Below are 72,089 nucleotides of genomic sequence, written 5' to 3'. Positions count from 1 at the left end.
ATCGCGACTTGCGAGAGCAATATTGGTGGCCTGGGCTTAAGCGAGAAGTGACCGAATTTGTAAGAAGATGTTTGACATGTCAACAAGTGAAGGCCGAGCATCAACTACCTTCGGGATTGTTACAACCGGTAAAGATACCACTTTGGAAGTGGGAAAGGGTAACTATAAACTTTGTGAGTGGGTTGCCGTTGACACCTTCTAAGAAGGATTCGGTTTGGGTGATTGTGGATAGACTCACGAAATCGCTCATTTCATACTGTCCGAACCGATTACTCACTTGAAGTTGGCGGATTGTATGTGGCGGAAATAGTACGGTTGCATGGTGTGCCAAGATCGATAATTTCGATCCGAGACCCAAGGTTTACATCTCGATTTTGGCGAAGTTGCATGAGGCATTGGGAACGTGATTGGATTTCAATCGACTTTTCACCCTCGATCGGATGGGCGATCGAGAGGGTTATTGATTTTAGAGGATATGTTGAGGGTTGTGCTATTGAGTTTAAAGGCGGTGGGAGGACCATTTGCCCTTAGCGGAGTTCGCGTATAACAACAGTTATCAAGCAAGTATTGAGATGGCTCCATATGAGGCACTATATGGGCGAAGGTGTCGCTCGCCTACTTGTTGGGCGAATTGGGGGAAAGGCAAATACTTGGACCGAGTTGGTAGCGAATCTGAAGACAAGATTAAGGTAATCAGGAAGAGGTTAAAAGAGGCGGCGGATCGACAAAAGTTTTATGCCGATCTGAAGCGTAAGGATATTGAATATGCGATGGGAGACATGGTCTTTTGAAAGTTTCGCCTTGGAAGAAGATCTTGAGATTTGGTAAGAAGGGTAAGTTGAGCCCACGGTTTATTGGGCCTTACCGAATCATTAGCGGATAGGACCGGTGGCTTATCACTAGAGTTACCTCCGAATCTGGATCGCATTCACGATGTCTTCCATGTGTCCATGCTAAGGCGATATCGTTCGACCCAACTCATATCGTGCGATTCGAAATTGAGGTACAGTCGGATTTGACCTTTGAAGAGGAACTGTGCAAATACTTGATCATGATGTCAATGTGTTGAGAAGGAGGTCGATCCGTTAGTGAAGGTACTTTGGAGGAACCATGGCAAGGAAGAAGCTACAGGGAGACCGAAGAGGCAATGCGTCGTGATACCCTCAACTGTTTGGATCGAGTAAATTTCGAGGCGAAATTTCTTTAAGGAGGTAGAGTTGTAACATCCCGATTTTCGGGTTTTCGCGATTCTTGATATTTTAAGTAAATTTCTAAAATTTGGTATGTGATGATGGAATTCATAATTTGGGTATGTAAATGGGCTTATGGAAGGCCCATGAGTTGGCCAAAACCGGTAGAATTTTTAAATTTTGGACTTAGGAGTTAGGGGTTACGGCTAGGTGCCCTTATATTAAGTTGTGGGTAAAATGTATCACAAAAGAGCTTTGGTGAAGTGGCAAGGGTGACGCCACTAAGCTCCTAAAAAAGGTGGCGTGTGGAGCATAGAGGAGGACACAGGTTCGATTCCTGTGTTGGCAAATAAGAGTATTTATTTTTATGTGCAGGAAGGGTAAGTGTTGGAACCTAAGTGGATTCTGTAAGAGGAGAGTTGGATCAAGTCAAATGCATAAATTAAGGAGGGATAAGGGGAGAGATTTTAGGGATTTGAGAGAAGGATAAAGCTTAGCCGTTTGGAAGGGGTTAGAGAGGGGAATTCAGCAGAAGGGTTTTAGGTTAGTAATTTCGGCAGAAGGGTATTAGCTGTGCCGTTTTCTCCTTTGTTTTAGTTTTATTTTTCTTCTTTTCTTCTCTTCTTTTTCTTCCCTAGCCGAATCTACCATCTTTCCTCTCATCTTTTCTCCGTTTCTTTTCAAAAACCAGCCCATTACTTTCCTCCACTCATTTATTATTTCTTTCCCTTATCTCTATTTACTGCGAAGTGCCGCAAAAGCGAAATCGGTGAAGATAGGGGTGTCGATTCTTTGTGACCAACAACCTTTTCTTTTCTTTTCAATAGTTGGCGTTCGATTCCTTTACCTTTTAGGCATCCAGATTCAAGAGGAGAAAGACTGTGGTAAGTGTTCAAACTCTAAACAATTCCTAGTGTAACTTTGGCCAAAAGTCGAAACCCCAAATTTAGGAGATGGCGAATATGGGTATAGACTTATGGGGTCTTCTTTTAATATTTTGTGGTTTATTTAGTGGAGGAGCAGCAAGGTGTAGTGTCGACTTACTTTTCTTTTTTAACAATATTGTGCTCTTTATTATAATAGTTTTTTACAATTCTTTAATAATGTTTATAATTCTTATCATTTTTACAATGTTTAATTTTTTTTAAATAACGAGTTTTCACAAATTTTTAAATTTTAATATTTTTCTACATTTTAAAAATTTACAATTTTTATAGTTTTTAACAATTTATTTAAATTTTTAAGATTTTTACAACTTTTTTAATAATTTAAATAATTTTTATTATTTTATATTTTTAAATAAATTTTAATTTTTTTGTTAATTTTAATAATTTTTCCAATTTGTACAATATTTTAATGTTTTTGACACATCATTTGCATGTCATCGATGTTGATAGCTTTTAAGTATTAAAAGTAAAGTTGAGATATTAAAATGGAAAAAAAAATTAGTAAAATTAAATACCAAAGTGAAAAACTATATTTTAGGCTTATGAATGAATCCTTAAAAAGGAAAATCAGTAGTGGAGTGAAGCTCTTTCCACCAGTAGCACTGACCCTGAGCCAAGGTGCCATGGAAGGAATGGAAATAAATGGCCGGGACGCTGTCGCCGACCAAAAGCATGGCTGGCGTCGATGTCGTCCCCCATATGTTCTGCAACTACAAAGGAGTGCCAGTTCCAGAAGTTGCAATCTGGTGTTGCCCATCTACGCCCTTGTATATAGGTAAAACTATACTTTATGCATTTCAGAATGTTTTTTGTTTAATTAATATTTAAGATAAATTGTATAAATGTTCACTCAATTATGCTTATATTCTTATTTTGATCATTCAATTTTAAAAATTTTATTTCAGACATTAATGTTTATATTATTTCATCTTTAAATTGATAATAAAAATAATGATGGGGCAGCTGAAATTAATACAATTTGTAAATCTAAATTTTCTTAGATAATTTTTATATTTAAATTAAATTCTATCAACATTTATCTTTAAAATGGGGTTTTCAAGAATAATATGAAAACTTTTTAATTACCCAAATCAGCAACCGACAATAATACATTTATTCTATCAAACCAAAAGGATTGAATAAAAAATTTCCCTTCTCTTTTCCCTTCTCTTTTCCCTTTCTTTTTTTTTTTTAAATATATTTTTAAGTCTTTGATTCTCCATTTTCTTCTCATTTTCTTCCCCTCTATTCCTTCACCTTCCACAAAATAAACCCTAGCCATCATTCCCTTTTAACCATCCATTGACACTGTTCCACCAATAAAACAAAGGCATGTTTAAAATTTTGTTCAATAAAGAATTTCTAAAATCAAACATTTTATTTAAAAAAAAAATAAGAAATACGTAAATCTTAAAATATAAATATACTTCAGACCTACATTGCTTTTTTACCCCCTATGTAAGATTGAGATTATCGGCCAAACAGCAGTATTTTAAACGGGGAAACTACAAGGTGGGGTAAAAATTTGGATGCTAATCTCAGCTTTCAAATTTCAATATGGCAATTAAAAGAAAAACAAAGAAACATTAGCTTAATACGACAAAAAAGAAAACAACACTAAGATCTGTATATATATATATATAGGAGAGTAGAGGAGCTCAGATTCTATGGGTGTAATAAGAGGTCTGTCATGCCCATTTCGAGCTATCAGAACGAGGAATTATTTTTTATAATCATCGCTTCCTCCATTTTTCCCTCTCTTAAAAAAAGAAACCAAATAAATCTTAGAAAAAAAAAAGATAATTAAGCTCATTAAGGCACAAACAAGCGCTGTAGTCAGAAAGCTCTTTGATCGTTGAATCAAAAGAATTTAAGAAAATAAAATAAAAATGTTAAAATCATAACCGAGAAACGTGGATACATCATGATGTCCCTAATTTCACAACACGCTATGAACTAAAATTATACTCGAAATAAAAAGAAAATACTGACAGACAAGTCGCGGAACGGAGAAGACGACTTGAAAGGTAGGCAAGGGAGAAGAGTTGCAATGGCATTTTATAAATGCGAAACCTTAGCTTTCAGGATTTTTAGGGTTTTGTGGTAAATGACGATATAATCCTTCATTTTTCAGGTTTGAAATTATAGGCCAAAAGCCCAATTTATGTTTATATAACCAAATCTTAAGCTTCACCCATGCCTATTTTTTCGATTTGACCCATGCCTTATTAACAACGATATCCAAGCATTTTAACATGATTATGTTTTTTTAGCCATACTCATAGGTCAAATTATTTTTCCAAGTTTAAAAGTTTATTTAAAATTTGTAATAGTTTGAATAAAAATATTAAGCTTAAAAATGAGTTTATATTAACCATTCACAAATATGAGTGAAAAAAACTTGAATATTCAGGGCTCGAACTCAGCTCGACCCTTTGTTCATAATTTTTTTTTTTAACAATTTCATTATAGCTTTTTGACAAAATACCTAAAACTACTCATAGTTTCTCCTCAACCCATAAATAAGAGGATAATGAGCTTCAGCGCACTCAAACACACGTCCTCCTACATTGGCAACAATGCTCATGCCAATTGAGTTAAGACTCAATCGACTTGTTTATAATATGTTATATGTATATATTATATAATTTATAACATATAATTTTTTTAAATAATCTCATTATAGGTTTTGATCATATCTGCTCTTTTTGAGACAATGCCTAAAACTACTTATAGTTCCTCCCCAACTCATAAATAGGAAGATAATACAGTTCAACATACTCGAACCCACGTCCTCCTGCATTAGCAACAATACCCAAGCCAATCGAGTTAAGACTCAATTGACCATAATACATAAAAATTAAATCTATAGTTATATATAATATTAAATGTAAACATTAAAAAATAATTTTTTAATTGAAACATTAAAAATGTTAAGATACTTATATATATATAATTTTAATAAAATAAAAATTTATTAAATTATTAAATGTCAAATTAAAAATAATATAAATACTTTTAAGAAAAATTTTAAAAATTATATGGGTAGTCTAAAATAGGGTTGGGTGAGCAATTCACAAATATAAGCATATATGAGTGAAATTTTAGGCCTATATTTAGAGTTAGGCAAGACTTGAACAAGTATGAAGTAATGTCATGCATAAGCCGACCCATTAACACTTCTAATTAAAAAGAAAGATAAAAATAAAAATAATACAAATATATTTAAATTTTACGTAATACAAATTATTAACATGTCTAATATTATAAAATAATAATATTTTAATATAATTATGATAAAAAATTATTAAAATATGATATGCACTTTATGAGTTTAGATATGCACTTATTATTAAAGGTATAGTGATAAAAATATGATATAAATTAATTAATTATTAAAATCAAATATATATATATATATAACAACTCAAATTACTTTATGAGTTTAGATATGCACTTTTTATTAAAGGTAAAGTTTTACAAAAACTGCAGTCACCCTCTATAATTTGAAAAATATTCTCTTATCTTTTAAAGTTCGATGAAAATCAAATAAAATCCATTCAATAAGTCAATACCGACCCATCAGTTTATGTACTGTTTTGTTATAAAATAATTACAAAAACAATCGTGATCCATTTTCGAAGAATTATGCAAGATTTGGTTCGATAGAATTAATCGAGTTTCATTGCCTCACGGGACATTTCAGATAATATCATTATTGCTCAAGAAGCAATTCATATGATTAAACAAACCAAGAGTATGAAGGGTTGGATGGAGGTCGATCTTGAAAAAAGCTTATGGCAAGGTTCGACGGGATTTTCTTCAGGATACTTTATCTAACGTAGGCTTATCGAAGACGCTGATACGGGCAATTATGCTATGTGTTTCATCTGTTTCAATACAACTTTTTTGGAATGGATCTATTTCTAATTCGTTAACTCCAACAAGAGGTGTCCGACTAGGTGATCCACTTTCACCATACCTTTTTGTGCTGTGTATGGAACGGTTAGACCACCTAATTGAAGTGGCAGTTGATCAGAAGCAATGGGAACCGATTATGATCTCTCGAAGCGGGCCAGGTGTGTCACACCTATCTTTTTATAGATGATTTACTACTATTTTGTAGAGCCAATGATTCAGGAGTCGATTGTCTCAAGCGTGTCTTAGACACCTTTTGTCATTTTGTTGGTCATCGTGTAAACAAGCAAAAGACGTAAGTTTTCTTCTCATCAAATGTTAAAGACGAGGAAGCTAGAAAAGTATGCACTAAACTTGGCTTCACATGAGCCACTGATTTGGGAAGATACCTTAAAATGCCTTTTTTCCATGAAAAAGTGGGGGTTCAGTTCATACTTGACAAAGTGACAGCCCGACTTTCTAGGTAGGATGCACGCGAGTTATCATTGGCAGGTCGACTTACATTGGTAAAATCTATGTTGTTGCCCGTCCCTAATTATTTCACGCCAACCGCAAGAATTCCTATTACTATTTGTAATAAAATTGAAAAATTGGCTCGTGTTTTTTTGTGGGGATCTTCTAATTCTAATAAAAAACCATCTCTGGTCAACTGGAATGTTCGTTGTAAAGTTAAGGACAATAGTGGTCTGGAAATACAAAGCTTGCAAGTCCAAAATAAGTTGTTCCTTACGAAGCTTGGTTTAATCTGATTGCTAGTACAGATGCGTTTTGGGTCAGAATTTTAAGAAGCGTCCATAGTTTGATGCCTGATGATATTCGACGTAGTAATTTGTCTTACTTATGGAGATCATTAATGCAAATTTGGGATAAGGTCAAGGAAGGCATAATCTGGATTATCTGGGATGGACATCTTGTTAACATTTGGAATGATGATCGGGTGCAAGAACTTGATCCTCTTTGACAGTTCTATATTGGATCCGGAGACTCGAATGAAACTATTTTAGTACGTGATGTGGCCCTCTCGGATGGAATTTGGAACATGCAGTGGCTATTTTCAATTCTACCCAGAGAAATTGTAACACAATTCTTGCCCATAATGTGCCTTCTATTCAATTTTTTATTATTTATTAAGAAATAGAGTTACAATGAAGTACTATAAAATTCAATTCTAATTAAATTTTATTTTACTTTAACTAAAATTTTTAGATGAATTCTTTAAATTATTTTCATTTAAAATAAATTAGTTATTATTTAAAATGAAAAATTAATATATGTAACTTCAATAAAGTTTGTTGAAAATAAAATTACTTCAATTTATAAACTAATATTTTTAAAATTTATTTTTATTGTTAAAATATTATTTTTGTTATGAAAGTAAAATAATATGGTAAAAGAATAAGAGAAAGGAGAAAAAGAGAAGTATGCATTAATTATTTATCAATAAGATATTTATTATGTTTTTTTTAAGTTTATATATAAACATAAAAAGTATGTGTTCATAAAATAAAAGAAACTTGTAAGAAATTTGCTATCTGATAAGATGCAGGTGAAAAATTAACATCATATCTTGCCACCACTTTTTCTTTGGTGTGGAATGCATATCGACCTCAAGTTGCCTTATTCTAACCTTAATGATTCCATCTGAAGTTAGAGCTATTGTACTAATATTATCGCACTAGAAAGCTAGTTTAAATGTTGAAAGCATTCTCTATTAAGTAAAAAAAAACCTTTATCCTCAGCACTTCTTAAATAGTATATGTTAATCTTCTGTATTCAACTTTTGTAGTTGCTCTTGAGACAACTTCTTGTTTCTTAGATCTCTAGGAAATTAAATTTCCCTCAAGATATACAGAAAAGCAAGTGGTGGATTGTTTATCTTCTATCATATTACCTTAATCCATGTTAAAAAAATCGGTTTAAAAAATATAATGTTTTTAAGCACAATAGAAGTTTCATTTTTTTTTTAGAAATCAAGGCGTTATGATATTTATAGTAATAAACTTAATCAAAACTATACATGTGCTTTATACGAGATGGTTTAAAGATGACTCCAACTTTCTATCGAACGACATTCTTCGTTATTCTTGAACCACGAATTGCTTTAAATATGGACTTAAAAGTTTATTGAACCAATAGCACAGAACGAAAAACTTTATTAATTTTCAGTAGGAAAGTTAATTCTTCCTATAACCAAATTTATGCGTTTTTCCCAAAAAATAAGTTTTATTCTATAAAATATATTTACCCTATTTTTTGACAGAATAATGACGTAAAATAATGTGTGTGAATAGCTCACAGCATAATTCCTATTTATAAATAATCAATACAAGAGTTATTTTTGAATAACATTTGGTTAAATATTAATAGTTTAATAGAAAATAAAATAAAAATGTACTTGTTGAGTTCGAAATTAAACTTGACCACACCATTGAAAAACAAGTTCTTTGTTTTCGGAGGGTTCTCCCATGGGTAAATATGGAAAAAAAGTCCTGGCAGCTTGTCGCTACCAGCCTCCTTCAAATAGTACATGTACTTGAAAACATGCACGAAGGGTAAGATGCTCCTCCTTCGACACAAAATGAAATACCCTACTATCACCCACTATGAAGCACCCAATAGTTACCTTGGTGCCACACCGTACCCATTGAGTAACTCTCATATAAAGTTAAATAAAGACAATGTAACGCCCTAAAATTTTAAGTGTTGCTTGTTAAATTCTAATATAATTAAATCTCTATATCCATGGCTAAGTGCTTTATTTGTGTGCTGGAGGTTAGGGGTTCAAACCTTACTTTTGGAAATTTTGTTATTTTGTTTGACTTGACCCTTATCTTTGAAAATTTAACTTAAGTTTATTTATGTGTTAATTTGTGTTAAGAATAAGCTTGTTGGTTCAATGGTTAAGTTTCTATATATTTCTTGATCGTGTGTTTGAGTCTTTGCATAAGCGAAAAGGGGATATGTTTTTGCTATTTTGCAGAATTAGTTTGTTTTAAAAAATTAAATGGTTTGTTGAACTTTATTTTTTTCTTTTACATTATTTCTTTCTTTTTCTTCGTTTCCTTCTTTCATTTCATTTCATTCCATTTCTTTTCTTTTCTTTTCTTTTTTGTTTTCTTAATCGTTGAAGTTTGCTGTTAAATTTTTACTGCTGCGTCCTCAGGGAAGTGCACATTTCATTGTTGTTGCCTAAAAGGTTAATTGCGTGAGTTTTATTGTAGAATTTCTATTAAAAGTTCACTTTTGTCTATTTCTATCGAAGTTAGTTTCTATTTGATTTGCTTGAATTCTCTGTTAATCGTTTGCTTGATTTTATTTTTTAGGCATAGATATCAAAAGTAACAATCTCAAAAGCGTTAATTCGAGCAATTGTTGTTGACTCATCGATAAACATTAGTTTCATTTAGAGGTTTTAGGTCGAAGCTTTCAACATAGTTAGTTAAGTGCTAAATTGTGCGAATTTTGTCGATTAGATTATTTCATTGGTTTTTTAATGGTTGTTTTAGGTTCTAGGATACGTCTACATTGTTCCTACATCGAAACTATACCAGGTGTGTAACAAAAACTGATTTTCTACAATTTGCAAACATTGGAAAACATATATGTCAATGTCATACGATTGTGTGCCAGGTCATGTAACTCACTATTTTGGATTCAGGGACACATGGGCAGATACATAATTCGAGCTTTGAGTCACACGAACGTACGTTTGGTCATGTGTTAGACCATGTAACTCACTGGTTGGAGCCACACGGTAGTATGACAGGCCATGTGTGACATTAAGAAAGCCACACGGGCGTGTGCTAGGCCATGTGGGTCACACGGGCCAGCCACTCAGGCCATGTGAATCCACACGAACGTGTGGGCCAAAAATCAAGATTTTTTCCTAAGACCGTAATCGTCGTTCAAATCCAATGTAGGCCTACCGTAGGGTCCGTATGATATGGTTTAGACATTGAAACTGTTATCTGACAATCTATTGCTGAATAATCTATTATACTGATATAAATATATACATTTGTTCTGTCATTTGATAAGAAAGTGAAATAGCATTGCATGAGCATGATCTGAAATTGTATTAGTATGTACTTATAAATGGTATCTGTTAAATCTACATCTGCATCAGGATTGGGACTGAATAAAGAAGGAAGTGTGAGTAGTTTAATAATCTACCAACTCTAGTGGCTAAGCCACAAACATTTTTTATTTTGGCAATTTATTGCATTCTGATCTGATAGCTAGGCTGCAATTATTCTGATACGTGACATACAATCACTATTAGAGGTGTTCATAGGCCGAGTTCAACTAAAAATTTAGGCCCATTTGCTAGGATCGGGCTCGACCTGAAAAATGGGCTAAAAATTTTTACCCAAACCCAACCCGAATAAAAATGCTAAAGCCCGAGCCGGACCTAGCCCGCCTGTGTTAATTTTATATTTTTTTAATATAATTTTAAATATATATAATACATCAAAAATATTAAAAACATCAAAATAAATATTTCCTAACAAATTGAAAATAAAATTTAAAAATATGTATACTTAAATAACACCAAAATAGGTGCAACTTAATAAGCAAATGCCTCTAAAATAATAACAAAATTAACAAATGCCTTTAAAATAATAACAAAATTAACAATAAAATAAGTTTTATACAATATCCAAACAATAACAAAAAAATAGTAGCAATTTAATAGTAAAATGGTAGCAAAATAGGATAAAACAACAAGAAAATAACATTAAAATAAAAAAATAGATTTTTTTGTCCTTTAGTGAATTCGAGCCGGACCCGAGCCAAAAATGCCTTACCCAAAGCTCGGCCCATTTTTTAAACGGGCTTTATTTTTTTGTCCACTCTCACTTTTCGGGCCTATATTTTTGCCTAAACCCTCCCACATTTTGGGCGGGCCTTTGGGCCAAGCTGGGTGGCTCGACCCATGAACAGGTCTAATCACTACGCAGTGTGTAGAGATGGATGGGTACTTGATGCCCTATATGGTGTGGCATGGACGGAGATGGTGTGTAGCAAATGGGGATAGGAATATGCATCTGTATCTTATTTGTTCTGTATCTGTACCTTATATTCTCTATTTCTGTTTCTGTATTTGTTTTTGAGAAATGGTTGATCTATGGACAGTGAAACTACGTCAGTATATTACTAATTACTATTGAATATAAGTTACACACACACTAAGTTATAAACTCATTTAGATTGTTTGTCTAAATTTCAAGTAACCCACAAACTTAGGCCGGTCAGTGTGACAGGAGCTCAGTCATCTCATTTCTTTTTACTTAATGTTTTATTTAGACTTACACTTTTATGTGTTTAGATTGAATTCCAATTTGTAATTGGAGTTTTACGCTGGTTTGTTTATATAAATGATTTCGACATTTAACTTTAGACAATTAAGGTTAGATTTTTCTAATGGTTTGATGTAGCCTGCAGATGTGGTCTTAATGTCTAGGCCCAATACAGGTGTTACTAAATCAGAGTCAAGTTCACAAAACTTGGGCTGTGTTTCTAGGCTCCTATTTTTGTTAAAATGTGTTTCAAAGGAAAATTTTATTTAAGTAACTCTAGAAACTGATTTTATAAAAGATCTAGCCTTCGGCGCTGAACCTATAAGCACTTTTACAATAACTATATTATTTAGCTAGAAAGTATTGTAATGACCGAACTTGTGGTTCTAATTAGAGACTGTGATATGAACTGTAAAATAAGATATCTAATGAGAATTCTGGACTGATCTGTGAACCTCTGGCATTATAGATAAGTTGATATTATGAGTTTGCATGGTAGTCATGGATGTGATTCAGTGGGCGTCGTAGACGCCAAGGAAGAGCTCGAGCAGAGTCATCCTCTATGGGTAGTATGCCCAATTTAGAGACCAGCGAGATCATTGGTACTCTTACTATTAAGATTAGGTCTCAGATCTGACAGCCGAGGATGACGTACTATCCTAGGCTATGCTGCGTGTTTTAGAGAAGTTGCTAGAACCCATTCTGAATCTAGGGGTCAAGGGTCCGATACTAAACGACTCAAGTCAAATGGTGCTAAATTGTTCAAGAATGTCACTAGAGTCACCCCTACAGTGGTCGAGTATTGGTTAGAGGTCACCGAGCATATTATAAACGACATTAACTGCACTTTCACATAGAAACTGAGGCGTGTCGTATCTTTGCTCCAAGATAAGGCTTACCAGTGGCGATTGACAGTTGAGCAGGGCATCCGCCCGAACAGATTATGTGAGATTTCTTCAAGAGAGCCTTCTAGAGGAAGTACGTGGGGGCGAGTTTTGTAAAGGCTCGTAGACACAAGTTTATGAGCTTAGTTCAGGGTGAAAGGTTTATGGCTGAGTATGAGGCTAAGTTTCTGAGATTGAGCAGGTATGCTCGTGGTCTGGTTCCGAAAAATTATGAAAGGAGTATCTTGTTCGAGGAGGGATTAAGGTTTGATGTGAGAGTTCTGATAGCTCCTTAGAGGGAGCAGGTTTTTGCAGCCTTAGTTGACAAGGTAAAGATGGTCAAGGAAGTGAAGTGCACTAAGCGCGAGAGGAGAGACTGAGAGAGAGGTCAGAGTAAGCTTAAGAGGGATCCGGGTCCCTCTAGTTCTATTCAGTACCCTAAGAAATGGGCTAGTTTTGATATGCTTCCGAGGAATAAGTGTCTAGCTGCACCGACTAACATTCAGAACTATAGCGACTGTGAGAGATGTCATCTGAGCGAGTGTTGAAGAAAGTTAGGGGCTTGTCTTCGATATAGGTCAATCGAGCACCGTGTTCGGAACTATCCTCAATAATTTGATCAAGTACAAGCTTTTACACAGACTCCGGCTCCAAGTCTCATTCAGCTGCCAAGAGTAACTCAACAGCCACCTAGGGGTCGTGGTATTGTCAGAGGTGGTAATAGTTTTGGTCAAGGTCAGAAAGCACCAAGCAAAGGTGTGGGTTAGACTGAGGCACGACAGCCTGCCCTTGTGTATGCAACGAGGCACGATGTGTACAAGGACATTGTTGATATTATAGTTGGTACATTTTTTATCCATTCTATTCTATATTTTGCTCTGATAGATATTGGTTCTACTCACTCGTATATAGCTAGCAATATTTCTATGAATTTAGGTATATCTGCTGAGAGTACTACTAGGGAGATTTTTGTGATTAGTATCTTAGGTCAGTCAGTTTGAGTTGATAAAGTGTATAAACAAGTTTCGTTAGAAATTCAGGGTGTGGTATTCCCGACTAATCTAATGGAATTTCTGTTTAGAGAGTTTGATTTAATTCTAGGAATGGACTGGCTCTTGAAACATCGAGCCAGTCTAAATTGTGCCTCTAAGAGGGTTGCTCTAATATCATATGAGAACACTGAGATCATTATGATCAATGAGCGTTGAGATTATTTCTCTAATGTAATCTCCTCTTTTATAGTTGAAAAGCTAGTTCAGAAAGGTTACAAAGCGTACCTAGCCTTTATGTTTGATTCTGATTCTGTAAAGCTCTCTATTAAAGACATTCGTACTGTAAGGAACTTTCTAGATGTGTTCCTAGAAGACTTGTTAGGGATACCTTCGGACATGAAGGTCAAGTTCGATATTGAACTGTTACAGGGTGCCACTATTGTGTCCATTGCTCCGTATCGTATGACACCGAATAAGCTTTTGAAGCTAGATGCTCAGCTTTAGAAACTTCTCGATTGAAGGTTCATAAAACTGAATGTGTCCCCGTGGGAAGCACTAGTTTTGTTTGTTAAGAAAAAAGATGGCACAATGAGAATGTGTGTGGATTATCGTCAGTTGAATAAGTTGACGGTAAAGAACAAGTATCCACTTTCTAGGATTGACTATCTGCTCAACCAGTTCCTTGGGGCATCTGTATTCTCCAAAATTGATTTCCCTTCTAGATACCATCAGTTCAAGGTTAAGGAGACTAATGTGTATAAGACTGTTTTTAGGACTCGTTATGGGCATTACGAGTTCTTATCATACCCTTTGGTTTGACGAATGTTCTGGCTACATTTATGGATCTGATGAACTGGGTATTTCAGCCATATTTAGACCAGTTTGTTATAGTATCCATCGATGATATTTTGATTTATTCCAATACTAAGAATGAATACGATGAACATCTTCACATAGTGCTACAGATAGTCCGCGAGAAACAGTTGTACACTTAGTTTAGCAAGTGTGAGTTTTGGTTGCAAGAGGTTATTTTTCTAGGCCATGTTGTGTCTGTTAAGGGATTTGAGTTGATCCTAAGAAGTTTGAGGCTATGTTTGAGTGGAAACAATCGAAGAATGTGTTTGAGATCTGAAGATTCCTTCATTTGGCAGGTTATTACCAGAGGTTTGTCGAAAGGTTCTCATTTATTGCAACTCTTTTAACCAAGCTGTTGTGTAAAAACACACTTTTTGTATGGTCTGGTATGCAACAAGCGAGCTTTGAAAAGCTCAAGTCCATTCTGACTCAGGCACTTATTCCGGTACAACCTGAATTTGATAGAGAGTTTTTCGTGTATAGGGATACTTCACACATTGGATTAGGTTACGTTTTAATGCAGGATAGTAAGGTTGTGGCTTATACGTCTCGACAGCTTAAGTCATACGAGGGCAACTATCCCACGCTCGACCTTGAGTTGGCTGCAGTTTTTTTTGCTCTAAAAATTTAGAGGCACTATCTATATGGTGACAAGTGTATCATCTACATCGACCATATAAGCCTCAAGTATTTTCTAACATAGAAGGAGTTGAACCTTAAGCAACATAGATGGGTCGAGTTGCGTAAGGACTATGACTATACGATAAAGTATCATCCTGGTAAGGTCAATATTGTGCCCAATGCTTTTAGCCGTAGAGCGATTACTGATCTGAGAGTAATTTTTTCCCGTTTAAGTTTGTTTGATGATGATAGTCTTCTGACTGAGTTACAGGCTAAGCCAACCTAGGTTGATCAGATTCGAGCTAAACAGTTGAATGATGAGTTTCTGGTTTCTCATTTTCGTCAAGTCGAGGATGGTGGGACTTTCAATTTTAGATTAAAAAATGATGGAGTTTTGTGTTTCAAGGGTCGAATTTGTGTGCCTAAAGATATGGAGTTGAGGTAGTCGATTTTACGGGAAGCGCATAGTAGCCCTTATACTATACACCCCGGTGGGAATAAGATATACAGAGATCTCCATGAGTTTTATTGGTGGCCCAATTAAAACAGGAGGTAACTACTTTTGTTTCTTATTGTTTGACATGTCAGAAGGTTAAGGCTGAGCACCCTACCTTCAGGTCTGCTACAACCAGTTAAAATTCCCCTTTGGAAGTGGGAGTGTGTGACTATGGATTTTGACACCTACCAAGAAAGATTCAATTTGGGTCATCGTAGATTGATTGACTAAGTATACTCACTTTCTCTTAGTCTAGACTAATTATTTGCTTCAGAAATTGGCTAAGTTGTATGTCTCCAAAATCGTAAGATTGCACGAAGTTTCGATTTTGATCATTTCTAACAGAGATCCACGTTTTACTTCTCAATTCTGGAAAAAGCTTCACAAGGCTTTAGGTGCCTAATTTAATTTCAGTATTGCATACCATCTTCAGACCGATGGACTGTTTGAGCAAGTTATTTAGATTCTGGAAGCTATGTTGTAAAGTTGTGTAATCAATTTCCAGGGCAGTTAGGAAGAATATCTGTAGCTGGCTGAGTTTGTGTATAATAACAACTTTCAGACTAGCATTCAGATGGCATATTATGAGGCTTTATATGGTCGTAAGTGCCATACCCCTCTATGTTGGACTAAGTTAGGTAAACATCGGGTTTTGGGTCCCGAGCTAGTATCTAAAATTAAAAATACGGTTAGATTGATTCGAAACTATCTTATAGTAGCTTTCGATCGACAGAAATTGTATGCAGATTTGAAAAGATGAGATATTGAGTATTCTGTGGGGGATTAGGTATTTCGAAAAGTTTTTCTGTGAAAAAAGGTTCTTCGGTTCGGACATAAGGGTAAGTTGAGCCCAAGGTTCATTAGATTTTACCGTATTCTGAAACGTATTGAACTTTTTGCTTATCAGTTAGAACTACCTCCTGAGCTGGATTAAATTCACGATGTGTTCCACGTCTCTATGTTGAGACAGTATTAGTCTGATCCATCTTACCTTGTTCTTGAGGAGGTGATTAAGGTGCAATCGAATCTGACTTTTGAGGAAGAACCTGTTCAAATTCTGGATCGAGACATCAAGGTCTTGAGGAAGAAAACCATCCCTCTAGTTAATGTTCTGTGGCGGACTCATGGTATTGACAAAGCCACTTGGGAACCTAAGGACTTGATTCATCAGTAATACCTTTATCTGTTTGAATCAGGTAAATTTCGAGGCCGAAATTTCTTTTAGGTGGAGAGAGTTGCAAAGCCCCAAAAATTTGAGTTTTACTTGTTAAATTCTGATATAATTAAATCTTTGTATATGTGGCTAAGTGTTATGTTTGTGTGCTGGAGGTCAAGGGTTCAAACCTCACTTTTGGAAATTTTGTTATTTTGTTTGATTTGACCCTTAACTTTGAACATTTGACTTAATTTTATTTCTATGTTAATCTATGTCAAGAATGAGCCTACTGGTTTGATAGTTAAGTTTCTGTATACTTCTTGATCTTGTGTTCGAGTATCTGCGTAAGCAAAATGGGGGTATGTTTTTGCTACTCTGTAGAATTAGTTTGTTTTAAAAAATTAAAGGTTTCCTGTACTTTATTTTTTTCTTTTACATTATTTCTTTATTTTTCTTCTTTTCCTTATTTCATTTTCCCTTTTTTTCTTTTATTTTCTATTTTCTCAATCGTTGAAGTTTGCCATTAAATTTTTGTTGTTGTGTACTCGGGAAAGTATGCATTTCATTGTTGTCGTCTGAAAGGTTAATTGTGTGAATTTTATTGTAGAATTTCTATTAAACGTTCACTTTTTTCAGTTTCTGTCAAAGTTGGTTTCTATTTGATTTGCTTGAATTCTCTACTAAGAGTTCGTTTGATTTTCTTTTGAGGCGTAGATATTGAAAGTAGCGATCTCTAACTCGCTAATTCGAGCAATTGCTATTGACTCGTCGGTAAGTGTTAGTTTTGTCTGGAGATTTTGTGTCGAAGCTTTCGACATAGTTAGTTAAGTGCTAAATTGTGTGAATTTTTTCGATTAGGTTGTTTAATTAGTTATTGAATGGTCGTTTTAGGTATCGAGATTCTTTTGTATTGTTCCTACATCGAAACTATACCAGGTGTGTTAACGAAAATCGATTTTTTATGATTTGTGAATGTCGAAAAACATGACTGTTAATGCCACACGGCCGTGTGGGTCACACGACCGTGTAATACACTGTTTTGGATTTAGGGACACACAGGCCAAAGACACGGGCGTGTGTCCAGGCCATGTGGGAGATAATTCGAGCTTTGAGTCAAACAAGAGTGCGTTTGACAGTGTGCTAGACCATGTAACTCACTATTTTGTGCTACACAGTCGTGTGCCAAGTCATAGGTGACATTAAGAGGGTCACACGAGTGGGTGCTAGACTGTGTGGGCCATACGAGCCAGCCACTTAGGCCATGTGAATCCATGCGGGTGTGTGAGAAAAAAATCAAGATTTTTCCCTAGGGCTGTAATCATCGTTTGAATCGAACGTAGGCTTATCATAGGGTTCGTATGACCTAATTTAGACATTGAAACTGTTATCTGACAATCTGTTACTGAATAATCTGTTATCTTAAAATAAATATATACATTTTTTTGTGATCTGATAAGTAAGTGTGATAACATTACATGAGCATGATCTAAAATTATATTATTATGTTCTTATATATGGTATCGTTAAATCTACATCTAAATCGAGATTGAGACTAAATAAAGAAGAAAGTGTGAGCAATTAAATAATTTACCAACTCTGGTGGTTAAGCCACATACATTTCTGATTTAATTTATTATATTTTGATCTAGTAGCTAGGTTGCAATTATTCTGAATCGTAACATACAGTCACTACGCGGTGTATAGGGATGCATAGGTACTTGATGCCCTATATGGTGTATCGGGATGAACGGAGATGGTGTGTAGTGGATGGGGGTAAGAATCTAATTTGTATCTAATATGTTCTGTATTTGTACCTGATATTCTCTGTTTCTGACAAATGGTTGATCTATGGAAAGTGAAATTACGTTTGTATATTACTAATTACTATTGAATATAAGTCACACACACACACAGAGTTATAAACTCATTTGGATTGTTTGTCTGAATTTTAGGTAAACCACAGACTTATGCGGGTCGGCGTAATAGGAGCTTTGTTATCTGATTTCCTTTTACTTAACATTTTATTTAGACTTATGTTTTTATGTGTTTAGTTTGGATTCCAATTTGTAAATTGGAGTTCTACGTTGGTTTGTTCATATAAATGATTTTGACATTTAACTTTAGACAATTAAGGTTGGATTTTCTAACAGTTTGATGTAGCCTCCAAACTTGGTCCTAACGTCTAGGCCGAGTATAGAGTGTTAAAGGCAATGTGAATCTGGCCTCGAGTGAGTGTAGTTGAAGGTAAAAGCTAGGCTTACCACCACTATAATCAAGTCAAAATACTTTGTTCAAGTGATAAGGCCCTTTCAAAACGTTGAACTCTTATTTATAATGCTTATTAGACAACCCACAACATCTTAACAACCTTTGCATCTCCAATTGCGTGGCTTGGCATAGGTAAAAAAGGCTTGCCATTAGTTCATCATTTTTCCTTTTCGATTGCCTAATTATGACATTTCGCTCTTTCATCATCTTCTTCGATGGAGCAACACTAGACCTACCACTATCTCTGGCTAGAATGTTACTACATCTACCTTTACCTTTAGCCATAGTTTTCAAAAAAAAAGTGAATAATAAGTTATCACACTAAAAAATTGCAACAAAATATCCTAACAACAAGAATTGTAGCACAATTTTAGCAAAAACCTAAAACACAAAAGACACAAAAAGCAAAAGCACAATTGAAGAATAAAAAGCAAAAAGGAATTTCGAAAATCACAAAAGCAAAAATAATTTCAAGGAAGAACAAACAAGGAATGTATAAAAGCTCTTTTGAAATGTATCGTTTCATCATCCATTTCAAATGCCAATAGCGACCCAACATTTCACTGCAAGGTACTACTCATCATTGTCTTCGTTCCCCATAAACAGTTCCTAGATGATATTTATGGCAAACATTCTAGAAGGTTTTACGACTTTTCACTTTTCGCGGCAAGTTGCACCTGCATCCCCAACCTCCGTTGTTACTTTTCTTGTGAAAAGTAAAAGCACAATTTGTCTTAAGGCAAAACATTTTGTAACATGTCTCTTAACTTGAGAGGGGACTATTGTTATAATCCCTCTAGCTCTAGACATGTGGCAACATAACAAACCACCCGAAAAGCACCCCTCTGCTTAATGTTGACTAGCTAGTCACCAAAGGGACTACTATCTTAGAAGCCCTGGTTCCAACTAACCTCTCATTTTCCCTTGAAAGGGTCTTAGTTAGACATCCTTGTGAGCTAGCCACCTGCCTTCTAAGGAAGATTTCCGCTATACACTGATTCTTCTATTTAGAACATGACTCTTTCACTGCAAAAAACTCACTTTTGCCGGTATTTATAAGTGCCGGTAAAAGTAAAATAAGCCATTAGTATTAACTTTCCCGACAACTTTTTGACTGCTGACAAAGCAAGTGCCGATAAAAAGTTTCCAATGGGTTAACCATAAGTGCTAATAAAGTGTTAACATTTGCCGACAAAAATTTCCCCAACAATTTTAACCCCTGTTATATGTAAAATACTTTTGAAAGCATTTTAAAGTGCCGGCAAAAACCATATTTACATTTAGATTTTAAATTTTAATTTAAATATCTACATTAAGATGATTCAATATTTAATATTTATTGAATGTGCTATACTAATAATTTTGTTTAATTCTATTTAATAGTAATTTACTTTTACTATTTAAAGTAATTAGCATAAACATAAGATTATGTTTAAATAGGTTAGATTTATTTTATAATATCCAAATCCTCAAGTCATCTAGTTGAAAGGTAAGTTACTTGCCAACTATGATAATTTAAAATTCTAATACTTTCAGCATCATAATGCATGAACACGGGCGTAAGGATAAGCGATATACAAGGTCCGATAGGAACCACTTTACAATCTTAGGATATTGTACGAGCTTCTTGACACATTTGATGCAAGTATATCTACATTCTGGGGCTTTGGCATATATAGGCTATAGCATGTGAACTAGACTATGAACAAGTTGTTTGTCTTTCAAGTTGTCTATGTTGTTCTTTGAGTTGCATCATTATCAACGCTGGCGCCATCAATGCTCGAGTCTGTTGGCATCCGATCACTGCAAGAATAGGTTTCAAATAAATAAGTTAATTCGATAAACATATCATGTTATAACTTTTTTTCTACCTTAGTTCCATATTTTTCACCTTGGTTGAATTTAACAGCAAACGACAGAACGCTCTGCATTATGGTTAAAAAAAAATAGAATGTATCCGATCGCAAACATTTTTTTTTTTTTTGTGTATCTCATAATGATGACTTAATTGGTAGCAAGCTCGTTATGTTACTATCCTCGCATATGAAACCTCCTCGATATATACCTCCAACCCTCAAGCAATCAAGCCCCCATGTCATCCTCAACTTACACGTTTGTATCCTCAATCTCCTTATTCACTCACATTCTTTAACTTTCTGTTAAGACTAGATAAATCGACCTCCATCAACTACACTACATTTTTTTTCGTATCACCCCCTTTATTGATACCTAACATCAAGGAGTATATTTTCAATTCTCATAAAATTCATCCATTTTTTTTATTCTTTTCTAACTTACGAAAAATGGAAAATAGAATTTTCATATTAAATTTAAAACCACAACAGATGATACAAAATATCTATTTTGTTGGGCTACTTTTTTTCACCTTAGAATCCAATCATTTGTCTTCCTTAATTTTGACCGTCAACCCAACATTTTAATCACATCCGATCTACTCGTGGCTAATATGCTTTGAGTATATACATAAATATGATCCTTTTCAATCATAATGACACTGATCAAAATCTGTTTAATTACTTTTCTTACCACTCTACTCACTAATTTATTTCTGTGTTTTGGTTGTTGATTATTAAGTTGTCTTTTTCATTGGGAGAAGGGAGTTTTAAGTTTTGAGTAAATTATCACCTAACTGAGTTAAGTATTTCTTTAAGAGTTTATAATTAGAAGTACCAACTCAATTATAATTAAAACTAGCACTTTTCAATAACTATAATTATTAGCAGCCTAACCTACTCCAAGATTGAAACATTGGGGTTTTGTCACTGTTAAATTAACAAACACGCTCTTTAGTAACTCTTGTCTACTACAAAATTGGAATTGCACATTTCAACCAACTTTCACCATTTTTTTTTCTTTTGTTAAATTCATTCAAAAGCAAAATAGTGCTGAATATTCACGTTTCATTGGCTTCCTCTCTTTAGGGATTCTTGTCTTTGCAGTTACAATGTGTGGATTGTGTGATAAATTTATTCTCCAAAAACCATCATTTCCAATGTATAAAATATAAGCAAAACAAGCAGCAAATGCTTCATTTTAATACAGACAAAATGAGCTATGGAAGGAAGTATACCCTTTTCTTGGGAGGAAAAGCCAGGGGTCTCCAAGTCCGAGCCCAAGGTCAACCATTATGATCAAGACTGCCCCATTGGTTTAGAGTTATATGACTTGAACCAAAAAAATTATGTTTCTGATCCTAGTGGCTCGTCCAGCATTTTGGTTCATGAAAAGAAAGTTCCACCTCCTCCTCCATTATCTGTACAACTGAAGGGGAGCCCTTCCGGGAAAGGCGGCTTGAAGTGGTGGCAAGAGGACCCTTTTCTTCTGGCCTATAAAGCGTGTACCAAATCTGGGGGAAATATGAAGCACTTGTCAAGTGAAGCTAAGGAAAGCACTTGTAGCTCCGAATTATCTAGGAAGAAGAAGATAACTTTTTCCTGCAAGAAATCTTGTGATGTTAGTAATGATAATTTGGTGAGATTGTCTAATCTCCCACCTCTTCCTAAACGTAGAATTCGTGGTTTACATGAATTTGTCTAGCCACTACCAAGATTGATGAAACTCTTATAGGTTGTGGTTTTGGTTTAAACATGGCGATTATCAACTGTAAAAATAGTCTCAAACAGCTTATTGTATTGTTGAATATATTTACATATTAAAGAAATATCTCATGGTTGCTGTTCTTAGAATACAATGTTAGGTCCTATGCTAGCGAGGGATGTCTATGAAAATGTCAGTGAGCAACTTAAGCATTGATGAACTTGTATCAACCTTAAATGTCAACAAATTCTTAAATATTCATAAAGGGTTCTGCAATAATTGCTTTTGATTTCATAACAAAATCTTTACCGTTTGCAATTACACATGGTACCATCACAAATCCTGACAGATACACAGACAACATTGGATTTTGGTGCAATGTCTATGGGATCGATGGTGAGTATATATGATGCTAAGTACTTTTTTTTTCATGTGAAATTAAATTCTACTAATGTGCTTAAAAATTGCAGCTCTCATGCTTTTTGCTTGTAGCTTTGTTTTTGAGTTGATGGTGTGTGAATCGGCTATTGTGATGCCATTTTCTATTGCAAAGCAATGCGCGTTTGATGTCATTGTCTTTGTTAAGATGTTTTGGTTTGCCATTGTTACACACCATTTGCATGAAGTTACTGGTTCTATTCTATGATGCGTCCCCTTCTAGGACTCAATTTTGTTACCGGATAGCGGTGGAGCATGACCAAATTGTTGAAGTTTGATGGAGGTCAAGATGTCTAGGATCATATTAGTTTAGACATTTCAGTGTCTAGATTCATTCAGAACCAGCACACACACACACATATATATATTGTAAATATATGTGAATGTAGCATCACATGTTAACATACTTATGTAGGTGACATACCATGCATCAACTTCTAATTATTAAATTAATTTTCTAGAGACTTTTTATCTTGTTTTTAAGAAAAAATACGAAGAAATAGTAGCTGAAAATGAAAATTATGACCTAACAATAAAAGCTTAGCACTTGTGAAAAGCATGAGGTGTTCATAATGGTCAAACATCAATAGCCACCCTTTAAACGAGTGAAAGAATGAATGGCATGCTAAAAGTCCTCAATTACCTATCGCTTTTCATGCCACTTTCATTGATCTGCCAATTTTTTCTCACGTCAATGGCTGAGTTTTCAGACCATTACCATTTCTTTAATATATTCAGCATATCTCTCATCTTTTATTTTTTAGTTTCAATATTAATATTTTTTACAATTCAAATAAAATAATCATCACATAATGAAGATATATAGAAGAATATTTTTCTTTCTCAAAATATCTATTAGAACGTGTCCAAGAATTAATCTACTGTATGATGTAAACCCATTAAAGAATACATATTAGTCACGAGTTTTAAAACTACTCCATAAAATCTAAAAAATTTAAATAATTCTAAAACTTTTGTATTCAAAATCCAACCAATTCAAACACAATTTAATATATAAAATAATTTCATTAAAATTTAATTATGGTTTATAGTTATTATATATAATTTCAAATAATAAAAAGATTTTCTAAACCTAATTTTTTTTTTTATTATCCCACTCGGCTGCACTTTCCCTAAAGTCTTTTATATTGTGAACGCATGTCAAATGATATTGATTTATTAACTAAAAAGATAATAGGAAATTGGAACGACATTCCATCCATGAAGAGAAAAGGGACATTAAAGAATAATTCAGCACCTTCCGACTACAATATTTAAGATTTCCGACCTGTCTCATTCAAGTTGGTGCCCTTATCCATGCTTATCAATATCTGACCCTCTAATTTTGTGAACAAAAATCATTTTCGTCCTCTCTTTAATTTTTTTTTAAATTTTAAATTTATATTTTTTATCAAATCACCTAAAAATTAATATCTTTTTAATTTTATTTATATGACATACACGTGGATATCAACATTTAATTAATTTTAAAATTTTAAAATATAAAAATATATATAAAGACTTTTAAAAATTAAAAAGTATAAAATTTTAAAATTTAATTAAATGTTGACATATCATTCACATGATAATTCATTTATATTTTACGTCAACAAAGTTAACAATTGTTATTTTTTCATCTATTTTTGAGTGATTTGGCAAAATACAAATCTAAGGGCTAAAAGTAGCAAAAATTAAATGAATAGCTAAGATGATTTTTTTTGTAAAGTTGGAGGGCTAAAAAAATTATTATGTTTAATATCTATTATATATTTGATTGAGTTAGTATCATGATTCAACTTTCAATAAGTGAAATTACTTAAAAATTCTTTTTAATAAAGTATTGAATATTAATAAAATGATGTTTTCATCTTATATTATTTTATATAAAATACTTAAATAAAACAAAAAAAATTTGTGATGTTTAAGGATTGAATTAATACCTAAATAATAATTATTTTGCAAATACTTTAATACATCCTGTTGAATTTTTTATAGATATAATTTTAATATAATGTTTTTCTTTCACGGTGTGACAAAATTAACATAAAAGAAATAAATCTCAAAATTATATATTAATTTTGATTTAATGCATAATGTTATAAATAAACTTTGATTTTGTGTAATTTTATACATGAAGTTTTTATTTATTCAATTTTCACAAATCACTAATACAAATATCAATGTAGAACTATTTTACATATACATATTGCCTATAAAAATAATTACAGTTATCTAATATATATATATATATATATATATATTTAAATTGATATGTTTATTTCTTTAAATGCATATAGTTAAATCAAAATTAAAATTTATGTATACATTTGAACTACAATGAAAAATTCATATATATAAAAATTAATGTGTATCTTAAAATCAAAATTCATATATTAAATCAAAATTAATGTGGTGTAGATTTTAAATTGATTTATAAATTTTAAAATACTCTAACTGATTCTCTAAAATACTTTTTAAAGAAATTTTCTAAATTGTAGTAATATATCGTTAAATATTTTTTTATCAATTTAGCCATAAATTAAGTATTAAATATCTATTCAAATTTAAAGTGGAGTGTATTTATATTGTGTGGATGAAATTATAAATATATATGTCTTTATTATTTGGACAGTTTGTATTGTGTTAAAAAAATAGCTCTCTAAATTTTTTTTTTTTGGCAAAAAGATTAAAAATGACATTAAAATGAACTGATCACAAATACCATCTACAGTTATCAAATGTAGGACTTCTAAAGCCTCCCTTGGCGGATTGTCATAAATCTGTCATTTCTGTTAAGAGCCATTTTGGTTAAGCAATTAGCAACTCGGTTATTTTCTCTAGAAACATGTCTTAGACTTCAATGCTCTACATGCGACAAAATTTGATGAATCCATCTAATCAAAGTAGAGTTTGATTCCACAATACACTATCTTGGATACATTTAGTCACCTGTAAACTATCAAAATGAATCACAACCTTGTTTTATCCTTGTCGTTAGAGAAGGCCCAAACCATACAGTATACCCCATAATTCAACATCAAAGACTAGCCATTTCCCCACATGCTTGTTATACCCAATAATCCACTCCCTAGCTTCATTTCGTAACACTCCCCTAGCACCATCTAATCTTGAGTCCGATTTTGCCACTCCATCCGTATTTAAATAGACCCAATTTCCTGACAAAGACTATCTTCATGGTGACTAATTTGAGTATCCTTATGAACTAACATGTATTGTTTTGCCCAATTGTATGAGACTTTAACAATATCAAAAGAGCTCCAAGATGCATATTGGAAAATGAAAAGATTTTTGTTTTTCCATATGCGTCGTGCACAAAAAAAAAAAAGACCAGCTAACCCCTCTTATATTTAGCATCGAACCATTCTGCAAATTAGAAACAAACCAGACTTGGAGATTGGCTGAGAAAAACGTATCATGGTGATTTACCAGAATTGTGACACCCCTAATGTGACCCTAGTCGGAGAGTGGTTTCGGGACCACAAAACCGAGTCACAAGAATAATTAGGTGCTATATTCTGTGCTTATTATATGTGGAATTTGTATGCGTAAATATTTCGTGCCTTGATTTTATTAATTAGGTGCTAATTCATAAGAAAGGACCCATGTGTTAGGACTTGAAAATGTGATAGGTGAATTTTTAAGTGGCCAAATAATGCATAAAGTAAAGACATGAGGGATTTGCATGTCAATTTAGCCAACTATAGGAAGTGGCCGGCCATGGTAATGAAGATGGGCAAAAGAAAACATGTCTTGAACATGTTTTGCTAATGGTGGATGTTAGAAATAATAAAATAAAGAGCATGGGCAAAGGGAACATGTTTCAAACATGTCTAGTTAATGGATCATGTTAGAAAGAATAAAGAAATGGAGAAAAAGGGAAATGATGAACAAAAAAAAAAAGTGTGGATGCCCCCTTGTTGCCGTGAGTTGAGGAAAAGAAAGGAGAAAATTTTGTTGTTCATCCTTTCTCATTTTGTTACAATTGCCATGACTTGAGAAGAAGAAAAAAAGTGTTCATGTTTTCTTTCTTTTGCTATTGCCGAAATTAGAGGAAGGGAAGAAGGAGATTCGCCAAGGTGGTCTTCTAGATCAAGGTATGTTCAAGGGTACCTTTGGATGTATATACAACCTTTAGGTGATGAGCCTAAATTTTATCTATTTCATGGTTGGGTTTGGAGTTGATGGAGAGTTAGAATTGGCTAAGGAGCCTAACAAAACATTTTGGTTGATACCTTGATGCCATTATCATGCTAAGTTGAATGGTGGATGCACTCTTGGTAAGGTCAAGGAAGTTGAGATTTCTTGTGTGTGTCTAGGCAAAATGCCGAATGATTTAGTGTTGGAGATAGGAGCTTACTTAGAATGATAAATTCTTCTCCTATGATTATTTTTCTTGCATGTTAAATGGCTCCTACTTAGCCATGCAAAAATTTGTAATTTGTATGGATGATTGGAGCATTCGCTAGGGTATAAATGAAGGGATTTTGGTTGTTTCATCTAAGTATGGATGATGAATGTGCTATGGAAAGAAATCGGTCTTCCTATGAATATGATTCGTGAATGTTTATATTAGTAAAATAATTTATGTTCAAACACTTGAGGATTCGGCATTGTCCATGACTATTGTGTTTAGGAGGTGATTTTGATTATTTGAATATTGGAAAGTAAGAATAGGTGTGATCGGTCATGGGAATTTGAGATGTTGTACATTAGAATTGAAAATACTTGAGACTAGGTTACCTTAATAGTGATAACACATTCGCCTTGATGCATTAATTGAATGTTGGCTAAGGTTTTGATATTTTGAACAAGGATAGTTGTGAATGGAGTGAAAACCATTAAATTATACACATAAGTATCCAGCAAGAAATTTAACTACTAAATGTATTTATACTAGGAGATCAAGACATCAAAAGGGGAGAATCAAACAAAGGCAAAGCAAAGATAATCAAGTAGTCGATTGGAAATCGTTTCATCCAATATAAGGTAAGTCATTAAGCATATATTTGGTATTGTTTTAAATGATCATAATATCTATGCAATTGTGTTTAATGAGATGATATGTAAATGAAAATGTATGTGTATGGAATGATGACATTGTTGAATGTAAAAGAAATAGTGAAATGTGTAGAAAGTTGCTTTCGGCACTAAGTGTCTGGGCAATACGTGTGTACGGTGACGAGATTGGCACTAAGTGTGCATGCTGGAAATATATGGCACTAAGTGTGCATGCTGGAAATATATGGCACTAAGTGTGCATGCTGGAAATATACTGACCTTGGGTGTGCGAGCTCGAAGGTATGGCACTATGTGTGCGGGCTTAAATCACATGGCACTAAGTGTGCGAAATCGAGTATTAAGCACTGTGTGTGCGTACTCTATATATATATATATATATCTCCGATCGAACAATTATATGGAGGGTGTGTCTTCATCGAGTGGAGTATGGACAGCGGAAAGAGTAAGTACCTTGAGTTCGTGGCTAATAGATACTATGTTCATGCTCGTGGTTGAGTCGGTAAGTTTTAAATCTATGTGATGATTTCAATTGCATGATTGTTGTGGAAATGAAATGATGAATGGAAATTGCTTCAAATATCCTATTGAATAGTATATGAAATGTAAATGTATGACTTGGTATGACATTGATCCGAAAGGTCTAAGGAACTATGGTAGTTCGGTATGGCTGGAACAATGGGCCTTGTTTCATTATTTCATTTTATGATAATTTTAGTAACGGATGGTTGTGAAATGCTTATGACTTCTGAGTTATAAACTCACTCGGTGTTTTCTTGTCACCCATTTTAGGTCTCTTGGACTCGTATCGTTTATGCTCGGAACCGTCGTTGAAGTCATCACACCGCTGGAAATCTTTTGGTATTGTCTTCGTAGTTGAACTAGGAGAACATTTGGCATGTATAGGCTATTTTGTTTTGTTGAATCTCGGGTTGTAAACTTTAAGCCATGCGAAAATGGCCTATGTGGTCGGTTGAGTGTGAATCTAAAACCTATAGGCACGAGCCTTAGAAACCTTAATTTTGATAAGGTGGCCATAGTTTGTATTATGTATGATGAAATAGTTGGCCATGGAAGAATTATGAAATAGTCATTGTTTGCTTTAGTACCAGATGCTGCCAGCAGCAGTGAGGTGAGATGGAAAAATCACTAAAAATAGTAGAAGTAGAATTAAATAGTGAATAAATTATGAAATTGAATCTTGATGAATCTATTTTCATATGGATGAAACGAAACGACCGTATGAGCTGTATTTTAAGAGATATTCAGGTTTTCGTAAAACAGGGCCAGAACGGTTTCTGGATCCCCTGCTCCGACTTTGAAAATTCACTATAAATTAACCAGAGAGAATTAGAAGTCATGATCTATATTTTCAGATTCCCTTGCGAGTCTAGTTTCTCTAGAAACAAATGGCATAAGTGTTGGAGCCCTGTACAGGAAGATATCCAAGTCGTAGTACACAAAGGTCAGTGTAGTCGAACCCTGAAATAGTGGAGAATTTAACTAATAAACTGTACTAATTGGCCCAACGAAAAATTCTAGAAAAAAATGTGTAGATGGGATTATGAGTCTAGTTTCAGAGAAAATTGACGGAACTCATTTTCGAGTTCTGGAACTCGAGATATGATTTTTAAGGTGACAGTGACGCGGTTAGCTAGCCTGCCTGGAACAGAAATTAAATAATTCCAAGAGAGAAATAAGGGAAGTAAGCCCGGTAACACCACGTGGTCAAATCCGGTGACGGTCACGGGTTTGGGGTGTTACATTTAATTGGTATCAGAGCTATGGTTTAGTCGGTTCTAGGACTACCATAGCGCGTGTGAGTCTAGCTATACATGCCAAATTGTTAGTGCTTAATAATGTGATGACTTCTGACGGTTGAAGTTTTTGTTTTGATTAACAAATGGAACCCGGTAGAGAGACCCTTGGCGGATGACGTTGAAAGTGTAGCGGCTGCTCCGCGCAAGGGGGACGCTGCTGTTGAGCCTCGGTCATCCGCGAATAATCAAAATGAAGGGGCGAAACAAGCCTTCTTCACCATGATGAATGAGTGGGTCGCGCAATATGCCCGAACCAATCCGGCTGTCCAACCATTCCCGAATTTAAATCGCACCCAAGAGCCCGCAATGCCTCCGATTCATCGATCCCGTGAGGCTGAGTAAACCACCAGAACTGATTAGGAAGCGCGGGCTGAGGAGTTCAAGGCCATAGTTACCGATGATGCCGAAAAGGCCGAAGTTTTGGCTCGATAACACCATTCGAGTGTTAGATGAACTGTCATACACACCCGATGAATGTCTTAAGTGTGCTATATCCTTGTTGCGAGACTCAGCTTACTATTGTGGAGGACTTTAATTTCCATAGTCCCAAACGAACGAGTTACTTGGGATTTCTTTCAATCAGAATTTCGAAAGAAATACATTAGTCAACGGTTCATCGATCAGAAGCGTAAGGAATTCTTGGAACTCAAGCAAGGCCGTATGACAGTATCTGAATACGAACATGAGTTCGTAAGACTTAGTCGGTATGCCCGAGAGTGTGTGGCTGATGAGGTTGCTATGTGCAAAAGATTTGAAGAAGGATTGAATGAAGAGTTAAAGCTACTAGTGGGTATTTTGGAGATAAAGGAGTTCGTAACACTAGTCGAACGAGCACGCAAGGCGGAAAAACTTGGAAAGGAGAAGAAGAAGGTTGAATTTGAAGCAAGAGATTATCGTAAAAGATCGTGAGTAAAGCTCCGTTCTCGGTAAAAGAAGTTCGGGAGGACACTAATAAGTCGAGGCGATGCGGGAATTTCCATCGATTCGACCATTGACGGACTCGAGCTACTTGGTAGCTAGTGTGGGCAATAATCGTCAAGAGAGACCTGAATGCCCCCAATGTGGAAGACGACACCTAGGTGAATGTTGGGGTAAGTCTGCTAATAGGGCTGTTATGGATGCGGTTCAAGGACCACTTCATTAGAGATTGTACGAGCTAGATGAGAGTAATAAGACGCAAGGTGCAAGACCTAGTGGAACGACGGCTAGAGGTAGGCCCCGAGAATTTCGGAGGTAGGGGTGGTAATCGAGAGGAGCCTCGACACGGTGTTCGATCCGAGACCCGTGCTCTGCTAGAGCATATGCCATCCACGCACGAGAGGAGGCATCCTCCTTGACGTTATCAATGGTACTTTTACTCTCTTTGATACTAGTGTGATTGCATTGATTGACCCCGCTCTACTCATTCATATGTATGTGAAACCTTAGCATCCAAAGAAGACTCTACCGTTGAGTCTCTTGAGTTCGTAATTCAGTGTCCAACCCTTTGGGTCAATATGTACTCGTTGATAAAGTGTGCAAGAGATGCCCCTAATAATTGAAAATCCTGTTTTCCTACCGATCCGATGCTTCTACCATTTGATGAATTCGATGTTATTCTTGGTATGGATTGGTGATCGTACATGATGCAGTGGTGGACTGCAAAAGGAAAACTATTGATTTGAGGAGTGTAAATAACGAGGTAGTCTGAGTCGAGTCTACTGATTTAAAAGGAGTGCCAACGATAATATCTTCTATGACCGCTCGGAGGTATGTGAAAAAGGGGTGTGAAACATACCTTGCGTATGTGTTTGAAAGTAAAGAGACGGAAAGGAAACTCGAATCGGTACCAGTGGTTTGTGAGTATTCAGATGTTTTTCCTGAGGAGTTACCGGGATTGCCACCGATTCGAGAAGTGGAATTCGGCATCGAAGTTGTACCAGGTACTACGCCGATTTCAATAGCCCCGTATCGTATGGCATTAACGGAATTAAAGGAATTGAAGGTTCAATTGCAAGAATTGACGGATAGAGGTTTCGCTCGACCGATTTTTTCTCCATGAGGCGCACCAAGATTGTTTGTGAAAAGAAGGATGGAACTATGAGATTGTGCATCGACTATCGCCGTTGAATAAAGTGACGATAAAGAACAAATATCCGCTGCCACAATTGACGATTTGTTTGATCAATTAAAGGGAGCCTTAGTGTTTTCAAAGATAGATTTGAGGTCGAGGTACTATCAGTTGAGGGTCCGAGAATCGGACATACCCAAGACTACTTTTAGAACGAGGTACGGTCACTACGAATTCTTAGTGATGCCGTTTGGGCTCACTAATGCCCTCTGGTATTTATGGATTTAATGAATAGAATTTTCAGGCCATACTTGGATCGGTTCGTAGTTGTATTTATCGATGACATTTTGGTCTATTCGAGAGATGAAACCGAACATCTTGAACACCGAGGCTAGTGTTGCAAATCTTACGAGATAAGCGATTATACGCAAAGTTCAAGAAATGTGAATTTTAGTTGAGAGAGGTTAGCTTTTTGGGCACGTGGTGTCCGCGATCGGTGTCGAGTAGACCGAACAAAATTTCAGCCATAGTTGATTGGAAACCTCCAAGGAATATTACCGAAGTTAGGAGCTTTTTGGGGCTTGCGGATACTATCGACGATTTGTGAAAGGTTTTTCGGTGATAGTTGCACCGATGACGAAACTACTCCAAAAGATGTTAAGTTCGAGTGGTCGAACGTGTCAAGAAAGTTTCAATCGACTAAAACACTGCTTAACCGAAGCCCCAGTGCTAGTACAATTTGAGTCCCAGAAAGAGTTTGTCATATCTGATGACGCATCCTTGATTGGGTTAGGTTGTGTGTTGATGCAAGAAGGTCGAGTTGTGGCTTACGCGTCGAGACAACTAAAGCCGCATGAGAGAAACTATCCGACCCATGACCTTGAACTAGCGACCATAGTGTTCGCCTTGAAGATATGGCGGCATTACTTGTTTAGAGAAAGGTGTCATATTTATTCGGACCATAAGAGTCTTAAATATCTGATTACTCAAGGAGATCTAAACTTGCGACAAAGACGTTGGCTTGAGTTGTTGAAGGACTATGAACTTGTCATTGATTATCACCCAGGAAAGGCCAACGTAGTGGCCGATGCTTTAAGTCGTAAGGCACTGTCTGCTTTGAGAGCGATGGATGCTCATCTATCCATTTCACTCGAGGAGGTGCTAGTAGTCGAATTAGAGGCCAAACCGTTATTGATTCATCAAATACTTGAATCTCAGAAGGTCGACGCTAAATTGGTCGCTAAACGAGTCGAATGTGTTTGAATGAGGAATCGAATTTCGATTGACGACAATGATTGCTAGACGTTCAAGGGTCGATTATGTATTCCAAGGATTGAACTTGTTTCGATGATTTTGAACGAGGCTCACGATGAGTCGAATGTCAATCCACCCGGTAGTACTAAAATGTACAATGATCTGAAACGCCAATTTTGGTGGCCCGGTATGAAACGAGACATTTCTGAATTTGTTTCAAGGTGTCTGATATGTCAACAAGTGAAAGCGGAACATCAAGTGCCATCGGGATTACTTCAGCCGATCACGATACCCGAGTGGAAATGGGATCGAGTCACCATGGACTTTGTGTCCGGACTGCCATTGTCAGCGAGTAAGAAGGATGCGATTTGGGTTGTTGTTGATAGATTGACTAAGTCGGCTCATTTTATCCCTATCCGCACGGATTTTTCGCTCGATAAATTGGCAGAATTATACATCTCCCAAATTGTTCGATTGCATGGGGTGCCTATTTCTATCGTGTCGGATAGAGACCCAAGATTTACATCGCGATTTTGGAAGAAATTGCAAGAGGCTTTGGGTACCAAGTCGCATTTTAGCACCTTTTCACCCCAAACCGATGGTCAATCCGAACGGATAATTCAAATACTTGAGGATATGTTGAGATGTTGCATCCTTGAGTTTAGTGGCTCATGGGAACGGTATTTACCTTTGGTTGAATTCGCACAACAATAGCTTTCAAACAAGTATTAAGATGGCGCCTTACGAGGCTTTATACGATCGTAAATGCCGTACACCATTGTTTTGGACCGAGCTCGGTGAAAGCAAAATTTTCGGTGGATTTGATTAAAGATGCTGAATGAAAGTGAAAGTAATCCGTGAAAGTCCAAGATAGCCTCCGATCGTCGAAGTCGACGCGGATCTGAAACGAAAAGACATCGAGTATCGTGGGAGATAAAGTGTTTCTTAAAGTTTCGCTTGGAAAAAGATACTCGATTTGGCCGTAAAGGCAAATTGAGTCCAAGGTTCATTGGGCCATATGAGATATCCGAACGAGTCGGTCCAGCTTGCATATCGTTTGATTTTGCACCACGAACTCGAAAAGATTCACGACGTCTTTCATGTTTCGATGCTTGACGCTATAGATCTGATCCATCGCACGTGATTAGTCCATCAGAGGTTGAAATGCAAGCCAATATGAGTTACGAGGAAGAACCCACTCGTATCCTAGCTCGGGAAGTGAAAGAGTTACGAAACAAGAAAGTTCCGTTAGTAAAAGTGTTATGGCTCAAACACGGGATAGAAGAAGCTACATGGGAACCCGAGAACTCTATGAAAGAACGATACCCAAACCTATTTACCGGTAATATTTTCGGGGACGAAAATCTCTTAAGTGGGGGAGAGTTGTGACACCCCTAATGTGACCCTAGTCGGAGAGTGGTTTCGGGACCACAAAACCGAGTCACAAGAATAATTAGGTGTTATATTCTGTGCTTATTGTATGTGGAATTTGTATGCATAAATATTTCGTGCCTTGATTTTATTAATTAGGTGCTAATTCATAAGAAAGGACCCATGTGTTAGGACTTGAAAATGTGATAGGTGAATTTTTAAGTGGCCAAATAATGCATGAAGTAAAGACATGAGGGATTTGCATGTCAATTTAGCCAACTATAGGAAGTGGCCGGCCATGGTAATGAAGATGGGCAAAAGAAAACATGTCTTGAACATGTTTTGCTAATGGTGGATGTTAGAAATAATAAAATAAATAGCATGGGCAAGGAACATGTTTCAAACATGTCTAGTTAATGGATCATGTTAGAAAGAATAAAGAAATGGAGAAAAGGGGAAATGATGAACAAAAAAAAAAAGTGTGGATGCCCCCTTGTTGCCGTGAGTTGAGGAAAAGAAAGGAGAAAAATTTTGTTGTTCATCCTTTCTCATTTTGTTACAATTGCCATGACTTGAGAAGAAGAAAAAAAGTGTTCATGTTTTCTTTCTTTTGCTATTGCGAAATTAGAGGAAGGGGAAGAAGGAGATTCGCCAAGGTGGTCTTCTAGATCAAGGTATGTTCAAGGGTACCTTTGGATGTATATACAACCTTTAGGTGATGAGCCTAAATTTTATCTATTTCATGGTTGGGTTTGGGGTTGATGGAGAGTTAGAATTGGCTAAGGAGCCTAACAAAAACATTTTGGTTGATACCTTGATGCCATTATCATGCTAAGTTGAATGGTGGATGCACTCTTGGTAAGGTCAAGGAAGTTGAGATTTCTTGTGTGTGTCTAGGCAAAATGCCGAATGATTTAGTGTTGGAGATAAGAGCTTACTTAGAATGATAAATTCTTCTCCTATGATTATTTTTCTTGCATGTTAAATGGCTCCTACTTAGCCATGCAAAATTTGTAATTTGTATGGATGATTGGAGCATTCGCTAAGGTATAAATGAAGGGATTTTGGTTGTTTCATCTAAGTATGGATGATGAATGTGCTATGGAAAGAAATCGGTCTTCCTATGAATATGATTCGTGAATGTTTATATTAGTAAAATAATTTATGTTCAAACACTTGAGGATTCGGCATTGTCCATGACTATTGTGTTTAGGAGGTGATTTTGATTATTTGAATATTGGAAAGTAAGAATAGGTGTGATCGGTCATGGGAATTTGAGATGTTGTACATTAGAATTGAAAATACTTGAGACTAGGTTACCTTAATAGTGATAATACATTCGGCCTTGATGCATTAATTGAATGTTGGCTAAGGTTTTGATATTTTGAACAAGGATAGTTGTGAATGGAGTGAAAACCATTAAATTATACACATAAGTATCCAGCAAGAAATTTAACTACTAAATGTATTTATACTAGGAGATCAATACATCAAAAGGGGAGAATCAAACAAAGGCAAAGCAAAGATAATCGAGTAGTCGATTGGAAATCGTTTCATCCAATATAAGGTAAGTCATTAAGCATATATTTGGTATTGTTTTAAATGATCATAATATCTATGCAATTGTGTTTAATGAGATGATATGTAAATGAAAATGTATGTGTATGGAATGATGACATTGTTGAATGTAAAAGAAATAGTGAAATGTGTAGAAAGTTGCTTTCGGCACTAAGTGTGCGGGCAATACGTGTGTACGGTGACGAGATTGGCACTAAGTGTGCATGCTGGAAATATATGGCACTAAGTGTGCATGCTGGAAATATATGGCACTAAGTGTGCATGCTGGAAATATACGGCACTGGGTGTGCGAGCTCGAAGGGTATGGCACTATGTGTGCGAGCTTAAATCACATGGCACTAAGTGTGCGCAATCGAGTATTAAGCACTGTGTGTGCGTACTCTATATATATATATATATATATCTCCGATCGAACAATTATATGGAGGGTATGTCTTCATTGAGTGGAGTATGGACAGCGGAAAGAGAAAGTACCTTGAGTTCGTGGTTAATAGATACTATGTTCATGCTCAGGGTTGAGTCGGTAAGTTTTAAATCTATGTGATGATTTCAATTGCATGATTGTTGCGGAAATGAAATGATGAATGTAAATTGCTTCAAATATCCTATTGAATAGTATATGAAATGTAAATGTATGACTTGGTATGACATTGATCCGAAAGGTCTAAGGAACTATGGTAGTTCGGTATGGCTGGAACGCTGGGCCTTGTTTCATTATTTCATTTTATGATAATTTTAGTAACGGATGGTTGTGAAATGCTTATGACTTACTGAGTTATAAACTCACTCGGTGTTTTCTTGTCACCCATTTTAGGTCTCTTGGACTCGGATCGTTTATGTGCTCGGAACCGTCGTTGAAGTCATCACACCACTGGAAATCTTTTGGTATTGTCTTCGTAGTTGAACTAGGAGAACATTTGGCATGTATAGGCTATTTTGTTTTGTTGAATCTCGGGTTGTAAACTTTAAGCCATGCGAAAATGGCCTATGTGGTCGGTTGAGTGTGAATCTAAAACCTATAGGCACGAGCCTTAGAAACCTTAATTTTGATAAGGTGGCCATAGTTTGTATTATGTATGATGAAATAGTTGGCCATGGAAGAATTATGAAATAGTCATTGTTTGCTTTAGTACCAGATGCTGCCAGCAGCAGTGAGGTGAGATGGAAAATCACTAAAAATAGTAGAAGTAGAATTAAATAGTGAATAAATTATGAAATTGAACCTTGATGAATCTATTTTCATATGGACGAAACGAAACGACCGCATGAGCTGTATTTTAAGAGATATTCAGGTTTTCGCGAAACAGGGCCAGAATGGTTTCTGGATCCCCTGCTCCGACTTTGAAAATTCACTATAAATTAACCAGAGAGAATTAGAAGTCATGCTCTATATGTGCAGATTCCCTTGCGAGTCTAGTTTCTCTAGAAATAAATGGCATAAGTGTTGGAGCCCTGTACAGGAAGATATCCAAGTCGTAGTGCACAAAGGTCAGTGTAGTCAAACCCTGAAACAGGGGAGACTTTAACTAATAAACTGTACTAATTGGCCTAACGAAAAATTATAGAAAAAAATTTTTAGATGGGATTATGAGTCTAGTTTCAGGGAAAATTGACGGAACTCATTTTCGAGTTCTGGAACTCGAGATATGATTTTTAAGGTGACAGTGACGCAGTTAGCTAGCCTGCCTGGAACAGAAATTAAATAATTCCAAGAGAGAAATAAGGGAAGTAAGCCCGGTAACACCACGTGGTCAAATCCGGTGACGGTCACGGGTTTGGGGTGTTACAAGAATGATCTATGACTAAACATCCTTTGCAGCTGAACAGTCCCCAAGCACATGTAAAATATCTTCCGTAGCATAACCACAAAGAAGACAAGAGCTATCATGACCAACACCTTTTCTCACATGCTCAATATTAGTAAGCAATTGTTGTTTGAGCACTAACCACAAGAAAAACCTTACCTTTTAAGGCCCTTAAAACTTCCATGCCAAATTCCACTTCGTATTTCTAGGGGACCAAGATCTTTCCCGTATCATCCAATATGCACTTTTCACTGAGAAAGACCCTATTGGACTACGCGTCCAAATGATCCTATCTGACCCCGTAAAAGGATGGGGAGGAAGAATACTTAAAATATTTTTAATGACATCCTTCGATAGCCAAATTCAAAAAAGGTCTAAATTCCATATACCTTTATCTGTTACCATGTCGCTAAGAAAAGAACCCGAAGTAATATTGGCCTAAAAAGGAATCTACTTGATTGAAGGACCCGTTCCCGGAATCCAAAGGTCTTTCCAATAATGAATACTATTTTTATCTCCTACTGGCCATGTTAAATTATCCCATAGTAGGGTCAAATTTTAGAGAGTCATTTCCAAAGAAAAGAGATTTTACTCCTTGCAATATTATCCGAGAGTATATTCTTTATGTTATATTTAGATCGAAAAACACGGACCCATAAGGCATTATCCTTTGCAACTATATTATAACCAAGTTTCAGTAGAAATGAGGTATTTTAATCTCTCAATTGCCTAAGTTCTAAGCCACCACAATAACGTGGTTGGCACACTAAATCCCTGCTAACAAGAGACATCTTCTTCCATCCATTAGAAGAACCCCAAGTGAAATATCTAACCATGCATTCTATCTCTTCATAGATTCCTTTGGGAATCATCATGGACGGTATAAAATATGCAGGAATTGATAATAAGTCCACTTGTGCCAACGTAACTCTGCCTGCTAGCGAAATTTCTCTAACCTCCCAACTCTGTAATCTGTCTCGAACCTTTTCCACTACAAACCTCAGAGTACTGTTAGTGACTCTTTCATGAAACAAAGGAACCCCCAAATAGTATCTCATATCCTCTACTTTTTGGAAACCAAGCGTGTCACTGATTACCCTTTCCAAATCCTCCCTAACTGCACTTGAAAAGAAAATATTCATCTCCTTAGCATTAATAATGTGCCCAGAAAAAGCGCAAAAAGTCTCTAAAATATCCTTAAGTAATCTAGAATGATGGACATCTGCTTTCCTAAAAATAACCAAGTCATCTGCAAAGAAGATATGAGATAAGGCTGGTCTTGAGCAAGATAACCAAATAGGGCACCACGTGCCTATAGAAACAACAGAGTGAATAATGTGACCAAGTCACTCCATGTACAACGCAAAGAGGTAAGGAGACAAAAGGTAACCCTGCCGAATTCCTCTGGCAAGCCTAAATTTTTGTGTGGGTACTCCATTCCAAAACACCTGCACGATAGAGTTAGAGACTGCAGACATAATTACATTTCTGATATAGTTTGGAATACCTACAGCCTGGGTCGATGCATTGATAAACTCCCATTGCACTCTGTTATAAGCCTTCTCCAAATCAATCTTAATTGTCATCCATTGCTTGTTACTTCGTTTCCCTTTCATAGAGTGTATAACTTCCTATGCTATAATAATATTTCCACAATACTTCTAACTGCTATAAACCCCGTTTCTTCTTAAGAAATTAATTTGGAAAAAATCAATTTAAATCAATCGGCTATGATCTTTATAATTAACTTGTAAATGACCAAACACAAACTAATTGGGCAAAATTGAGCAAAACTCTCAAGATTAACACTATTTTAACAAGTCAAACCCAAGTTGTTCATATGGTAGGTATACATCTGTTTATATTATAATTAACATATTTTAAATTTAAAAAAATGTGCCTAAATTGATAACATAGTTGACGAAAAAGTCAAATTAATGCAATATCAATACTTTTAATAACTAAACATTTTAAAATTTAAAATTAATTTAAAATCTGAACAAATTAAAAATTCAACAATCTATTTCTATATATTAAAGTAAAGTCCAAAAGGATCTTTCTCATATTGACGCATGGCACATACTCACCATGCTTTTTTTTCTTTTCTGATCTTTTCTTTCTTTACATTTTATAAAAGTGATTAATTTTAGTTTTGGTCTTTCCAATATACTTAAATTTAATATTTAATCTTTATACTTTATTTCTAACATAATTTAGTTTTTATATTTTTATAATGTAATTAATTAGTTCAAATATTAATAGTATTAACTTTTTAATTAAAGTTTTAAGTAGTTATATATAATTTGAAAGTAAATTTATAAATCTAAAAAGTAGAGAGATTGAGTTCTTAAAATAAAAATAGGAGTACTAAATTTCAAATATACAAAATATAGAAGCTTAGAGTTATGGTTGTTTGAACCAGTTGTGGTATTAGTTCGGGAAGAGACATCAGACCAAATGACTTGTAAACTATGGGCTAGTTGAACCAAACTAAAAAATCGATAGAACTGGTTTTTAATTTTTAAATATTTTTTATTTTTTAATAATTTATTCAATCAAACTATACGAACCAAGAATGTGAACAGTTCAATCATCGATTTGATTCTAAAAATTTTATTTAGTATATTTTAATTTTCAAAATTTTACTCTATAATTTAATATAAACAAATAAGGAATGTAATATAAAATATAAAATTAATTAGATTCAATCACTGAAATAGAAATAAGCCAAATGTTAAGCACATATGGGGGAGATCTTACCTCGAAGAATAAATCAGCAGGCGTAAACAGGGAAGAAGGGAAAAAGTTGGAATAATCCCTTCAAACCTATCATATCACCTCACTCTCGAGGCAATTTGATTAAAGGTGTTGGTTATAAGGATAATAGTTAAATTAATTATTATAACATTGTAGGGCACCACAGTTATTTAGTGGAAGCTTAAGTTTATTTCATAAATAGCACATCTTGCTAAGGACAATAATATAAGGAAGTGAAAGTCTTTCCTTTTTAATATAAATTATGAGCTGTTCCATTTTGAGAACATTGATCTTTTTTAATATTAGCAGGAGTCTCCTCTTCAGTCCACACGCTTTTATCCCTTCTTCTCTATATATATTTGACATCACCAAACCGCCACTCTCCCCATCTCTTTGTCTTCACAACTTCTTAATTATCTCTTTAATTTAGTGAAGCAATTTAAAAGATGGCTAAACTTGCCTCCCTTTTCATCTTAACCCTCCTCCTCGTTTCCACTCTATCATTCAGCTTTGCTGCCCGGTCTGGCCCAGCTTTCCCTAACGACTCTCCTGCAAAAACCCAATCTCAGGTTACTTAAATTAATTTGACTGATTTCAATCTCCCTTTCATTTTCTTTTTCGTGATTTTACATTTGATGATTTGGGGTTTTTGTTGATATACTATAGGGCACCACTACAACTGATGAGATAGAGCAGAGCGAAGATAGGTGTGAAGGAGTTGGAGAAGATGAGTGTTTGATGAGAAGAACTCTTGCTGCACATCTTGACTATATCTATACTCAGAAACAAAAGCCTTGACTTTTTCTTATTCTCCTTGTTTCTTGGTTATAGGCCTTTATGCTTCTTCGTTAATCAAATTGTCCTATAATACGTATAAACCGGTTACGTTTTTCTACTTTTGTCTGTGTTTGATTCTTCCTTGATTATAGTGGGGCTTTGTCATCACAACCACATTTTTTCCATTTTCTCTTTTTAAGTTTTGGAATCTGGGTTGTAATGCTATATGCATAACAAATCATTTCACCTTATTTATTTATAAAAAGTAAAAAGTATTCCTTTCCAGTAAATAAAGAAAAAAGCATCCATCTCCTTATATGAAGCCTTGCTCTTCATCAGCTTTAATTGAAGCTTCCTTGTTCCTTCTTGCACAGTCTTTGAGCTTCTAGCTGATATATATATATTATGTAAAATAATGAATTTCTTAGTTTTAAGAAGAGAAAAATATTGGGAGAATTGATAGAGCCAAAAGAAGGAACATAATAATGTTGGGACCACTTGATGTATTATCAAATGATTCCAGAAGTCAAAATCTGTGACCTGATAAGTAAGTGTTCCTTAATGGAGTCTATCGAAAAGGATTTCCCATCTCTTCCTCCACGCTGATTACTATTTCTTATCTTAGCTGTTTCAGAACACATGCACATTTCAGTAGGATTAAATTTTCTTCTATGTTAAGGAAAAAAAGAGGAAGGCAACCGAAAGCAACTTGAACACACGTTTGTGAATGTCGTGTCTTATTCTCTACTTTCCCCTTTAGTCTCATCCACCACTTGTTCTTTACTCATATAATGAATGGGTTTAATGAAGGCTAGAAAAAGAAAAAGGAAGGGAAATAGTGAGATTTGACCCCTTTCCCAGCTTTTCACAATTGCTGAAAAATAGGGTTTGATTAACCACGTTGATTGTGTGGAAATGATAAGGATGAAGGGTTATTTTAAAGAGTAGTGGTGGTTTTGTGCCAATGTGAATAGCCTACCAACTATTTCCCTCAATGTGTTTTAAAACCTACTTATTAAATTTTTTTAATTTTTACACACAATTTATTGATTTTTCTATTTTTTCTCTTTTAATATGTATTTCTTTTAGATTAAAATATGGATTGGCCCTTCCAATTAAATTTGTAATTTTAAAAATGGATTCACCCGCCAAATAAAACACTACTCTCTTCTTACATCAATTAAATTCAATTCCAAATTATTTATTTATTTATTTACTTATTATTTCTAACTTTTTTAAATATATTTATAACAATAAATTATATTCACTTTTAAATTTATTGATGAAAGAAATAATCATAAATCTTCCTTTGGACCCATTTATTGCTTACTTGTAAAACCGAATAATTATCACATGATTTATTACCATAGTTATACATGTTATATTATTAACATTTATTTGGGTAGATCAATATTAACATTAAACCTTAATTTTGACTTTTTTTTTCCCTTTTTTGGTTCCAAAACCATATATATCAAAACCAAACATAAATAATGTAGTGGTTCAAAGCCAAATAATTAACAAGCACATGTATTCATGATTTTGGCTTAGATAAAAACACCAAAGTAATTTACTTAATATACATGTATTCATAATTAAATAGAAAAACTTATCCTGAATTTACCATGTAAATTCAAAGTTGTATTTATAATTGAACAGATATTCACATGAATACTTGAAAAATATTTTCAAGCCAATAAATCTCAAAAAAAAAATTTCATAATAGTTGGCATATCCCACAATTCATACAATAAATCATATCATCATAATTTAACCAAATATTTAGAACCATAAGATGCCAAAACCTAAGATTATAGAACCAAACTTAAAACCAAAATATTTAAATATGTATATAGTTGATATGAATTTGTATCAAAACACACATAAAATTGAATATATAACCATAACAAAAAAAAAAAAAATTAGCAACTTCAACGATATCCATCAAAACTTAATTTCACCAATAAAACTATAAAAGATATCTTATTGAATAATGGTTATAAACACCTATTCACACAAACTATAATCATGCATTAATCCTCAAAATCATTGATAAGCATATAATATATATACACACATAATATATACACACAATTATAATAATATAAAAATCATATTAGCTTGCCTTACATATTTCATGTAAACTCAAATTTATATTCATGACTAAAGATATTATCATAAAACTTCTTTTATACGCACAAATACTTAAAAAATCCATAATTAAAAAAAATCCATAACCACTAAATATAAAAAGAATCTCAAATTATATAAAAGCCTTTATATGTGCAACTACTTATGAAAATTCATAGCAACCATATTAAAAAATCCCAAATATTTTAATTTTAGTCGGGTTCCATAAGAACTAAAACTTATATAAAATAATTATAACAAATCAAAAGTAATCATTCAGATATACAAATTAAATTCAATGGTGAATATAATTTATCATGAATAAAGATAAAAGATGATAGTTCCATATATATTCAACCACAAACAGAAAATTTTAAACCAATAGTGCGAAAAAAAACATCTTATTACCAACATTTATTTATTCGATTATCAAGTGAATTAACTTTCAAAACCATTTATACAATCCGATTGAATTCTTCAATTGCAAAAAGTTGCAAGTCTATAACTTTAATTTAATAATGACTTTAACTAAATTTTATAAAATAATTGTGTGAAAAGAAAATAAAGAAATCTCACAAATCAATTTTTATCAATTAATTATAAATAAATAAACTTCCATCTTTCGAATAGCATATGCAAATATTAAACTAGATTATATTTATAGAATCAAAATCTAAAAATTTATTAAGAATCTCAAATATTCAACATAATATATAATTAAAATATCAAATCTATAAAATTAAAAAAGAAAAATGAATCAATCCAAAATAATAATGAATCAATTCATTCTCAATGATTCAATATGACAAAACTCAGATGCCACTTGTTAGAATTTGTAAAATAAATTTGAAATAAAACTTAATAAACCAGGATCTATCCTATCAAATCATCAAGAATAAATCAAGAACAAAACTAGATGAATTCCTTAAAGTTTTACCAAATCTTGGGGATTTAATCTTCCAAATTAACACACAAGAAATTCAGAGAATATCTGCTCTCTCTTTTCTAATGTTGTGTAATTTGGGGATCATAACCCTAATATTTATAACATTGGCGTATTAGTTCTAATCAAATTCTAATTAGCCCATCATTAATTAAAATTTGATTAGAACTCAATTACTAGAGTATGTACACATATTTGACCCATACTTTATTTAATAATTAAAACTCAATAAAATTCTAACCAGATTAGATCATAACCTATCATAATAGTAACTAATAACATATAATTACCTTTATTATACCTGTGATGTCCATATTTTCCAACAACTTATTCTTTGGGCTAAAAAAGAATTTATATTTATTCAGTTTTGTTCTAGAAACTTCAAATAAAATAAAACCTTTATTTTTTAAGTTTTACGCTGCAAGACAAAAATGAGTTCCAATTTCAATTTGCATGAAAAAAATTTGTCAAATCAAAATAAACACCAAACTCTACAAGTATTGTATTTTATGTCGAGACAATGACCAATAGTGATAAAAAAATTTATTTAATTTATATGAAGAACCAGTGAGTTTGGGTGGTGGTCTATATATTTGTACATATTATTTAAATTTTATATATTTTAAAATTGTATTTTCTCTCTTAATTTAAATTTCTATAATTATTTTACAAATGAAAAACACAAATACAATTAACACTTCTTACACCAATAGCAAGTTTCAAACCTTGGTTTAAGGGTACATAAGCCTATGAATTTTCGTAAAAAAATTAATTAAATTCTTTCTTCAAAAATATATTTAATTAATTTTTTAATATCAATTCAAATTTTTAAGTAACAGTTTTTGTTGGTTATTAATGGTGCTGTTAAACTGACGCTTCATGTCAGTCACGATGCCATGTTAATTGCCACACACCCAAAAAGAAATTTAAAAGCTTTAAAATAAAAATTAAAATTAAAAGAAATGTTTTTTAATGGAATAAACTTGATAAATAGTTGTTCAGGTTCATTCATTTTAAAATCTTATTCGTTAAAATTTTATAAATTTTAAAAATATTATTAAAAATTATAAAAATATTAAAAATTAAAAAGTAATAAAAAGACCATTTAAAATTTAATAATAGAATGAATCTGGACATATGTTAGTCCAGATTCAATATGAACCTGGACAATAATATGTCCAGATTCATTGAAGATGATTATTCTAAATTATATAAAGTTCAAAAATATAAAAAAAATTCCTTCAAAAATATGAAATGTGTATCAATATTTTAATTTTATTGGTACTTTTGAAATATATAAAATTATTTTAATAAATAAAATTTAATAAGAGCCCAAGTCGCACAGCCATAATGCGTGGAGTTATTGATGAGAATCACATCATTGAAACAATGGAAAGATGAAAAATTAAATGTGTTTTAGATGAACATATCCAATGGTAAAAGATCCCATGACCAAAAATAGCCAAAATTTTTAAACTAATACACATATCAGTATCACTTGAGAGGTGCCACCATTGTCTGTTTGAAAAGTGACACAATCCACACACACTAATATTTATATCCTTAATATATAAATAAAAGTTTTCCTATTTATATATTCACATTTAAAAACCTTTACTTCTGCATTAATAAAATTATAATCTATTTATATATTTATTTACTAAAAATAATTTTATTTTTATTTTTACATACCTTAAAAGTTACTAATAAAATTAAAACATTCATACACATATCATGTTTTTAAAGGAAAATATTTTAAATATCTTTTAAACTTTATATAATTTAAAAAAATAGTTGAATCTGAACATAATATCATCTATGTTTTCATTGGATTTGGATAATCTTATATCCATATTCATTCTAAACTTTTCAACTTTTAAATAGTTTTGATTAATTTTTAATTTTTATTAATTTTAGAATATTTTTAAATGTATTTTACTCAAAAATAATTTTTTAATTTTTTAAAAATTAAGTTTTGAAATGAATGAACTTAATAAAAACTATTTTTAAAATTATTTTTAATTTTTATTTTGCTAACACAGTAGTTGGCAACGTCAGCAACTATTGTTGACATTGAGCGCCATGTCAACACCGTTAACTGTCACATCACCACTGTAATAGTCAAAGATGAAAAAAGTTAATCAAAAAATTTAATTGATGTTATTTGAGAGTTTGAGGGTTTAATTGAATGCATTTGAGGCTTAATTTTTTTTTTTGTGAAAGTTAAAAGAGTTTATATACCCCTTTAGCAAAAAAAAAAAAAAAACGGTTGTAACAACTTAACAAATTGATTCCCTCCCTGTTGCCATTTTCCCAATTTTATTAACCAAATAAAAACGGTTGTAACAACTTATGATAATCAACAAGGGCCTGAGGATGTTTCCGCTCACGTCTGCTCCTCCTTGGCTGATCTGTCACTTGTTGAGATGGCAGTTGCTAAACTGGTTAATAAAGTATTTGTTAGAGCCAATAAGGCAACCACAAACTGTGATTTTAATTTATATTTCAACTACCATTTAATCCTAGTTTCATCATTATATTTTTATTTATTATTAATTTATTGGTTTATCTTTTTAAATGTATTAAGAGTTTGAGGGTGTGAAGAGAGAGTGTAAGAGCATCATATAATAAGATTTTTTTTTTTATTTCAAAATTATTGAGTGCTTAAAAAGATGATTTGAAGAGCTGACAAGTTTATAAAATAGAAGCGACTTGCAGGGTTTAAACCTATGTGACATGAGTGCAAGTTGGGTACAGAATACAAATGATAACATTCTCAAAAGTGTCTTATATGTGCTAGAATTTAGAATTTGAAACTTGCCACTAGATAATAAGCGGTTTCAAGAGTAACCTCATTGACAAGGAGTATGAGAATCGAGATTGTTGATTAAACTAAAATGGGCTCAGATTGTTGGTATGACCCTCCAATATTGGGTATTATTAGGACCCTTACTGGGTTTTGAAACTTGATTCCTATTTCATGCAAGGAAATGATTCAGAAAAGTCTCACATACTCTAATCCTGCTATTGTCAGTTATTAGAGTACAAATTTGTGGTCAGTTGAGAATAAGAACTGAAAAAGATGATGAAGGAAGGTAAAACCCTAAATTGAAATGAGGTAGAATGAAATTTTTAGAAGCAGCATGCTTCTCTCCTTCCCATAGGTGATTTGGGTCCTTATTTTAATTTATTTATTGTTTTTATCAGTTAGGTTTTTTCCAATCCCCTACAAGTTTGCATGTTCGTTTGTACCATTTTTTTGACATAGTAGTTAACTACTCAAAATGTCCGAATCCGGCCAAAAATAGTGCTTAGCATGTAGGAGAAACTGTCTTGAGATATAGGCCATTTATAAAGCTTTGATCATGTTTGTCTTTTTCTTAATATTCGTTTGCCACAAATAAGAAAGGGTCTTGAAAGAAGCAAATTAAGATGATGTTGGCACCGAGTAACTACAAAACAGGTGACCTCTTGCCGCCATACTGCGAAGGTAAAGATTTACTTACGGTTAGAATATTCTTTTACTTATTTGTGTCCCCCCTGCTGATGAAGTTTATCAAATACTTATCTAAACAAATGCATGCATCCAAATACACTCACGCAAAAGAAACAATGGCCATTCTTTGGCTCAACCTGGAACCCAAAAAAAAAGGGTCATCTCCCCTTAAATTAATCCAAGTTGCACTAAGTGTTGAGTGTGCATCCAATATGAATATGTGCATGATGCAAATAAGCAACTAAAGTCAACCGGTAATACATGTAAGAGAAAATTTCAAAAAGAAAAAAACGAACAAAAGACGGTTTGCATTTATACCAGTTAGTACTGTTCCGCTGGCAACATTCAATGAAATGTAGCAAATTTGCAGTCGACGTATGGCATGGATTAAAATGCTTCTTTCTGGTTGCAGAAGTAAATGTGAGCCATTAAAGGCACTTCATTAGCACTAGAGTAGTAGAGTTGTAGGCCATAGCAGAAGCACCACGTTGAAGCTTACTATACAATTGTTGCAGATTAGGCATGAGCTAAACAACTATTACTCTTATTCGAGAATGAAAACTAAATTGAATCGACTCCATAGGCTTAAAATACTTGTAAATACAAAGATTTTATAAATTCCAAATATGTACAAGTAATGAAGCTAAAGATTAATTATTACAAATTCCAACATGCATTTTATTCATGAAAGCAACTTAACATAGAGCGAAGAAATGAACACATGGAGGCGTTGGTGAAAACTATAGGATGACATGACTTGGTGAAACAACTTGTGCTAGCACCAAGATCCAAACACCACCAAGAATGTGCAAGCACAGAGACAGACATATGGTGGCAACAACTGAAGACTTTGCACTAACATATCTCACTATCTCAAGACCACCTTCAACGACAGCTTCTTGAGCAACCTTGACACATTTTTTCATGTCTTGACATACCATCTCCAACAAAACTTCAAGGAATGCTCTAACTATTTCGAATGCAATCCTTCCACTCATATCAACAACAAATTTCTTATTTCTTGGCTCTGATAAAGTTGATGACACTTTTCTAACCCACCCATCATCATCATTATCATCATCATTGACATCATCAGGTGAGTCCTTTGAACTATTAGAATGTGTCAAAACTTGATGAGATATTTTGACAAGAGCCTCCATTGCACCATTAGAAGTAGTGATCAACAAGTTCCTCAGTTGTGTTGCATGGTTGGGGTTAGTCAACCCTGCAAAGAGCTCATCAAAAGTGTTGGCATCTTTAGTCTTTTCAAGATAAACGCCCACCATAGAGTTAACAAAAACTTGAATACAATCACCAATCAGCTCCCTAAACTCATCACCACACACCAAATTCAGCCAGCACGGAGTCAAATTTGAGTTCGAATCTCCTTTAGATTGCAGTTCTTTACATGCTGCCATAACCAGATTCCTAGCAAAGCTTTCAACATTAGCGGAAGCAAAACCAGCACCAGTTTCAGTAAAAAGCTTATCCATAACTTGATCCATTGAACGAGATTTGGCATTTAAGGTATCACCACTTCTTGCCTCCGATTGATAACCACGTAAAATTCCCACAGTCAGGCCTTGTGTAACCCTTGCTATGGACTGTGAAAATTCATTGGACTTGGTGATTTTCGAAACTTGTTTCAAAGTATTAGGAATTTGGTCTAATTTTGATAAGAGAAAACCATTCAAATCATTAGAAACAACTCTTATTATTTTAGCACAATCAGAGATGGCTTAAGTAATGGAAACCAAAGCTCCTAAAAGCTTTAAAACTCTGTTTCTCTTTTGAGCTATAGCAGGAAAGTGATAAACTCTATAGAAACCATAACTGGTTAAACCAAAAATCGCCATTAAAGCAACCCATTTCTTCTTCTTTTGGGAAAAATCCAAACCCTTTAAAGCCAATTACAGCTCCATAAGTTGCTAAGACAAAACTCTTCGAAAAAAGCCAAGAAAACTCACCTCAAACTCAAATGAAGTCTCCCTCTTCCTTCAAATGAAGTCTTCTAGCCCACATATATAAAAGAAAATAAGCAAAGTTTTTTTTTTTCAATCTAAGGTAAATGGTTATTACAAGTACAAAGAACATGAAAAGGAATAGATAAAAACAGAAACAAGATCAAACTTAAACTATATTGTAGAATGCAAAGACGTCAAAGCAGTTGCAGAATAATAGAGCAGTCTGTCGCAGGGATAATATTTGATTTGCATATAATATTTATTTATGCAAAAAAAAAAAAAAAAGAAAGAGAGGAATGATAAGCAAATTCAAGCATTCATTATTAGGTTTTTGAAGTTTTTAAGTTTCAACGACCACCAGAAAATTTACAACACGTTTGGTTGGCATGAATAGACAAACTATTCCTGGATGATTCGGTGATAAGCAGCTATTCATTAGTTTGGTTCACTGAATCCTCCATTCGACAGAATTTCATTCATCTCCCATTCCGCCTCTTCCCGTAATAGCCATTCCCCACCTGATTTAAAGAATAGCAATACAGAGCCTCCACCGAATAAGAAAAAAAACATAACCTCCCATTCTTACCCTTTACCACTCTCCCTCAGCAAACATCTTAAGCCACCACACCCCAACCCTGTCTCCTAGTTCTCGTTTAGTTATTCTCATCCCACGACCATCATCGACAGAAATCTCGACATTATAAAAAGCATCCCCAAAGTTGAGACGAGTAAGGTTATTATTCCCCTCAATCTCACCTCCATTGTGAGAATTTCATCTCTTTACTTCTCTGCTTGTATTTCATTAGAAAGGGGTTGTGAAAAAAATGAGTTTTCAAAAAAAAATTGGTCAACTGGTTGATCCGATTATTTTAGGGCAATTTAGGGTTAGAAAGCTAAGCTTGGTTTATTCGAATTGTTGGGCATTTCTGTTTATTGTAAGGGATTTCAGGTTGCTTGTCTCAATAGTAAGGGATTTCAATTTCAGGTTGGAATTTGTTGTTTGTGGTAAATGGGTTGAAGGGGCTTTGGATTTTGAGCTTTGAATCAGTTATAGAGTTTTTGAGCAAGAAAAAGAAAAAGAAAATAGAGGCGGGGGAGATGAGGAAATCGTTTTACTAGTAAATTTGCCATTACTTTACTTCTTCTTCTTTTTTTTCAATTTTGATTCTGAAATGTTGGGCTAGTTACAGTGTAAGCTGAACAAAGCATTTCAGTTGAAAAAATCTTTGAGGTTAAATTAAAGAGAAATTTGACATATGTGTTAATAAGCTTTGTTTATTTTTGAATCTTAATGCTTAGAGAATCATAAGTTATTTGATGGGTTATTTGATTGCTTAGTGTTTCAACAATCTTAGCATCTGTACCAGCATTCATGATTTTCTCTTAGCAATGAAGACTCTGTATATCTATAATTAGTAGTGTGAATTGTATTGATTTCACCGATATTTGATTGCTTACAAAATTGGTGGATGTTTCTTTGAGTCGTTTCTGCATTTACTTATTTTTGATCATTTTCATTTAAGATTTACCCCCCCAAATAATTTTGGAAATGTATTTCATATCAATAAGCTTGGACAATATTTTTAACTGAAATTATGCATCTATATGTCAGGCTCACATGCTCAAACTTATGATACTTTGAAGGGCAACAGTGGTGGTCAATCATGTATGCTCAACCTATCAGAAGATAATATCCTGGACACTGTGGGAGTCATTTGTGTTGACACTGAAAGAAATATAGCATAGGAGCCTCCAGTGGTGGTATTGCACTGAAGGTGATAACTACTAGACGAAACTGTATTTCTTAGTTCATTCCTCTTTGAGGCTATATGATTTATGAGACACTTTTTCCCACAATTGTGATAGGTCTCTGGTCGTGTGGGATTAGCAGCAATGTATGGTGCAGGCTGTTGGGCCTCCTCAAAAGGACCCTTTGGGGCTCGTTTCATAGTTGGTTGTTGTGTTAGCGGTGCTGGAGAATACCTAATGAAAGGATTTTTAGCTCGGGAGTGCTGTGTCTCATCGTCACTGTAGGATTCTTTTGGATTTATATGACTAACAGGAATTTGTTCCCTTTACATGAAGAAAGTTTTAGTTATCCTAAATGGACCTTGTCGAGTTAGGTTGTCTCTGCTTGTATATCTTTTTATTAATACAAAAGTAGTATAATAGGATACGATCTTTTGAAACATTAATTGTCTACTTGATTCTGAGCATGGGTGTTGAAATCAGTAAGGGTCTATGTTTGGTGAGAACTAGAAGTGATAAATCATATAATAGAAGTTGAATTTGTTCGATCTTAAATTATTTACTTAAATTCGAAGATTTATCATCTTTGATCCCATTTAGAATATTTAAGGTAAGCTAAAAGGAAAAATGAAGGACACAAGTAAATAATTTTGGCTGCCTTTGAAACATACATTAGATTCATTGCAATTTGCAATACTTGGGGTACTAATAAGGTCATTTTCATGCTTAGCTCACAGGCAGGTCCTGCCTCTGCTTGCATGAAAGTTCTTTGCTTTGTTACTCAAGATAGTAATCAAGCTGATACTGATAAAAGTGTTGGGATTTTAATCGTGCAAGCGGATGCTCCTATCAGGGCGAGGTTTCAATTAAACCACAATATATCTCTCAAAAAAAAATTATATTTATCGGATTAGTTTTTATATGTGAATTTATTGGTTTAGGTTCCAGGAAATCCTCCAAAACTGAAAGTTATAGAAATTGCAGCTGCGTACTCATCCTTGTCTTTTGGGATAGTATATTTTGGAAGTGGCATGGAAAGGCCTAAGGTATGATGCTTGCAATTAAAACATGTTTTTGGAGTAGATGGTATATTCATTGATGTAGCAAATTATAAGGTGTGGTTAAGATACTGCATTATCTATGTATGGTTATGAAGTTCCATTTATTTCTGGCAATGCTATGACAGTCATTAGAAATGAAAAGAAGTTGCATTATCTACATACACTCTCTATCTGTTGTTTATGCTTTTTTTTTTATTGATTTAGGTTTCTATTCTTAGAAGAAGTAAACAGCAGAATAGAAGTGGAATTGATCATTTTGAAGCTCAAGTTGATGTTTCTACATGACTGATTTTTGTTTAACCTATTTTTTCAAGGATAAATTATCATATCAAATCAAATCAAATCTCTTCAATTTACTTAGTTTCTTTGTTTGGAAGTGTATGTAGTACTATAAAAGAAAATAACCTATCCCCCTTCGAGATTGCCATTTAATGGTTAATATCGATGAATAAAAGTTAAAAGTGATCAAATCGATATGATCTTAACCTCACTAGTTCAATGGTATTACTATTGAGCCAAAGTCTATAATATTTGTTTTTATTACAGCAAAAGAAACAAGCAACCTTTATCATAGAAAACATATGATAATTACCTTAACACAGCAACATCTCATCCCTAAACAGTGGGGTAGCCAGGGGGCTGGCATGGGCCCCGGCCCCCCTAAAATGGAAAATTTCATTTTAAGCCCTTGAAAATTTTTAAAAATTTTAAATTAGTAAAGGTAAAATTACACTTTGGCCTCTCCTAAAATTATAAAAGTTAATCCTTTACAAATTATAAAAATATAAACTATAAAAAATTAAAATTTCATCCGCCCCTAAAAAAATTTTCTGACTTCACCCCTGTCCCTAAAGGCTTCCCCGGTCTGAATGGATCCTCTAAAAGGATAGTTAGCTCAACCAATACATAGCTTTCATCATCATTGTTGAAGGTGAAATTAAATGCATTGCCTCTAATGTTTATGGCTTATTCCAGTGTTATGAATGGTGTTGATTAGTCACCATTCAAGAATGTGATTTAAAATTATATTCAGCATTATTTGAAGTAGAAGGTTTAACTGAGGATAAGCGCTATCGCACATTGACCAAAATTTCAGATCATTACTTCTAATATTTTGTTTTTATTATAGAATAATTAAATTATTTGTTTCACTAATGAAATTTTAGCACATTAAATATGTATTGCAATTTAAAAATAATAAAGTAGATTATATATAATTTTATAGTATTATATATTATGATTTTTAATTCATATTATAATTATATTAAGAATGTTATTAAATTGTATTTTATATTAAATTATATTTAATAATAATTATGTTAAAATATGGTTAAATTATTTATTATTTTAATAAAATATATTTAACAATAATTTTATTAAAATTTAATAACATTAACAATAATCATCTATCTAACAAAATTTCTGCTAAGAGTACTTTGGTCATTTAAGTCTTTTTTCTTATACTATTACGACATCTATTCCATTCAACCAAACACAAGAATTCTATTACAGCTCTATTCCATTCCATTCAACCAAACAATTAAATTACTGATTATAGCTCTATTCCATTACAGCTCTATTTAATTACAGCCCTATTCCATTACAGTGAATCAAACATGTTAAAGTATGTCACTAAACTAATAATAATAATAATAAAAGGCGGACCTTTGCGATTGGACTCCAATGGGCCTACACGTTCACAGTTTTCAGCTTGTTTTAGTTTATAATTCACACACATACCTCAAATTTACACCTCATTACTTTTCCATCATGCTTCCTTTCGGGTAAATACATAATCAATTTAATTAAAACATTTTTTTTAGTATATCAATTTTTTTATTAAATTGAAAATCATTTGAACTGATGGCAACTATCCGAGCTAACTAATGTCATTATAAAAGTGGAAAATCAAATTATGTCCAATTAAAATATAAAGATTAAATCTCAATTTGAGAATAATAAAGAGATCAAAATTGTGATTTGACCATTGTCTTATAATGGGTAAATAAAACAAATGAAGTTCGACACTTGTCATGGGGAGAAGGCCCCCTTACATATACAAAGTATAGTTAAAATTATAGTTTGGTCCCTCTACTATGTTTAAGTTTAAGATTTAGTATTTATACTTTATTCTAACATAATTCGGTTCCAATACTTTCATAACATCATTTGTAATGCTTTAATTTTTTTCGCATAGTAAGTGATACTACTCTGGGACTCGTTATAATGAAATTTTAAAAAATATTCAAATATAAGACAAATAACGGAATTTTAAAGGAATTATAATGATTTGTGGTCGAAAATCAATGAAGACTTTCTCTTTTCACTTCTCCATTCTCTTTCTCAAATCCCACAAAAATCTTCCCTATTCACCTTATTTTCTTGCAAAAATCTTGTAGAATCCCCATTTGTAAACTTGGTTCCATCTTCAACATATTTCCATGAAAGGTAAGGTTTTTCTTGAGCTAGAGAGAGAAAGCTTGAGTTAGTGTGAGAAAGTGAAAAACAAAGAGTTAATAAGTGGGTGGTAAAACTTTGAGTAAGAGAATTCTTGGACTAATAAAGTAGAGAAATTTCATGACTTTTCTCTTTCAAAGGTAAGTACTCAAGGAATTGTCTTTACTTTAGAATTTAAATGACTAAATGCTAAAATGGGACTAAATATTAATAATCATAAGTGAATGAAATATTTTAATGGAAATGGAAATAGAGACAAGACTAAGATGTGAATATTTTAAATTTTATTTATTTAAATTTAATAAGTTATTTTATACAATAATTATTTTTAAATTTTAGACATATATTTTATTTTTAAAATATAATTAAATCTTATTTTATGAATTTTGTTCAAATAATCTAAAAACATATTGATGAGAGATGACTTCTCGTACATTTTGACTTACTAAATATTTAATTACATTATATAATATTTATTATAAATTATTTATACTAATTTCAATTACATTATATAGTATTTGATAATTATTTTTACTTGTCCAAGGACCGACTAATGATGACAATTAGTATATGTAATTATAATATATATTACAAAACATGATATAAAAATTACGATATAATCAAAGGACTAAAATTATAATTATAAAATTTTAGGGGCTAAAACTAAAAAATATATATTAAAAATATTTAAGTTAAATTATTAATTTCTCAAAAGGACTAAAATTATGATTTTTCTATTTAACCAAAAGTTAAAAAGAAATAAATTGAATTTTTTAATTTTGGGAGGGCTATAAATGCATTTATAATAATAAATGAAATGAGAATCCGAAAATTCCAAATTAAATAAAAAAAGGGAAAACGTGGTTAAAAAACAGTAATATTTCCTTAAAACTATTTTGAGCAATTTTAGGGAAAGAATAAATAGTCATTAGCCTAAATGCAGATCACTTGAAACCAGCTCAGCCTTATAAACTCCTCATCAACCAACCAAAATTAGAAAATTTTTAATTTATGAAACAACCCACCATGAGACGCCACGTCATCGACACCTAATCCTAATCCTGACTGGGTAAAGAGCCACAAAAGGTTTGGAGCCAGGTGGCGTTGAATGGGAGAGCTGGAGCTTCCCTAACCCAGAAGTGATACGTGTGTTACAACCTCGTACGTGGCTAAGTCCTCATCGACACTCATAAATTTTCCTACTACGTAAAAAGGGAACTAACCAAAATTTCCATATATATAAAGCTCTTTTCACATTCATTCACTTATGTAAACACCTCCCAAGTTCCTTGCATCAACTACAACTTTTTTTGCACACTTAACCATCTAACAAAGAAAACAGGAAATTGGACCAACGTTCTTTATTTTGGTTAGACTCTCATTTGTTTCGGTTTTACACCATTTTTACCCATAAAAACCTTCCAATAGTTAGCAAAATTGCAGGGACTGTTATTTGATTTCCTTGTTTCCAGAAGATTTGCCTTCTGCAGTTCAAACCCATCTCTTCCTATACAAAGGTATCTTTAGTTTCTTTGCCTTTTTTTTTTTTTTTCTTTTTTCATCTCTTTATACGTTTCTTCCATTTGAGTTTTGTGTTGGAAAACACTTGGGGAAGGGAGGGTTTTATAGAAAATTCAATATTTTTTTAATTGTTTTTGCATTTATGCATGCAATGAAAATACCCAGAACCAGAAGTCAATAGAAATCGTTTTTTGGTTTTATCTCGATGACCCCCAAATCCTATTTAGATTAGATCCAAAGAGATTTTCATTTAATTTTCTTCTCTCTTATCCTTTCCAATGAAGAAATTAAACAAAAGCCAAACATGCAGAAATTTTCATATCAGCGTAAAAAACAGCTGTCGTTTGCAATCATATCCTTTGTTCCATATTTATTATATTAAAAAAAAAAGCAAGTTGGACGTCGCTGCTTGCTTATAACTTCCTCTATCGTATACATTGATTTTGCCGCAATTTCAATTATTGACATGTATATAGATCACGTTGATGCATATCTTTTTCATAGTTCCTAAGGCTTTAGTCTCCAAAGGAAGCAAAACTTGAAAGGCCTTCTTTTCATTATTTGAACAAGAAGATGGAGATTGTTTATCAGCCTTATATTGACCCTGAGTTTGAGTCCCTTATTGAACGAATCAATGCTCCAAGGTATTGCAAACAAAATGAATTAATTATATTAATTACTTGCGTTTTGTTTGATAAATAAAAACGTAACCTGGCTTGGTTTAATTCGCCAGTTTGGTGTTTTGCAGAGTTTGTATCGATAACGACACATGCCAACACTGCACGGTTGTCAAGGTTCAGAATAAACAAAACTATTGATACATGATGTTTGGTTTATATATAAAAGGGTAGTTGTGTGATATTTTTGGAGTGTATGCAGTTCTTTTCTAAAGAGGCTTTTAAAGGGTATATAGCCATCTGAAAAGCAAGAATATAACATGGGAAACCAACCCTTCTTCTTTATATATGTCATCGTTCACAGGTGGACAGTGCAAACAGGCATGGGATTTTGCTAGAAATGGTCCAAGTTTTGACTGATCTCGACCTTGTTATATCCAAATCGTACATTTGCTCCGACGGTGGATGGCTCATGGATGGTCAGTGGCTCAATGCTCCTCCCCACATACCATCCACCATAAAGTATCAAACAATAATTTTCAGTCCCCCTAATTCATTTTTTTTCCCCTTTTTGGGGTTGCATGGCTTGTAGTGTTCCATGTGAGAGACCAGCTTGGGAAGAAAATCACTGATGAGACTCTCAATCTTTACATTCAACAGGTCTCTTCTTCCCTATATTTTTTCCTGATATTATATATATATGGAGTAGCAAAGTTTTGATTTATTATGGTATGGGGGGTTTTGATTTGTTTTCTAATGGGAAAAGGAAATGATAATTGATAGGAACTTTGTGATACTAAGATGAGAGGAGGGGTTCCAAAGGAATTACAAACATGTCAGAAAAGGAAGCTAAGGCCATGCCATATCTCAACAGAGCATACGGCCTTGGAGATAACTGGAAGGGACCGGCCTGGCCTCATGTCTGATATATCTGCAGCCCTATACGAATTGGGATGCCATATTATGACAGCCGTAGCGTGGACTCATAACGGCCGCATGGCCTGCATAATTCAAGTGGAAGATGGACTCAAAGGAGGGCCTATCATGGTTCAAAAACGACTGGCTCTAGTACAGGAGAAGCTAGAGAGTGTAGTTGAGGGCCATCATGAGAATAGAGATAAGAAGAGTGTACTGTTAACCGCTCCGGCAGCCGATAGGACACATACAGAACGGCGACTCCACCAGATGATGTACGCCGAAAAAGACTACGAACCATGTCAGGGATGTGATGGCAGCTGCAGGTGCTGGAATGGGTGTAAGAAGACTCATGTGACAGTTGAGACTTGCAAGGAAAAAGGGTACTCGGTGGTGAACGTGAGGAGTAGGGACAGAAACAAGCTATTGTTTGATACAGTTTGTGCCTTAACCGACATGCAATATGTTGTATTCCATGCAGCCGTCAGCTTAAAAGGCTCTATGGCTAATCAGGTAAGTTAACTTGGAATTTCTTGCAAATGTCTCGCAATTTTATCCTTGTCCATATGGTTTTAAAATTGTTTATTTTTTCAACTTCCAGGAATATTTTATAAGGAGGCAGGACGGTTGCAGTTTGGCGTCAGAAACTGAAAGTCGTAAACTTGCACAATGTCTGGTTGCGGCAATCGAACGAAGAGTTTCCCATGTTAGTTAAAAACATTTACGTTTTTGATTCAGTTTCCCATGTTTTGAAATGTGTTAGATACGGACAGATGAAGTGGTACAAAAGTACTATAATCCTTTTATGTGATGCCATTGACGCAGGGGTTAAGGCTGGATATATGTACTGAAAACAAGATGGGGTTGCTGTGGTATTTAACGAGGGTGTTTCGAGAAAATGGGCTATCAATAACACGAACGGAGATAGGAACACATGGGGAAAGAGCAAGCGGATGTTTTTATGTTACGGATGCTTCAGGGAATGATGCAAATCCAAGGACAGTAGAATTGGTGAGACAACAGATTGGGGGATCTGTTTTTGTTGTAAACAAGTCCCCCAATTCTTCATTAAGAATCAGCAGAAGCAATGGTGAAATGGAAGACAGACCCAGATTTTCGTTAGGAAATCTCTTGTGGTCTCAGCTTGAGCGACTTACATTCAGTTTCGGTCATTAAAAGACCAAACTACCATTTCATGCTGTAACTATGTCATTGTCTGTACATAAATTTCTTCATCTCTTGGAATAAATCAACAACTTACATTGATTCTTTCCCCAAAGCAATTCTTCTATGAAAATTCAAAGTAGAGCAGAGCGTTAGTTTTTCCTACAAAACAAACCTGTCCCAAGCCTGCATCAAATAACTTCCTGATAAGCATATTGTCGTTTCTAGCTAAGCCATTATGTATCGCTCCACAAAGATACATAACAACTTCAATCACTACAGCTCTAAATTTTTCTCTGATCAAACAGAAATTACATAATTCATTAGACACAAATCCACGTGGAAATCACATAGAGCATATAATTATCCAATTTTAACTGGGTTTTATGTACAAAACATAGTTTCTAGAGCCTTAGCTTGGACTGATGGAACCATACACATATAACCATGAAGAGTCTAAATTTCAAATACGCCAAAGGTTTAGGGTTCACATGATCTCTTCAATATCAAGCCAGTTATTTGATTCCTTGGTTTCAGGGTTACGAGCACTTACTTGCTCAGACCCAAGATGTTTGTCACCAACACAGCTAACATCTTTAACCGAGTCTGTAGAGTTCCTGCCAAGTTGAACCTAATCTCTTGAGTCTTTTGTTGAAGAATCAGAACCAGATGTCACTTTCTTATAACTTATTGGCACACTATCGTCATCATCATCCTCCAGGTCACTGAATGAAACATCCTCATCATTTCCAAGTAGGATTGTGGTAGCACTTCTGCCAAATGCCTCTGAAGTTTTCTCTTCTAACCAGTCATAAGCATCATCTTCAAATTTCTTAATAGAAACTCTAGATGAACCAGATGTTGAATGTTGATGTTTAATCACTTTTGTCGGCTCTTCTTTAATGACAAACTTGTCAACAACCTGCATCTCACCACTCTGAACTGGATACTTCTCTGTTTCAATTTCAACAACTATAGCAGTATCGCCTTCTTCACTTCTAGTTGCCTTGAGTAGCACGACCTTTGATTGACTTGAACAAAGCAATGAAAGAGACTCTTCACATGGTAAATCAGCTGTTATTTTTGAAGTGTCTCTTTCAGAATGATCTTCTACCACCTCCACCTTCGCTCGATACTGTAACCCTGGCATTAACATCTCTCTAGCTACAACTACCTGCTTGTAAACTATTGAACAGTTAAAATTGTAGAAAAGGAATGAGGAACAGAGTCAAAAAAGCTGAATCACAGAAGAATAATGAAGGAAATGATGAGTATAAGAGTGAAAAAATGTGTTTACACAAAGATGGTCACTGCAAGGAAATGTCAGGGCTGCTAGCAGAACAGATTGGCAAAGCAGAATATTTGATATACTAGCACTTCTTTCTCATAAGAGAGAATGAGTGAAAATGATGTTCTAGTCTAGAAAAGGCATTGCTGAAAACTAGATGAGTTTCTAATTTCCTATCTCATTAAGAGTTTCTTTGCATCTTTTAACTGTAAGTATATGTTTTTTTCTTATTCCTAAAACTTGGTAAATGGATTCTTCACCTTGACAACATACCTTACATTACATTGGAAAAACATAAATTGGTGGTTAACCAATGAAAAAAATAAAACTGACGAACTTATTTGGGGAGTAGACAAAAGTTCCGCATCATGTTCATTGAGTTGGGGATGTAGAAGTATAAAATAGATCTTCCAAAAGCAACCCTTACTCATATATCCTGGGCAAATTTCAATCCTAAGTGCAGGCAATCTCGGTGTAAGACGCTTAATGGCTAAAGCATGTTCTTGTTGTGCATCAGACATGTCAAAATCTGAAATTTAGAAAAGAAAAAACATACAAGGATACTTGTAATCAGCCAGATTCATACCTAAAACACTAATAAGCATAATTAAGGATAGACCAACCTTTATGGAAGTTGGCAACCCTTAGTTAATATAGAGGCAATGAAATGGTGCTGAGATATGCCATTAAATGCAACTTCATACAAGACATCAAAATATTTAGCCAATTTCTTAAGGGTAGAGCCAGAAGTTTCCGTACTAGTGCGTGCCTACATATATATTGGCCATGCAAGGTAGCTAAATAGAAGAAAAGACATTAATTTAACCAAGAGTCAGCCAAAAAGAAGGCATGAGTGTCACCAAGAAGTAGAGGACGGTATAACACAATATGACCAGAAGAAGTACTACCTTATACTCCAAAGTTTCCTAATTCAGAATTAAAAATTAATTACATAGAGCAAAGAAGAAATTCACAAATCATTAATAAAAGATTATACAGAAAGGTCTCACGTAAGACTAATGAGTAGTTCTGATAATTGCTTTAACACCAATCAGCCATCCAACTACACAGAGCACCCTAAAGCAGGCAGGCTTATACACACGACAGTATAAGCAGCCAAACCTTCCTATACGGGGATTTTTAGTTAAATCTAATAGAGATTACAAACTTAACCTGATTGAGCAACTACAAAGCATAAAGCAATTGAGCGATCCTTCAATGGAAACCAGAAAGGGCGAGAAAAATTACAACATTTTATACTAGATAATCAATTGCACAGGAATAATCAATAATCAAAATCAATCAAATAAAATCCCAATTCACAGAAAGAAATCTCCAAATAAAAAGAGAAACAGAGGGAATTTACCAATGAATGAACAAAATGTGGGCTTTCTTTTTTATTAAAACACATCAGTCCGCCAAATTGGAAAGTAAATTACCATCAAAATCATCATTATCAGGTACGAGAAAATTGAGCCAAGTTCTTGGATGCATCACGATATCCCTAGTGAAGGCAACAACATCTTCCGTCACACCGACAACGTTTCCGTTCTCGTATTTTTCAAGGTTCTCTTCGTCAGATCCCAACTGAAGAAAATTCGAAGCCATCTTAGCGAACTCCGAGACGGTAATATTTTTAGACAGTTTCGAGATTTCGGTCTTGAACTTCCCCCCAATCTCCGATAAATCACTATGTATTCCCGCTATCAATGCCTCATCAGACGCCTCATCCCAACCATCGGATGGTGGTCGGAGTGACTGTTCATCCTTAATGTGATCGAGTTGTCGGTTCGTGACCCCAAAAGAGGCGGGGCAAGGAAAGAGGCAACGGCCCAGAATTGGCGGGTTAGGGTTTTGGTAAGCTCGAAGATGTCTTCTTTAACGCCACGAAGAGTGTTCGGATCTGACGAAGGATGGGAATGGGAGGGAGAGGGTTGATCAGGGTCAAGGTCGGGTTCGAATTTGGATTCAGTGCAGTATCTGTATTGTCATCATCGTCTTTGTCGAGTTTCAGCGAGTTGACAATAGATCTAGATAACCACAACAATATTATTTCTTCCCGTTCCTGTTCTGTCTTGTTATTAAAGTCCGAAGTACAGTTTGGAGAGGACGAAAAGAGGAGGAAATAGAAATGGGTTAATTCCACTAAAATATTATTATTTAATATTTATGAATTAAATATAATATTATAGTTAATACCTATACGAAAAGTTTTCCTAATAGAATAATTAATTATAGTATCAAAAATCAGTGATTTAAAAAATGAAGGATTGAAATTTCGTTTTTATAAATTGAGTCTGTAAATATTATTATTAGATATTTATGAAATTATTATATAAATGAATTGAGATTTGATCTGAAAATTTTAATGATTTAATAGTTTATTAAGATATAAAGATTAATTTGTAAAAATCATAAAAGTTAATTGCTAATGATTTTTATTAGTTAAATGAGCTAAAAAGTAATTGTACAAGGGTTTAAATGGCAATAGGACCATTCTTTATTTGGTTGGACGGTTAATTGTTGTTTTATAAGTTAAATTTTAATAAATTAATAATAATATATTTTAGAATATTAAACAAAAGAGTGATCGTCTTTATTTTTACCCTTACCACCAATTCTTCAAACAAACAATCAAGAAACACCATTTTTTAAGTTCTAAGGTTCGGCCAAGCTTCCATCCATGCATGTCAGTATTCTTCAGCTCTACTTTTTGTAAATTTTATATTTTTGAAATCATTGTAGTTTAATCTAACTAGTTTGGGTATTAAATCGTAAGATTATTAAAGGTTTTAAGAGTTTCTATTGATGACTTTTAAGCTTTTTGAATGTTAAATGGTAGATTTTAAAGTTTAGAAATGAAATAGGATTTATTTGTAAAGTGAATTTAGTTAGTTTTGAGTTTAGAGACTAAAATGAAAATAGTGTAGATTTGATATATAATTTTTGTAAATATTGTTTCTATAGGATTAAAGAATGATGAAATTGAAAACGGAGCTTATTTGTGAAAGATATAATAGTTTCAGTTTTAGAGACTAAATTGAATAAAATGTTAAAGTTCAGAAAATTGTATAAAATGAAATTAAAAGTTCATATGCATGTATTTTAGTATTATAAAGTATAAAATTGATATTTTGAACTTAATTATTGTATAGATCAAGAACTAGTAGATAATCGAAGAAAAGGAAAATTACAGATTAATCCCTAACACTTCTGCTTTTATTGTTTGCCCTGGTAAGTTCATATGGTATGACTGTAATTAAATTGTTATTTAAATTGTTAGATAATTTAGTTATGAATTTGTATATGATAGATAATAATTTGGACTAATTGTGATTTGATACTTGTATATACTTAATGAATCTTGAATGAGATGACATTGATATAAATTTTGAGTTTGGACTCAATTGAAAGGTAATTAGATGTGTATGTGAGAATTAAACCATGTGTAGAGTATTGAGAAACATTGAGATGATTATGATACATGTTTTAGTTAATGAAAGTGTTGTGATAACATGAATGCCTGAATCTTGAAGAAGTGCTCATGTTAGCACTACGGTGCTCCTGATAGTGCTACTGTGACATCCCTAAATTGACCCTAGTCGGAAAGTGGTTTCGGGACCACTAAACCGAGTCATAATAATAATTAACCATCATAATTGATGCTCATTATATGCATATATGCATGTGTGAAAATTTCATGTTTGGATTTTGTTAATTGTAAGTGAATTTTTATCAAATAGGACTTATGTGAGAAAATTTAGAAATGTGCTAGGCAAATGTAAGGTGGCCTATTAATACATGTGGGAAAGTGTTGTCCTTGCATGTCAAATTAGCCAAAATGAAGCATGATGGCGGCCATGCTATGAGTGGAAACATGTTACCAACATGTTTAGTTAGTGGATTATGTAGGAAGAATAAAGAAATGAAAAAAAAAAAGAGAATATGAAGAAAACAAAGAAAAGAAAAAAAAGTGTTCATTCTCTCATTTTTCTCCTTGCTTGGCTGAATGTACTAAGAAGAAAGGGGAAAGCTTGAGAAAATCAGCCATGGGAGTTTGCTAGACTAAGGTATGTTGATGTTATCCATGAGATTCATGCATGTTTTAGTTGATAGTTTGAGTTCCACCTAACCCATGGTCTAAACCTTTACCATGAAATGGGGATGATATTCGACCATGGGTGTTGTCTTCTTGGTATCATTGATGTTTGATGTTTGATGTTGTGGTGGTGAGGCATGAAGATGAGTTAAGTTTCGCTAAGGTGGGTTTGTGTGGATGTCATTTGCATGCTAAGTGTCAAGCTTTGTAATGATATATGTGTATGGTGTCTTTGATGTTGTGAATGGAAGTAGAAGAAAAGTAAAAGAAATTTATGTAGAAATATGATGTATGTGGATTCATAGGATGTTACAAATAGATGTGAAGCTATGCTAGAAGAGAAAAGAAATTCGCCAAGTGTTCATGGGAGGAAAACTATGTGTTTGAAAGAATAAAAATGATGCCATAATTGATAGTATAGGTATTCGCCATTTAATCAAGTGTGTAGGTGATGTTAGATCAATTTTAGCACATTCGGCTATAGATAGGCATGTTGATAATCTCATTTAGACAATTAGACATAAAAGGGTGGTAATGAGGTTGAAAATTGTTGAATGGCTAGTTGGGTAATGAATGAAGCATTCGCCATATGGGGTAAAAATGGGTCATATGCTCATGAGATAAAATTTTGTGAATTGATGTATTAATGATGATAGTATAGTTGATGTCATGTATATATGTATAAATATTTGGCAAGACGGTTAAACTAGTTAATTTATTGACTAAGCTCAAGAAGCTCGAGGTGGAGAAACAAGCAAAGGCAAAGGAAAGAACATCGAGTAGCCGAGTTGGAACCATTTTGCCCAACACAAGGTAAGTCATTAAGCACATATGTTTGATATTGCTTAAATGATTGTAAAATCTATGCAATTGTATTTAATGGGATGCTATATATATATATATATAAATGAAATTGTATGTGTATGGAGTGATGACAATTGTTGAATGTAAAAGAAATAGTGAAATGTGTAGAAAGTTTGCTTTCGGCACTAAGTGTGCGGGCAATACGTGTGTACGGTGACGAGATTGGCACTAAGTGTGCATGCTGGAAAAATACGGCACTGGGTGTGCGAGCTCGAAGGGTATGGCACTATGTGTGCGGGCTTAAATTGCGTGGCACTAAGTGTGCGAAATCGAGTATTAAGCACGTGTGTGCGTACTCTATATATATGGAGGTGTGTCTCCATCGAGTTGAGTATGGACAGCGGATCGGTAAGTACCTCGAGCTCATGACGAATAGAAAATACGTTCATGCTCGGGGTTGAATTTGGTAAGCCTTAAATCTATGTGATGATTGAAATTGTATGATTGTGGTGGAAATGAGTTAGTGTGTGAAAATGCTTCAAATATCTTGTTGTGTAGAATATGAAATGTGGATGTATGACTTGGTATGAGATTGGACCAAAAGGTCCGAGGAATTATGGTATAGATTCGATATGGATGAGTACCTAACCTCGTTTATTGTTCATGTTGTAGTAACTTTATCAGTGGATTGATGAATGCTTATGACTTACTGAGTTATAAACTCACTCGGTGTTTTCTTGTCACCCATTTTAGGTCTCTCGGACTCGTATTGTTTGCGTGATCGGAACCGTCGTTGAAGTCATCACACCGGCTGAAATATTTTGGTATTGTCTTCGTTGTTGAAGAACATTTGGCATGTATAGGCTATTATATTTTGTTGAACTGTGGGTTGTAAACTTTAAGCCATGTGAAAATGGCCTATGTGGTCGTCGAGTGGGATGCTAGAACCTATAGCCACGAGTCTTAGAAACTTTAATTTTGATAAGGTGGCCATAATTTGTGTCATGTATGATGGATGATTAAGGCCAAGGAAAGATTCATGAAATTGGCATAGTCTACTGCAGTAACTGTTGCGGACAGTAGCAGTGAGGTGAGATTGAAAAATCACTAAAAATAGTATAAGTAGAATTAAATAGTGAATAAATTATGCAATTGAACCTTGATGAATCTAGTTTAATATGGATGGAACGAAACGACCATATGAGCAGTATACTGAGAGATATTAAAGTTCTCGTGAGACAGGGCCAGAACGGTTTCTGGGTCCCCTGTCGTGACTTTGAAAATTTACTATAAATTATCCAGAAAGAATTAGAAGTCATGCCTTATATGTGCAGATTCAATTTTGAGTCTAGTTTCATTAGAAACAAACGGCACCAGTATTAAAGCCCTGTACAGAGATATATTTAAGTTTTAACGCACGAAGGTCAGTGTAGTCGACTCCTGTAACATTGGTGACTTTAACTAATAAACTGTACCAATTGGCCTGACCAAAAATTCTAGAAATAAATCCATGGATAGATATATGAGTCTAAATTCAGGGAAAATTTACGGAATCAGTTTCCGAGTTTTGAAACTCGAGATATGATTTTTAAGGCGACAGTGACGCAGTTAGCTAGCCTGCCTAGAACAGCAATCAGATTTTACAAAGAGAGAAATAAGGGAAGTAAGCCCGGTAACACCACGTGTTCAAATCCGGTGACGGTCACGGGTTTGGGGTGTTACAGCTACGATGCTCTTGTTAGCACTACGGTGCTTCTAATAGCATATGCATGCTCTTGTTTGCATTACGATACCCTGACTGCACATTTGTGCCCGGTTATGTACTCTAGTGCCATGTTTGCACTTCGGTGCTCCTATATGCACTTTCGTGCCCTGTTTATCACCTTGGTGTATCTTGATACTATAACTTGTGTATTTGAACTCTTTTACTATTGTTCTTCGGGCTAATGATTCTTTGATGAAAGAGTATTGTCTGACTTGGCATAGTGATTGAAATGAATAAGATCATGCAGTTATTTGTATTCATCTGTTTTGATTGAGCAAATGTTACATTTCGTTTGATAGCTCTGATGAAATGATATTGAATTGAATGACACGAACGAATTGATGATTATATGAATAGATATGAAATACTTACCTTACAGTTGTGGTGTGTTGTGACAAGAAACTTAGTTAAAATTGTTATTTGGATAGATTTACTTATGAAATGAGGTAAATTAATGTTTTAACACCTATGGTCTTACTAAGCATTTTTAATTCTTAACTGGTTATGTTTTTCCTGTCTTGTAGTTATCTTTTATGGAACGTGAAGATCGGATCAACTTGAAGCTGACACTATCAACTTCTGTCTCGGTAGACCTTTAATCGCTCAAGATTCAGTTTTGTGGCATTATATAGGCTTAATATGTATAAGTGTCATCTTAGTTGGTAATGCTTATGATATGTGTATAACACTTATTCATGATCATAAGATGGTATGTACTTATTCATGATCATAAGATGGTATGTTTATAAGTTTTGCTAAGTGGTTGTGTTATATTGAATGGTGCTAAAATGGTTCTAGCTTGTGGATAACACTTGAAAGATGTTTGCTAGGTGATCAATGTGAAGAAAGGTATAGATGTGAATTTCAGTTGATAACTAAATGAGGTACAATGGTAGGCTAATGAAAGTGGTATAAAATGCTCAAATAGGTGATAATAATACATGTTAAATGGTATTGTAACGCCCCGTACCCGAGACCGTCGCCGGAGTCGAACATGAGGTGTTAACAGACTTAATTCATTACTTAAACAGCTCAAACAATTTATTTTTAAAATTTTCAGTCAAGCTAGCAATCTGCATCACAGTCGCTTAAAAATTCATATCTCAAGTTCCAAAACTCTAAATCTAATTTCGTAAATTTTCCCTGAAACTAGACTCATATATCTATTTACTAATTTTTTTCTATAATTTTTGGTCAGGCCAATTAGTACAGTTTATTAGTTAAATTCTCCCCTGTTTCAGGGTTTGACTACTCTGACCTCTGTGTATTACAAATCAGATATCTCTCTGTACAGAATTTCAATGACTATGAAGTTTGTTTCTATTCAAACTAGACTCAATAAGGAATTTGTACATATAAATAATGACTTCTAATTATATTTGTACAATTTATGATAAAATTTTAAAGTCAGAACAGGGGATCTAGAAATCGCTCTGCCCTATTTCACAAAAATTTAAACATCTCATAAAATATAACTCATATACCTGTTTTGTTCCATCCATATGAAAATAGACTCATAATTCTTCAATTACATATTTTATTCATCATCTAATTGTATCTCTACTATTTTTAGTGATTTTTCAAACTCACGTCACTGCTGCTGTCTGAATCTATTTTATGGTAAATTTTACCTATTTCATGGTTTCCATGGATTAGCTAGCAATTTAGCATACATAACACCAAATATGATCATGATTAGCCATTCCAATGGCTAATCATTACCAAGCATTTCCATACCACTCAATAACCATATCATAAGACCATATATACAAAATGATTATAATGCTATACATGCCATACTCAAAATATACAAGCCATTATGCCAAGATGGTATACGGATAGTGTGAGCGAGCCTCTGACCGTTCCCGATTTCCGAGCTGGCTTGTCAAAACTACAAGGAATGAAAAGGAGGGAGTAAGCATAAATGCTTAATAAGTTCACATGCAAATAGCAAGTAACATAACCATATAAGCAAACATAAAACATCATTTGCATAATCATCACCAAGACATTCATATCACATTTTCATTTATCATCTTACCATATTGTTGTTATATCGATTTTTCAACCCGAGGGTTAAGTACATACCTGTTCAAAGTACCCATTTCACAACACTCACCAATACGTCCCTTTCATCTCTAGTATTCCTCCATTTGAGTAGAACTTTACCCGTTGAACACATCGGAATATAATTCAGATACATGGAAAGTTTGCACATAAGTGCCACATATGTAGCCAAGCTACCATGTAACCCACCCATAAGCGAACTCGGACTCAACTCAACGAGCTTGGGCGTTCGCATCCACAAGTGAACTCGGACTCAACTCAACGAGTTCGGACATTCGCATCCATAAGTGAACTCGGACTCAACTCAACGAGTTCGGATGCCCAAATATCCTAGTGACATGTCACTTGTATCCTAATCCATTCCTAAGGTTCAACGGGACCTTTTTCCCAATCATGTGTCTCAACCATCTTCTACGGAATGCCGATATCGATACTCGGTAGTATTTCACATTTTCCAAGTATATCACACAATTTGACATATTATCAAACAATTATCACGAGTATAATATTTCATAATAATTATCATATCATTTAAATAACATAAAAACATTTAAAATAATAACTATGTTACCAACATTTACATATGAACTTATCTTGTATGCGAAAATGGCTACTTTTACCATTTCGTCCACAACTTGGTATTTTCCCTATTTTAGCCCGAATTTCATTTTTCCTTGCTCTATCATAGGACTCACATTATTCAAATTGACCCAAAATCATATTTTGGAAAAATTACAATTTTGCCCCTAAACTTTTGCATATTTACACTTTTGCCCCAAAGCTTAAAATTAAACTTCAGCCTATTTTCTTATGTTTTATGACATGCTGATCATTTTTCCTTCTATGGCAACATCAAATTCTCACTCTAACATGTACTTATGACTATTAGGTATTTTTACCGATTAAGCCCTTTTGCTTGTTTTCACTTAAAACCGAGTAGTACAAGTTGTCTAACATAATTTAAAACCTCATATTCTATCATAAAACACCAAAATACACAAATTTCACCTATGGGTATTTTTCCAAATATGAACCCTAGGTTGAATTATTGCTAGCATAAGCTTAATCGAGCTAGGGACTCCAAAACGTAAAAATCATTAAAAACGAGGCTAGAACGGACTTACAATCGAGCTTGGAAGCTTGAAAAACCCTAGCCATAGTTTCTCCTTGCTATATTCGGCCATGGGGTTGAGGATGAGCAAAATTGGCTTTTAATTTTGTATTTTAATTCATTTTACCCTAAATGACCAAAATGCCCTTACTACTAAACTTTCCAAAATTCCATCCATGTCCAATTTTTGTCCATAGACTTAGAAATTGGTAAAATTGCTATTTAAGACCTCCTAATTAATATTTCAAAACAATTTCATACTAGAAACTTCTAGAATACAAGTTTTGCAAATTATTCGATTTAGTCCCTAATTTCAATTTAAGCACTTTATGCATAAAATTTCTTCACGAAATTTTCACACAATCATGAAATCATATCATAGACCTTAAAATAATCATAAAATAATTATTTCTATCTCGGATTTTGTGGTCACGAAACCACTATTCCGACTAGGCCCAAAATCAGGATATTACAGGTATGCTTCAAATGCATGAATCGTAACAGTTTGATTTTCAGTGGTGTCAAAAAAAATGGTTTAGGGCCACCAAATAATAATATTTATGGGTCAAATATGATTTTAGAAAGATTTTTAAATTAGTAATTTGTGTTTCATAAAGATTTATTCAGTTAAATGGTTTTAGAAAATGAGGTGTCGGGACCTTGATTCTATAAATCGAGTTGTAAATATTTTTATAAATATTTACGGAGTGTCTTTAGGGTGGTATTAAAGTTTCGTTAAGAAATTTTAACGTTTCGATTGTTAATTGATTAAAAAGGACCAACTGAAAAAAAAGTGCATTCCTGGGACTCTGTTCCGATAAATCGAATTTGTAAATATTTATTAAAAATATTTACGAAGTTAGTTGTGTAGTTAATTAGGTTTTGGTTAAGTGAAATTTGCTTGAATTAAAAATAATTAGGTAAAAGGATTAAATTACAATAGAGGTGAAAATTTAATTATAAATTAAAGAAAAGTTAAAGGGACTAAAAAGGCAATTATGCCATTCTTTATAGTTGAGGCGGCATACATATAAAAATATCAAAGATTTTATGATTAAAATATATATACATGTTTACAATATTATTATATATTATATATATATATTATATAAATAGGTAAAGAAACATAAGAAACATAATGAAATTGAAATGAAACAGAGAAGAAACAGGGGAGAAAGAAAAAAAGAAAAAGAAAAAGAAAAAGGAAAATTTAGGGTTTCAAGGTTCAAAGTTAATTTGGTAAGTCAATTTAATCCATTTTCTTGTAATTTTTAAGTTTTTAGAAACCTAGAACAATATACTATTGGATTTATGTTGAAAATTTAAAAGTTGGTGGATTTTTGGATATTGTTTATGTTGAATTAATTGATGAATTGGGGGTTAAATTGATATAATTTCAAGTTAGAATTGGGTAAAGGATTTTATTGTAAAGTAAATTATAAGTTTTGAGTAATAAGGACTAAATTGAGAAAATTTTAAAATTAGGGATTTATGGTGAAATTAGAAAGTTAAATTAGTTTAAAGTGGGAATGAAATGAAAATATGGAATTAGTTTTGAGAATAAAAGTTAGTCTCGATTCAGGGACTAAATTAGAATTTAGGTAAATATTGAGTAAAAATTGAAATATTTAATGTGAGATTGAATTGTGTTGTATTGATGATTTTTAATTGTTTTAGTTCCGTAGCTAGCATCGTACCGGAATTCTCGACTAAAAAGGGGAAAAATATAGTCGACAAGGAATAGTTTGGAATTCTTGGTTTATATTTCTATAATCCGAATCTAATTATTAATTGTTGTACTTTGATTAAATGTTATGGCAAATGATTGAGGTGAGAATTATTGTGTTTTACAAATGAAATGGATTA

General features: G+C 33.8%; 3 protein-coding genes, 1 long non-coding RNA gene, 1 other non-coding gene and 2 pseudogenes across 7 annotated transcripts; 3 read left to right on the top strand and 4 right to left on the bottom strand.

Annotated features, from left to right (window-relative positions):
* Positions 1-3,790: 3,790 nt before the first annotated feature.
* LOC128284600 (small nucleolar RNA snoR8a) lies at positions 3,791-3,883 on the bottom strand. The gene has a single exon (XR_008275025.1). It is a non-coding gene; the product is annotated as a small nucleolar RNA snoR8a (small nucleolar RNA).
* A 36,844-nt stretch (positions 3,884-40,727) lies between these two features.
* LOC108452118 (phytosulfokines) lies at positions 40,728-41,190 on the top strand. Its single transcript, XM_017749868.2, has 2 exons — positions 40,728-40,864; positions 40,962-41,190. Exons 1-2 carry the CDS (start codon positions 40,742-40,744, stop codon positions 41,091-41,093), a joined length of 255 nt encoding a protein of 84 aa, XP_017605357.1. The 5' UTR covers positions 40,728-40,741; the 3' UTR covers positions 41,094-41,190.
* LOC128283639 (uncharacterized) lies at positions 40,986-41,810 on the bottom strand. The gene is made up of 2 exons (XR_008274036.1): positions 41,613-41,810; positions 40,986-41,461 (listed from the first exon to the last, which is right to left on the bottom strand). It is a non-coding gene; the product is annotated as an uncharacterized LOC128283639 (long non-coding RNA).
* Positions 41,811-48,243: 6,433 nt separating this feature from the next.
* On the top strand, positions 48,244-52,758 carry LOC108451080 (putative threonine aspartase; annotated as a pseudogene). Its single transcript, XR_008274579.1, has 6 exons — positions 48,244-50,368; positions 51,218-51,380; positions 51,472-51,635; positions 52,085-52,208; positions 52,296-52,400; positions 52,620-52,758. The product of XR_008274579.1 is annotated as a putative threonine aspartase (transcript).
* Positions 48,382-49,146, bottom strand: LOC108451079 (protein PHLOEM PROTEIN 2-LIKE A10-like). The gene has a single exon (XM_017748813.1). It carries the CDS (start codon positions 49,144-49,146, stop codon positions 48,382-48,384), a length of 765 nt encoding a protein of 254 aa, XP_017604302.1.
* A 3,340-nt stretch (positions 52,759-56,098) lies between the features above and the next one.
* On the top strand, positions 56,099-59,208 carry LOC108489868 (ACT domain-containing protein ACR1-like). 2 transcript variants are annotated; one of them, XM_017794573.2, is made up of 8 exons: positions 56,099-56,389; positions 56,898-57,037; positions 57,142-57,187; positions 57,375-57,489; positions 57,603-57,670; positions 57,794-58,438; positions 58,527-58,631; positions 58,751-59,208. In XM_017794573.2, exons 2-8 carry the CDS (start codon positions 56,967-56,969, stop codon positions 59,099-59,101), a joined length of 1,401 nt encoding a protein of 466 aa, XP_017650062.1. In that variant the 5' UTR covers positions 56,099-56,389; positions 56,898-56,966; the 3' UTR covers positions 59,102-59,208. The 2 variants fall into 2 exon arrangements, with proteins under 2 accessions (XP_017650062.1, XP_052878075.1); XM_053022115.1 differs by having other exon boundaries at positions 56,870-57,037.
* LOC108451081 (uncharacterized) lies at positions 59,192-62,365 on the bottom strand (annotated as a pseudogene).
* Positions 62,366-72,089: the final 9,724 nt, after the last annotated feature.

Source organism: Gossypium arboreum, chromosome 11 (genome assembly GCF_025698485.1).
Source record: "Gossypium arboreum isolate Shixiya-1 chromosome 11, ASM2569848v2, whole genome shotgun sequence".
Taxonomy (NCBI): Eukaryota; Viridiplantae; Streptophyta; class Magnoliopsida; order Malvales; family Malvaceae; genus Gossypium; species Gossypium arboreum.
This window is presented reverse-complemented; position numbering and strand designations above follow the sequence as displayed.

Bases quoted from the DNA above. Each gene is read 5' to 3' on its own strand.
- LOC108451079 (XM_017748813.1), bottom strand. From the start codon at position 49,146: ATGGATCAAGTTATGGATAAGCTTTTTACTGAAACTGGTGCTGGTTTT.
- LOC108452118 (XM_017749868.2), top strand. From the start codon at position 40,742: ATGGCTAAACTTGCCTCCCTTTTCATCTTAACCCTCCTCCTCGTTTCC. The intron at 40,865-40,961 runs GTTACTTAAATT...GATATACTATAG, and splicing joins CTGCAAAAACCCAATCTCAG to GGCACCACTACAACTGATGA.
- LOC108489868 (XM_017794573.2), top strand. From the start codon at position 56,967: ATGGAGATTGTTTATCAGCCTTATATTGACCCTGAGTTTGAGTCCCTT. The intron at 57,038-57,141 runs GTATTGCAAACA...GGTGTTTTGCAG, and splicing joins GAACGAATCAATGCTCCAAG to AGTTTGTATCGATAACGACA. The intron at 57,188-57,374 runs GTTCAGAATAAA...CATCGTTCACAG, and splicing joins AACACTGCACGGTTGTCAAG to GTGGACAGTGCAAACAGGCA.